Below are 72,089 nucleotides of genomic sequence, written 5' to 3' on the forward strand. Positions count from 1 at the left end.
GGATGCTAAACAGCGCTACTTTAGGTCTTGTGGTGGTGCAATTCTCACCCCTCCCTGCCTCTCCTTGTTCGTTGCTTGGGGCTAGGTGTGATTCCACCCACATCGCCTGAGCTGTACACCAATCTGTGGAGATAAGGACTGCTAATGTTAAGGCACCCCCTTAACGTTCCTGGCTCCTGCCCCTCCCAATTGCTCGGAAATAGAACAGCCCATCATCTCCTAATGGCCTGGCACACCTGTGCCTGGGATGTGGTCAAATGGGCACAATAACAGAGTCGCACATTCAAGTTCTTGTGCAACTGCTGGAAGGCACCAGAAGGTATCTGACAAAAGTCAATTATCTTGGACCCTATAAACTGCGACCACAAGGGAGACCCTTTGAGCTCTCCTGGATCGCAGCGGGCCTGTGACCAGCATCTCCCCTGAGCTGGGACGCCTCTCAGGTACCAAAACCCTTAAGATGTCCAGAGCTGAGGGAAGGCCAGGGCGAAGTCCATCCGCTCGAGTCTCAGTTATTGCCCGTTGAGGAATGCCAAGGCATTCTGAGTATTTGCTCTAAACTCGAGAGGGAAATTTTTCTTTGAGCTAGCTTCTCTTTCACCCGTTCTTTCTCTGTTTATTGGTGTGTGGGTACGTACTTCATTCTACTGGATCCAGATACTTTTGTTTCTGAGCGTACGTTTGTACGTTTTGTGTTCATTCTATGGGATCCAAATACTTTTGTCTGTGTGTGTGTGTTTGTACGTTTTGTGTATGTGCATGTATATATGTATAAATTAAGGCACCGTTAAGTAAATTAGTGTGAATCTTGTCATTTTAGAATCTGTAAATAAGTCGCTTTTCTTTCTTTCAACATTTCTGAATTATTTTGTAATGATAAATTGCTGTTAGTTATTAATAAATCTAGATTTCCTGCTAAACCATCACCGTGTTAATACTTTCATCTGCGACAGGTCCTTAAATTATGAGCTATATCCTTTGCTTGACCAGAGATAGTCAGGAAATTCAAGTTTCAATCTGACACTAAGAACAAAAAACCTCTTGTCTTATAGCTTATTGAAATAGTGTCATTTCAACCTGAACTATTTACTGTGGATTTTGTATTGTCCCATAATGATATAAAACATTAACTTCACTTCCAGCTGAAGACAATTATTAGACTTTTTTTTTCAGTGACAGACAAGATGATTCACCTGTCAAGGGACTCTCGTCACCTCGCACAATTGGAATATTTCTTTTGAACACTGCTGACAGCTTCCTGCCTCCCAGCAGGAGTCACTATAAACCAAAGCCATACATCCTTTCTTCAGTCAGTCATTTTATAATGCATAATTGCAAATACTCTTTGAAATGTACTTTTGATAAAACTTAAAAGTAGCTACCCTATGCCTAGGGATAGACAGAAAGCTTAAATAAAAGAAATATATTTCTGTAGGGACAATTTTTTTTAGTGGTAAAGGGGTATGCAATGAGCATTTTCCTGACTTTCTCAGCATTTATTATTGCATTGAAATATTCATATGAGGAAAGAAAATAATGATTAGGCCCACGATATTTATTTTATGACATACCATTTTTTGCAGGAATGCCTTCAATTTTCAGACTTAAATTCTAGTATTTCTTTGCTGTAATATGTTTTTCTCAAAAAAAAAAAAAATTTAACAATTGCTAGACTGTAAAAAAGTCATAGTAGTAATACCACAATCTCAGACTGAAAATTTCCTATATAAAGGACTATTCCAAAGTTTATGCATCACTTAAGAATAATGGACTTCAAAAAACCCCAGACCTCAATTTATTAAGGTAAGTGACAGTTAAGAGTTCCTTGAGCATAAAATCTAAGAGAGGAAAAAATACAGAATTGGTGATTACTGGAAAACATAGCACTAAATGGAAAGCTATCCCAAAACACAGAGAAAGTAAAAAACATTAAGAGAATAGTAGGATGGCAAGAAAGGTGTTAAATAATCTAAAAGATCATAAACACGAAAAACAAGAATAAAGACATGATTAAGCATGAGTTTAAAGAGACGGTACAAACACTTAATAAAATCAGCAAGACAAATACAAAACCAGTTATAACTGTCAAGGGATATAAAGCAACAAGAAAATATTTTACAAATAAGCTAGAAGAAAATAACAGAAGATAATGAAGATCTGCTGTTTAAATATCAACCAAAAATAACAAGCAATAGAAGATACACTAAAAGACGATGTTTTCTTTTTTGTATTCTTACCACTTTTCAGAGAGAAGCCAATTTAACTGAGATTTGCAACATTGTTCCAAAATTATTTTGGCGGTTTTTTTAAGGATTCTCATGAGAAGTCCAGTGGATCTTTGGTAATATTTTTAAGTACCTAAATCCTGTTTAATCTATTTCCCTTTTCTCTCTAAACAATTAATAGCTATCTTGAAATATGCATCAGAGGATAAGGGAGATTAAAGAACATCTGATATCTTACCTTATCTTGTACTAGAATGGAAAAGACAGAGATTAGTAAAGAAACGCTAACCAGTTTATTTTCAGTAAATGAAAAGATGATGACTGAAATTATTAAACATTTTATTAGTACCTAGAAAATAAGATGATGGCATAGATTTGTCAAGGACAAAAATGCCAAACCAATTGTTTTCTTCTTTATCTAAACATATGGCCAAGTTAACAGGATACATATTTACAAAGATTTTGATGCCTTCCATACACAAACACGTCATAAATTAAGGAAATTCTATGTGAATAAACAAAGAAGAAACAAATGAAAAAAAATCTCAAAGCAACGCAGATAAGCTTTTGTATCATTACACTGTCAGGACACTGCAGGTGGTTTCCAGTAGAGGTATTCTGGAGTCTATTCTGCTTAGTTGCCCTTGAATAAAAGAACAATTTTATGAGAAAATGGAAAATGCATTCACAAAAATTATAGAACATAACAGTCTAGGCAAGACTGTGAATATTTTAAAAGAGAGGATATACATTCAAAATTATTATGGCAAACGGAAAAATATTAACAAGAAGCAATAAGAAAATCTTACTGGAGACCATATGACTATATTTCAGGAGGGAAAATAAAATGTACAAATAGGAAATAATTGGCTATGCAGAAACAGAAACTTATGAGAAAAGGATCTGGGAGGATTGTGGATCACAGCTAAAAGCTACAAAAATGTCAAAGTAATTCTTTTATATGTTACCAAGAATGTCATGTGTAAGAGGTACAAGAAAATGATTCCTCTCAATTTAGTTCTAATGAAGCCTCAGATGTTGTTCAGTATGATGGTTTAAATGCCAAAGAGAGAGACACTCAGCTTATAATAAAAAACTGAAAAAGTGCTGGTTTGTTTCATTTAGAAAAAAGGAAACTAAAAAAGATGTAGATAAGAAGGAACGATATTCTAGTATTTAAAAACTTTTTTTAAAGGATTATGATTAATTATATACTGTAAAAACATTTTCAGGAAAGCATATTTAAAATAGATGTGAAGGAAAATGTCCAATCTTTAAGCTCAGATATAAACTTAAACAAGTTTTTGAAATATCCTTTGCCAGAGGTGTCCAGCACAAATAATGTGTTTTGTGAAGAAGTTGACAACTGCTTTTAAATGCATTTTTCTTAATCTCATGTCTTTATACATTGACAAGATCTGCTATTCATGATCATGTTGTTCTGGACATTAAGTCTAAAACCAGGTTTTACCTCGAGGTACTTAGGAAGCCCACTAATACTATTTATTGCTTATCTTGTTAGAGCCTACTAATGATTTACAGTGTATTAAATCTGATAATGCTTTTTTTAAACTCCATGAAATCAAGCTATTTTCAAGACTGAAACATTTAAAAAATATGACTTTTAACCTGAAATTGATATATTTTTCACAGCCTTGAGCAATGATTGAAAAAAAGAACCCCACAATCTAGATTAAACATTATTTAGCTGATTGTGAAATTGATAACTGTGGAAGAGGATGGTCTATACTGTCAATAACATCTATGGTAATTGCTATGCAGCAGTTAAGCATTTTAAGAAATCCATAATTTAATCTGCCTAGAGAACACTGTAACTGACAGGCCTGCTAAGGAAATCATTTGAAAAAGAACATATATTGAAATGCCTTAGATTTTACAACATTTTCTCATAATATACCTGGAAACATTCAGAAATGTCAATATTAGGAATGTTTCAAGTGTTAAAGAGAATTTCTCAGCAGACAAAAACTCTGTATTAGAGAAGAAAAAAAGAAAACTTTGAAAAGTATTGTGGTTTTTTTATTCAAGCATTTGTTTTTGGTTTTTTTTTTAATTTTCATTCAGAACTCAATCAGGGTTGCAACAAAAAAAACCCAGCAGTTCACATTATTCTTAAGTCAAAACAAAACAAAACAAAACACAACACACAGGATACCTTGAGGATGAAAAATAATTTTTGTTTCTGTACTAGAGCATCCACCAATGTGAAGAATATGTTCTTCCACCAGCTATCCTTCACTCTCTTGTTGTGAAATGCAAATGTCTATAAGGGATATTTTAATGCTGGTAGGAAGAAACCCATCCTTTTAGGGCAGGTCCCTAGTATTCCATAGGTTGTCCTCATTCCCAACAAGCCAACACACTTCTCTATACAGTTTTCTCCTCTGTGCATTCAGGCTTTACTTGGCTGTCTCTCAAACATGACTTGGGAGTGGGAGGCGCTCCAGAGACTGCTATAGAGGAGATGACAAGATATCTGCCCATTTCTATGTGGAAGTCTCTGTGTGCATGCCAGTCTGTCATTGTAAACTCAGCTATTCCATTAGGAAAGCAAGAGCGCGTTGTCTGGTGAGTATTTTCTATTTACCAGATCAATCTTTAGTCATTAATGTGATCACTAATTTTCCTCCTGTTCATTAGTACCAATGGGCTTTTTCCCACAGAAGAACAAAGTGCTGCCCCTGAAGGCACCTATGAAAGCATCACTTTTGAACTTTCCAGTCTATCCAAGTTCATCCAATTTGGATTCCCTGGCCTCAGAACTGTTATCTCTTAGCTTGATAAGAAAACCTCAAGAGGATACCTACAGTATGATTGATTTTTTTTTTTAAATATATGCTAAGGGAAAAAAGTTCTTCACACAATTGTCTTACTGAAGGCATGATTTTTTAAAATATGGTTTTCAGATGAAAATTTTCACTTTAAGACATCATTTTGCTTTAAATCAATCATGTTATTCTGATGCAACAAGACATAAGACAAAACTAAAATGCAACTAAACTTGACAAGTCAAACAAGAAAAGACATTTGTTAAGACCTTACTTAATGATAATTAGTTCCTTCAATAAAGGTATGAATGAGAATGGGTTCATATTCTTCTTATTTTATCTATACTCTTAGAAAACCATACACCTTTGCTAAAAGAGCTGGTTGAGAGATGTTAGGTCAATACAACAAAATAATATTATTTGATTTACTCCTTTGAATATATAATAAAGATATTCAAAGTGAATACTTTAAAGCTGTCAAAGCTGCTGGTTTGTCAAACATGGAGATGAGGTCTACTACTACTTAGATATTTGTATTCTACCTATATGTAATATTCTCAACCAAAGCCAGGTCTTCCCAGTGTTTATAACTCTATGTACACCAAAAATGAAACCTACAACTGATCCAAATTAATTTTAAAAGAGAGTAGAGAAAGACAGAGCCATAAAACAAAAGAAAAACATGCCATCATGTATATCTTCAGAGGTATGAGGATTGACTAAGTAGGTATAAGTATATCTTAATCCTTACCAACATTATCTTTTTCCAGCACTTATTGGCTTCAATGGACACTAGACTGGTGTCAGCCAATAAGTAATTAATCTTGTATAAACTGTGGTTTGGTCACCCTGTCTGCTCCCCTGATGAAGGCTTTAAGGAAACGAGCAACTAAACAAGAGGAAAAAAGCTGACAAAATTCACTTATTCATAAAGACTATCCTATAACCTACTGTCATGGTTTGAACTCAGCCGGTAGCCAATCACCACATGCCCAGTCGTTTACTTCCCCCCTGCCCCCTGCCCCCTGGTTAAATAGGGGAGGGACAAAAAGAAGAAATTCGTAGGTTGAATAAAAAAAAAAAATAAATTAGTAATAGTAACAAAACAACAGTAACAATAGTAAGTCCAAACAGGTAAAATGAAGCAGTGGCTTACCAACTGGGGACCGGTATGCAGCCTGCCCCCCAGCAGCAATCTCCCGCACCAGAAATGTGCCGACCTGGAAACCAAAACCAAAAAACGGTCTGTGAGAGAGCATGTGTCCGCCTATATACTGAGCATGACGTCACATGATATGGAATACTCCAATGACTAATCCAGGCCCAGGCCTCTAGCTGTGCTCCCTCTCAGCCCAAGGAAAGTTAATTATCCTGGCTGAAACCAGGACATCCACTAAGTGGCAAGACTTTTTCAGTTTCTTGCCAAGCTCTACTACAGTCCTAAACTCAATGTAACTGAAAACTCCATGTATTAACTAATAATAGGTTTTGATGAGAATATTCTAAAAAGTAATAATAACTACAGTATGGGAAAAATATATTCTTCTCTAATACTCTGTTATTACCTTCTTGGGTATTTAACGTTATGGAGAAGGTACTAAACCCAAGAGCCTTAAGTAAGCATTACCAATCACAAGTTAGCATATAATTTTATACTTATTAATCTTATTAATTTTTTATTGAATTCTGTGTTAGATTCCTTTCAAAGATAGAAGTACCTTTGTAATTGAATTTTGCTTTTAAGATGAGTCAGTCAGGAAACTTTAATTATAGTAAGTGACTATAACTCATATTTGTTATTGTTGAACTTCACAATGAGATCTTGTATGCCAGATTTTAAGCAACAATGCTGTGCCATGCAATCTTTCAGGTTCAATTTCAATATACCCTGGGGGAAAAAAAAAAAAAAAGGTGTTAAAATTTAGCTATAATATTACTTGCAAGGAAAGTAAACACATATTTAATAAATAAACTTTTTCTTTTTCCTTCCTGAATGGTTACGTAGCTTTAAATTGCATTTCCCTTAAACAAAGTTGTATCCCTGCAAGGTCTAGTCTTCATGGATGCTTGATAGATTAGCTACTTCTCCACCTCTCATCACATTTTCAGCATTCCCTTGACTATTCCTTAAAATATTTTGCACAGTTTTAATTTAAAAACCTACTAAATAGAGGACTTTCACTCTGACCATATATTAAGCATCTAATTTTTAACATAATCCACAAAATATGAAGGAAATATATTGCTACATGCGGTGTTAACTGGACCATTTGGCACACAATGGCAGTCTATCACAGAATCATGTAGGCTGGCAGAGACCTCCAGAAATCACTTAGTTCAACTTCCCTCTCATTGACAGTCCAGCTGAGCTTTGACTATTTTCATGGATGGAGATTCCTTAAAAACTCAGGGCAACCTGTGCCCATGTTTAACCAAATTCACATTGAATTGTTTTTCTTGTAGTGAGTTGGAACCTCTCATGTTTCCAGTGTGGTGGGTAGACTTTGGCTGGTCACCAGGTGCCCACCAAACTCCTCTCTCAGTTCACCCTACGCAACAGGACAAAGGGAGAAAATACAACGAAAAACTCGTGGGTTGAGATAAGGACAGACAGATCACTTACCAGTTACCATCACAAGAAAAAGAGTCTCAACTTGGAGAAATTAATTCAATTTATTGCCAATTAATAACAGAGTAGGATAATGAGAAATAAGAACAAATCTAAAAACCCCCCACCCCTCCCTTCTTCCTGGGCTAAATTTAATTCACAACTCTTCTAACTTCTCCTCCCATGAGTGGTGCAAGAGAATGGGAAATGGGGATTGTGGTCAGTTCATAACACTTTATCTCTGCCACTCTTTTCTCCTCATGGTCTTCCCCTGGTCCAGCATGGGGTCCCTCCCATGGGATACAGTCCTTCACAAACTTCTCCAGTGTGGGTTCTTCCCACAGGCTGCAGTTCTTCAAGAACTGCTCCAGTGTGGGTCCTTTCCACGAGGCACAGTCCTTCAGGAACAGACTGCTCCAGCGTGGGATGCCACAGGGTCACATGTCCTGCCAGAAAACCTGTTCCTGCATGGGCTCCTCTCCACAGACTGCAGCTCCTGCCAGGACCCTGCTCCAGCACAGGCTCTCCACAGGCTGCAGCTTCCTTCAGGGCACATCCATCTGCTCCAGCGTGGGGTTCTGCATGGGCTACAGGGAGGGTAGTTGCTCCACCATGGTCTTTCATGGGCTGCAGGGGGACAACCTGTGTCACCATGGTCTTCATCATGGGCTGCTGGTGAATCTCTGCTCTGCTCTGGTGCCTGGAGCACCTCCTCCCCCTGCTTCTTCACTGATCTTGGTGTCTGCAGGATTGTTTCTCTCACATATTATCACTCTTCTCTCCCAGATTCTGTTGCACAGTGGTTTTTACCCTTTCTTAAATATGTTAGCAGAGAGGCATCACAAGCATCACTGATTGGCTCAGCTTTGGCCAGTGGGGGGGTCCGTCTTGAAGCTGGCTGGAATGGGCTCTCTTCAACATCAAGGGCAGATCCTGGTATTTCCTCACATAAGCCACTCCTGTAGCTCCCCCGCCACTACCAAACTTTGCCATGTAAACCCAATACATTCCACCCTTCACTTTTGTGAATAACATATTTAAGATTTATCATTAAAATTATTCATCACACAATCTACAGTCTTGACAAACTTCACTTAAATCAACAAAAAAATTCCCCATACCAAAATCAAAATAACATCATCACAACACTGACAAAGGTGGACAATTTACACACATTCCACCCCTCATCTCTTCACCACAATTACAACAAAAATTTCTCCCCCAAATATCCTGTTATTTAGCAATGTTCAGTCCACATTTTGTCTATTACCTCTTCCAACTACTGTCCTTGTCTTGAATTCCTCACGCCCCATGTAGGGTGTCCCAAAGGACTGTGATAGGTTGACCGTGGCTGGCTGCCAGGTGCCCATCAAGCTACTGTCTCAATCCCCTTCTTCAGCAGGAGAGCGGAAAAATAAGATTAAATACTTGGGGGTTAAGGTAAAGGTGATTTAATAAAGAAAAAAATGGCCACATGCAGAAGCAAATGAAAACAAAGGGGGTTATTCTCTACTTTCCATCAGCAGACAATGTCCAGCCACTGCCTGGGAAGTAGGGCCTCAACATGCATAGCGGCTGCTTCAGAAGACAAACACCTTAATAATGAATGCCCCTGTTCCTCCTTTCACTTGGCTTTTATTGCTGAGCATGATGTCATATGGTATGGAATATCCTTTCGGCAAGTTTAGGTCAATTCTCCTGGTTATGTCCCCTCCCAACCTCTTCCCTACCCCGAGACTACTGGTCTTTTGTGGGGAGGGGGAAGAAGGAGGATTGGAGAGACAGACTTGATTCTGTGAAAGTGCTGCTCAGCAGTAACCAAAACACTGGTGTGTTTTCAACATTGTTCTATCTAGAAATACAACGCACAGCACTATGAGGGCTGCTGTGGGGAAAGTTAACTCCATCCCAGCCAGACCAAATACATCCAGCTTGTGGCCGTTGTGACTTCCCTTCTGCTGTGACTTCTGAGAAAAGCCTGGCCTCATCTTCTCTACACTCTCCCGTTAGGTAGCTGTCAATACCAATAAGAACTCCCCTTAGCCTTCTCTCCTGATGTAGTGTGGTTTAATAAAAGCCTATGTCATCATCAGTCCTTTCTTCTCATCTTATGAACAGATGCTGCTCATGTTGAATAACTACATTTGTTTTGCAGTGGTGTCACTGGAAACAAAGACTCAATTTAGAGTGTAATAACTCCATTCTACAGCACTAAGAGTCTGCACATCATGTGTACTTAATTTAAAGGAACATCATGCTACTCAAGTTCTTGGTAAAACAGTAAAATGTTTATTTTGAACACAAATAAGTCTCATATATCTGTGCAGTAAAGTGTATTCCATTTGCGTCAGGTGAGATAACAAGAAAATGCTTGGAACAAGATCCTATTATCTCCCTCAGTATTAGCTTTGTTACAAAGAACCTTTGACCAAAGGCAGATTTTTTAGTTGTTTGAAGGCAACTTCCATTGTTCTCATCATTGAGACTCCTCTCACTTAAATAAAGCATATTAGCAACTGTTGTTTGTCAGGATTTTTCTGAAGAAATAAACCTTATGAAAATCTACTTCTCTATCACCCTGAAAACAAGGAGCAAATCTGCTATGATTCCAGATAGCAGGGAGCAAGGCAGTGACAGCAGGGAAAAGAGGCAGACATGAAGGACAACAGACTGCCAGATTTGGCTGGCCAGAGGAGGCAGAGAATGGCAATTTCAGAACAGCAGCCAATATCATGGACACAGCTTGTCCCTCAAATGAATATCTCTCTCTCATCCAGTCCCACCTCCTTGCTCTCTCCTTTCTTCACAGTAAAAAGAGGTGTCAGCCCTCATCCCTTCCCAACAGTCCACAAGATGCAGTGCTTCTGGCACAGAAAGAAGACATGAGAAAAGGAGAGATCTTGTACCCTTGGGTAAAAGAAATACTAAGAAGCTAAGCGAATATATTCTTTAGTGTTATCCAGCATTACCTCTGAATTTAAAATAAAACATATGTTTTGGGTTTTTTGTTACTGAATAATAAAGTGATACACAGAAACAGTGACCTCCCTGCTACTAAAAAGATCTCCTTTGTAAATCTTTTTTTCTCTAGATTTCTGATTCTTAATTTGTATTTTTATACTGCTTTTAGATTTCAGTTTGTGCAGTGCTGAAACACCATTTTAGCACTGACAGGTAAAACAAAAGATGGTTGATGTACTGTCCTCCCAAACAGAAAAAGACAGATTGTTTTCCTGAGGTAGTACGCTTGTAAAATAACGGTAGCTGTAGTTCTTTCAGTGTGCTTGCTCATGTGGACAGGTAGATTCCTAAGTAACCAGCAACCATCCCTCCTATCTTCCCCCTTGAGTCAAGGAGGAGCTGCTTTGCTGATATTATCCCTGCCACAGGTGTAAGAAATGTACACCCAACAAGCTAGTCTAATTCACTAACAGGAAATTAAGAGGTGGAAGGGGGCCTCAAACCCCTGACACCATGCATTTTCTTTATCTATTTATTTTCTATATATTTGCTTTATCTATTTAGTAGTTAGTCAAACAGAAAAGGCCATGATTCATGCCAGACATGGTATTTCCCTTCTCTAAGTGAGTGCGATGGAAACATAACTTATAACTTTAAATAATGGGGGATTTTCATGATATGAAGGCATGGATGAGTTAATTTGTTTCTAAAAATAACCTTATTTCCCCTCCAGTTCTAAAATATCAATCCGTTACTTTTTTCTTGGGAATGAAATGCATACAGCCCTGTATTGCATGCATCATTATGAGTTACAATACCTCTTGTGTAAAGGTTTAGTCTTACAGCATGTGTATCTATAAATTAACATAAATTGCCATGTGGAAAGTCACTAAAGCAGTTGTTCTGCTTAGTTAAGATTGATAATTGGACTCTGAGCTATTCAGAAATTCATGGGATGAACTATACTGAGCTAATCTCAAACATTACACATAGACTGAAAATCAAAATTTGACTTTTTCATGTTAACGACTTATCACATTTTTTGAACTAAATTGTGTCAGCTTGTTTAAAAATACCTATTACTGTGCTGAAAGAAGTGTTAAGTCTCATTAGCCTTTCCAGAAACCACATTTTTCAACGAAAAACATATATGCTGTTTTAGAAGTAATTTCTAGGCTTGAAAAACAGGCACTGCTAACTTTATCAACCATTCCTTTCCATTCAGAGAAGGCTCAACCTTTCTGTCCATACAGAAAAAAGGCAATACTGACGGGCACCTGGGAAATCACATCTACACAAAAACCCAACAAATAAAATTTGTTTATACAAAAGCATTTCTGTTTTGACAGAGAAAAAAAAAAAAAAAAGATCTTGGAAAATTGATATCCTGGTTCATAGCAATACCCTGAGATATTCCACAGAATATTCTGGTTTGCCCTCATAGCTTTTTCTCATCTTTGTTTTCAGGAAAGATATAGTTTTTATTCATTCACATCACAATCTTGTGGTCTTATCTTGAGTTGGGATCAACCAAGTTCACACAGAGAGCAGAGGAGGTGTGTAATGTTTTCAAGATCACAAATTTTGGAGTCTGACACTGATGGAAATAGCAGAGTTAGCAAAGTGGTTACTCAGGAAAAAATCTCCATGCTGTTTACAAAAACTGCTGCTACTTAGTCTATCTCTATTTCATAAGACATTCCACAAAGTGACTTTTGAGCTCTGCTCTTCTTTCCTGTTTGGGAAAAATAGGGTAACTTCTCTTTGTTCCTTTCCTTGTATGCCAGAAGCAGTGAATATAAGAAGTGTGTATGCACCTCTGAGAGTTCATGTCACCAAGGAAACTGAAGAACAGAAAAAGTTAATTAAGGGGCCCACAGTAAGCTGGACTGCCAAAACTGGTTTGAGAAATGAGCAAAGCACCAATTATTGGAGTCAAAGACAAACAAATGTTGTAATGAATGAGGACAATTAATGCATTTCTTTTTCAGGCATCAGAAGAATCTGAAGCTGCAGTTTCAGACAATCAAAAACAATGTTCTGCAAGTGGTGAAGAGACAGAAAAAGCAGATTATCAAAACATAATGTACTGGCAACATTGCAGTTGTGTGACAGTGGGCTTTGGGAGGTAATACACCTATAAGCAGAGAGAGATCCCAATGAATTTTTCTTATACTTTAATCTGATAAATTTTGAGTCTTTGTTATCCATTCTGATCTTCAGATTTGGAGATTATCTACACTGAGTGTTCACAGTTCTTTCCTCATAGATTGGTTCTCTAAATGTGGATTTCAGACAGCTTGTTGTCATTCTGCTCATTCTCTCCAGAAATTTAAAAGAACACCAGACAGAGGAAACAGGTGTGAAAAGAAAGGTAAACAGTATTACAGGAGCTGTTGGGATCCATTTCTCCATTTTTTCTTAAAATTATTTTGAAACCAGTGTGCCTACAAAAAAAAAAACAGCAAAAAGATGGAGGAAGAGATAAAGTATCATCCTATTTTCACCCTTTTCTGCAGACAGACAGGGGAGAAGAGATGGAAATTACATTCACCAACAATTTAGGCTTTAAGGAAATAAAGCAGAACATGTGTTTTGGTTTGGGGTTCTTTTTTGTTTGATTGGAGATTTTTTTTATTTTATCACTACATGCCAGTTTGAGTAATAATGTGGCATGAGGTCTGGAACATTATGATCCAATACTTTGTGATGCTCTGCAACTTTAAGATTGCTCTGCTTTTATAACTAGAATAAAAGATTTTACTATGCTTCATACTACTTACAGTGGAAAACCAAGACAAAATTAATACATAAGCAGAACAGCCAATCAAGGCTTTTTTTTCACTCATCTAACATTTGATTTGGGAGTCAGGAAGAGAGACCTAGCAAGGGAAATACATATTTCCACCTGTCTTCCACATAAGCACAATTTTATGTTTCCAGCAATGCCAGAATGCTTTGCAGAGTGTAACTGCACCTCTGAGTGAGCTATTTGCTTCAAAATGTGTTATTGGGACTTAGCTGTACCCAGCCTAGGTTCCTCCTCACAGTCTCTCTCAAAAGGATGAATCTGCCTTGGAAACAGGGTTGACTACTGGGAGTAACATACTGAGAAAAAGGGGATGCTGTAGCATAGTCACTCAGCTTTCAAAGTAAAGGTATGATTTGCAATGCTGAGCCTTTTAGACTTTTCACTTCAAAATGTGACCCTGTCTGTTTGGACATCTGCCAGATGCAGAGTTCAAATAGATGGTGATACATTTTAAAATGACAGGTTTAAAGATCCTCAGGGCAGTCAAGAAAACCTCAGTTTTCAGCATGGAGACAAACTATGCATGATAGCAGTATTACAAAGTAGAAAGTTCAACCATCAAAACAGAAAAAAAAAAAAAAAATGCAGTTTGGGTTTTAGAAACTGTTCCCAAAACCTCAACATGTTCCTCATTATAAAAAAAAAGGGGCAATAAGATCAGTGAAGGGAAAACATATACAGACAGAAACCCCATTATATAGTAAATGTGTACCAAAGCAATCCTTCCCAGAAGAGATAACTTCATCACATAATTCAGCTAAATACAGCTGATAATTTATCACTATTGTCATGTATTGTGAAGACAGCAAGAAAATTCAAACATAGTGTTTTACACAGAATGACATATTGTCCCATTTCAGCCTTGATTCTCTCTGCCAACTCTCAATCTTTGCAAAAAGCTTTGAAAACAACAGTCATCAAGAAAAAGTAACTTAGCAAGAATGCGTCACATCACTGTTCATAATGTTTGATGTAAAACAGTGCCTTTCCCCTCTGAAACACATATTTTTCTGGACATTTAGAAGAAAAAAATCAGTTGGGTCATGGAAAGTGTAATTTATTTTTTTTTAATTATGTATTATTTGTTAATGAAGCAGTTTCAAAGCTATATTCTGAGAGTATTTTCAACAGGAAAAAAAAAAATCTCACAAATACTGAAGTGCCACACTGGTTTATTCCAAGAGGAGACCAAAAGAACTTATCTCATTTTATCTAATAAAATGTAGTCTGATAAGGGATAGCACAATTTTCCATAAATGTACAAGGGAAGAAAAACCAAAACCCAGTCAAAGAGCTGCATGGACACTGGAAGTAGTTTAAGCTTAAGCAGAAGATCAAGAGGAAAGCACTCACTTTAATGTTATGTTATTATAGCACTCAAACTGTAGAGAGCCTTCCAATGGGCAGGTACCTTACTCCCTTTTCAGTGAAACTTATAGTATATAGAGAGTGGATTTAATGACACTGATGCTTGTGAAAAGACAGAATGGTATGAGCCAAGATAACACTTACAACCTGTTTTGAAGTACCTAACTCTGTTGTTCTAAGAAGTTTCCTCTTGGGAGTATAATCCAATTAATTTTGACCACAAAATTCTTCCCTCTCAAAAAAGTGTTTTCTCTATGTGCCTACAGAGAATGGGTCTTTCTCCATGCTTTCTCCTGATTTGTTCATTTCTCCTTAAGAAGACAGCTTGGGGTGTAAGTATAGGGGGAAAAGGCATATGAAGAACTCAACAATTCTTCAACTCCCAGTAATAAAACTCATCTGGGATGACTTACAAGACAGATTTCCCACTTGTTTTCCCAAGGAATTCTGAATACTTCTTTAAGTATCCATTACTTTTTCTTTAAAAAAAGTAAAGCAAAATAACAAAACAATACCAAATTAATTCCTTCCCCTACTTACATATCTTGGTGATCAAAAATTACTGTTCTTTTCCCACACAAAGTTTTAGCACTACAAAAAATCTTTGTCACTAGCTTCATTTAGAGACAGAAAAAAAAATAATTTTGCTTGCATGCTGTACTACAGAATTAAAATTTCTGGCAAACAGATTTGCCACCATAGGATCTATTACAAGCATAAATTTCTGTGCAGACAACCTTGCGCAAGCTACAGATGAGGTTTCAGGGATTTCCCAAATCTATTTTCTGAACAGATTTCTGTCTTTCTTTTAAATACTGTTAGTAATTAAAATATTTTGTTCTTTTATGCAACTGGTAAAAAGCTGCAGGGGCTAATGTTGATAAAGATTTTCCCATATTATTTTAGGATATCCACTGAGAAAATTATACCCCTTTAAAAAGATGGAGGTAGCTGCCCAAAGCCTATTGTTTTGTGCATTTGAACGTCTTATGTTTTTATAAAAAGAGGATAGTATCATTATCTGGCTGGACAGATCTGTCACCTCTGGCATCTCACCAGCAATCCCATGTGCTAAGAGTAAAGAAATCTAAACTGCAACAAATGTAAAACCAGGAGTGTCACTACTAAAGTTCTAATACTTTTAGTAATAAGAGAAAGAAAAAGAATAATTAAATAGTTGTCTCCACAGGAAATAAATTAATTGTCTCCACAAGATAAAATTCAGTGTGCATGCCAAACACTCACTGAAAATTTGAAAAATATCTTGGAGGCAATGTATATACAGTTGTGCTGGTTTGACCTTGGCTAAATGCCAGGTACCCACCAAGTCGCTCTATCACTTCCCCCCCTTTCCCCCTTTTTTTCTCAACAGGGCAAAAAGGGGAAAGAAAATAAGATAGAAAAAAACCCAACCCTTGTGGGTAAAACAAAAGCAGTTTAATATAAGCAAAGCGAAGCAAAGGTCCGCGCGCAGAAGCAAAAAGAAAACAGATTTATTCTCTACTTCCCATGAACAGGCGATGTCGGGCCTTCTCAGGAAGCAGGGCTCCGATACGCGTAGTGGTTGCCTCGGAGGACCAAGGGTGACCCCACCCCCTTCCTCCTTTCTCCCAGCTTTATACTGAGCAGACGTCATATGGTATGGAATATCCCTTTGGTCAGTTCGGGTCAGCTGTCCTGGTTGTGTCCCCTCCCAAGATCTTGCCCATCCCATCCCACTGTGTGTGGGGGGAAATGTCAGAAAGAGCCTTGGTGGTGTGTAAGCACTACTCAGCAGTAGCCACAACACCAGTGTGCTATCAACACCCTGCCAGCTCCCAACATAAAACACAGCACCATGAGGGCTGCTACAGGGGAAAACCAATTCTGGCTCAGCCAGACCCGGTACAACAGTATACAACGTATACTGCAAAAGTATATATATAATTGGGATATTGACATGTGCTCATCTTACACTGCACTGAAATGGAAGGGATGCATGAGCGAGCACATGATGAGCTTCTGCATATATCTAGTTCAACATTGTCATGTTCTCAAAAACAAATAAAGATGCAGCATCCTAATGGGCTCTCCTCCTCCTGGTTATATTCCTCCAGAAAGTGTTTGGGTATTTTTAGAAAACATTGAGCTGCAAGATGTAGACTTAGACATTGCCTGATAGACAAATTTGGAAAGTGCAACCAAGTTTGTCTAGAGACATTTAAGATGAAAATTAACTTAAATGAAAAAAAAATTAAACATTTTCCTTCAATTGATGAAGTATTATTCATATTATTTTTATAAGTATTTTATGGAAATTGAAAACAGCTTTTTCCTTTTTTCTTTCTTTTTAAGTAAAAGAAACTACATAACATCATGGGGACCACAAAATTTTAACTGACTTTCCCTAATCTATTGCATGTACAGAAAATAAAGAAGGGAAAAAGAAGAAAAAAAAAAAAAGTAATGATGAACATACAGTCTTGGGAAAAAGCTTAAGCATTTGTTGCAAGCTGGGAATGTTTAGGATCAAGTTTGAAGGATTCATGGCTGAAATCCACAAGGCAGATCAGGTGAAGAGTTTTCTAGACCGAATGGGAGACAAATTTGTGTATCTGAGTTCCAAGTGGCCATATTGTGAAGTCCTCACTCTTCTTGTACTTTTGTGCTCTTATTCTTATGAATTATGTTAAGCATTCAGAGTGTCAAATGCTATCATTTGGGGAACTGGCAGCTTAAGGAAATGCAGGCTCAGGACATGCCTAACCAGGCATTAGTGGGACACTCAAGCCCACACTGCAGGGCAGAAATTGGGGTATGTTGACAGCGCACATATCACAGTAAAATCTCATGGAGGCCAAGAGTATGACCATGCCCTGGGAAGGAAGAAACAGCCCATTTATTCATTGAATAAATTATTTGAATTAATAGTCAAGTAGTCTAAATGTCACCCAGTGCCTATTTGCTGACTCTGAACAGATTCCCATTGAGCACTTCATGGATATTTCTTCAAAGGCAAAAGGATTTGGAAGAATTCTTAGGTCATCTTAGGACAACCTTCGGTTCCTATTCCATTATCAGGACAAGTATCTAGGTCACAGCCATTTGAACAGATACTGATCATGTAGAAATAGCTTTTGAGAAAACTGCATTCATTTGAAGGAAAAAAAAATCCAAATCCCTCAACTTTATATTTGCCTACAGCAGGCATTACTAAACCCAAAGAAAGCAGCAGCTGAATCCAAATAACAAGAATGCATCCTAAGGGCACCATAAGGGTGTGCAGTTTTAGAACTAAATACAGTAACTAAATACAGAAGATCCCAGTCTTATTTGTCCAACACCAAAAGAAACATTTGGACCTTAGTCTGACAGTATATAGCCTGAAAACAGAGACAAAGAGCAATCTAAAACAAAAACTGGAATGTAGTATTGTCACTGCATTACTGTAAAAGGGTATTCAGGAATTTCCAGCCATAAAACAGCAGCAGAAAAGGGCATTTTGATTCTATTTCAGTAGAGGAGTGAGTTGTAACATGAGCCTTCCAACACCCAGTGGTACAAACTTACAGGCTAAGCTTGCAATACTCTCTCCCCTTGTTATGTCTTGTTGAATTTAATTTTTGTGTGTACACTCCAAAAGCCTTTTCCTCCTCCTCTTAATTATTTAAAAAAATCTTTAAGTTGCTTAAAAAACAGCAAAAAAAAGCTTTCTGTTCACTGACTTTTCTTTGATGTGTCACTCAACTCTTCATAGAGAAGACATCAACATGCACATTGTTAAAACACTTGTTACTTCAATAAGACAACAGTGTCTCAATCGTAAGTCACTTTCCCAATGGTTTTAATATTGTCAGACAGCTGTCTTTCAGTCAGATATTATTGATGGTCAATCTTCATCCAGAAATAAGCAACTCACAGGGGAAAGCTGTAATTGTGGATACTGCATTTTTACTCCTCTTCTTTCCTCCATATTGAGAAAAAAAAATCCTTTCTTTTTTACCTGTGCATCTAAACAAATTTTCTCTGTATTTCAATAGACTAAGACGGTAACCATGACTTTGCTTTAAACTTGACATGATTTACAGATTTTTCTTATAAAGATAAAAAAGCATGTATGTTGCGCATATTTGCTCTCTGTATATACATATTCTCAGGGGAGAGCTATAACAAAGAAGCATAACTCCTTTTAAGTACCTGAATTCTCTATCTGTGCTTGGCAAAGTAGAAGCAAGTTACAGTTAACATAAACCACTTTTATTTCACAAGACATGTCAGATCCTCAATTCAACTATTCTTTCATGATTTTGTTTTGTTGTTCCTTTGGTATATAATACAGCCCATTCTAGTTTCACAGTAAGTAGGCAATATGCAACAAGCTCAACCAAATTATTAGCTCTCATAAAAAAAATCATAAATGACCTCTGTTTTTATATATTCCATTATATTAGTAAAAATGCAAATTAAGAACATTAAACATCATAAATTTTCATTTTACAGAAATCATGATATATTCTCCCAAAGAAAGTAAATGCTAGGAGTTGTTTGCACCTTAACTGCTTCAATATTTGCATAAATATCTATTGTGTAGTTTTAGCAACAGTCTGGATGCACTTCAGGGCTTAACAGAGCAGCCTGTTCTGCCTTCTGTGCAACTGTTAATATAATATGACCACTGTTATGTTTGTTACTGCTATGCTCTGATTTAGACTTCTTTAAGAAGCTTTAAAAATAGGCAGTTCATTGAATGAGTCATAATATGAATTTATGCTTGATGAGACAGAATGTAAGTCCGGAAGTCATGCTAACTGGTTTTCCAAAAATATTAGCTGTGCAATCCAGTCTAGATACCTGCTCACATGATACACTGATAAACACAGTTTCAGAGTTGTAAAAATGCAGCAAAACATGTAGAGTTACAGCTGTAGAACACAACTCATTCCATTTTTATTGTCTTCCATGAGACATCCTCTTCCATGCGAGGGGTGTGATAGAATTGGCAGTGGTGGCTAGGAGCCTATAAAACCAGATAAAGGTGTGAAGAAATACAGGTAGAAGAGCTGAGCCAGCAAAAATGTCATTATAGAGTAATATGGTTTAGAAGGCCTTGTACTACCATATAACTACCTTGACCTTACTAGCCCCTTCTTCCTCACCAAAGAATAGTCAACATTGTTTTACTGGGAGGAGGAAGCAGGGAGCATGAGTGAGACTTCAGAAATTATTTCCTCTTCAGAAAGCTATTGACTGACTTTACAATATAGCACACATTTTTGAGGTCTTTGTTTTATAATCATACTAATTCAAATGAGATCATAGACTTCTCGTAGTGCTACAGGCCTAAAAATATGAGGAGAGAACTTTGTACGACTTCGGTGGAGCATCTCCTTTTAAATCCACCCATGTTGTTGAACTTCTTGTTTTCTGCACTGCAAAGCCCCTCAAGCCACCTCTCCCATTTGCTCTGCATCCCCCGCTACCCCTGCTAAGCAGAGGCTGTGACAGTTTCTTTTAAGTCAATCCACTTGAGGAAGTCTTAACAGCATGCTGCCATATGCTCTGTCTCCAGATCAAGATTACCACAAGCCTAGATGATTAGCGTGAAAACAGAAGCTGTTTGTGTTTTCAACATAATTAACAAGTTTTCAGAATTCAGTGATGCAAGGCACAATAGTAAAAATGGTTATTATTTTTTTAAACACTCAATTAGTTATCCAGTGACTGGATCAAGTAATCAGCTGGTCTTACTCTAGCTTAAAAGTACAATATGATCACATAAAAATTTTCGTCAAAAATACTAACGGTAGGAGAAGACCATCAGCCAGCAGAACCACCCTATACATCAGGCTACGTTCAAAACTGCTGAGTTAAGCCACTTTCACAGATAACCTCTCTACCACTTCTTTCTTTATCTTTGTGGACTAGTTCATGAAATAGCAATAATTTTGATGTAAGTACATTTCATAATCAAATCAAAGACTTTTATCCTCTTTCTTATCAAGGCAGTGCAAATGATTCATGATGTGAAATGCTGATACGTTACATGATTCAACAACTCACCTCACAAAGTATGAAAATGAGTAAGAAGACTTATGGCAAAATTTAATTCTTTAAACATATTTTATTCTGACATGTTACATGAACCACCTGATCCTTTAGTATGTGAAGTTTGGGGTTTCACTCCCCTCCCTCATTAGGAAGTCCTTAATCTTACTTTTCATAAAGACCAACTGTCTTTTTCACAATACATACTGTTTCTAAATCACATTGGGCACGAAGATGAGTCATTATTCCGGCAAAACTATGCTAAACATCAAGAGAAATGCAAAGGACTGCAAAACCACCTCTCGTACTATGTGTGTAATCTTCTTCACAGAACTTGTGCCACAGATTTCAGTGACCATGTTCACACATATGATGTAACAAAAAGTGGATCACACATTATCAAAATATGATAAATAGATTTTGAAGAGTTAGAAATTAGTTGAGATGCCTCCATGCTAAGGCACATATGAACCAATTGTTTGAAAAAGACATGATTTTCAGACATGAAGAATCAGACTCAGAATATATTTCAACTTGAGTCTCAAAATTATTCTACCAGTTTGAAAAGAAGTAAGGAAAAGAAGAATAAAGGAAGAAACCAATTATGCACTTTAAGCAAAACTTTTTACAGGAACAAGAACAGTGGTGGTAAAATTTTACAGACTTTGCCATTTCTATGGAGAAAAAAAAAAAAGGCAAAAGAAATATTAACATGCAAAAATCTATCCTATCTTTTTTCCCAAGTACATAAGTTAGAGAAGAACCAGACACGACAAATAGATAAAATAACAATCCTAGTGAAGGCACATAAATTTAGTGAGTTAGTTATTTCGGTTAAAGTGGTTTGGGAATGTAATTACCATGTTAGACCAAATTCCATACATTCTAGCCATCCTCAAAATAATGCAAAGTCAACTTTTCCCCCTCCCTTGTACTGCACAGACTTAGTTCTTTCCATTCAACAGTGTATTATGAAATTAGGACGAACAACATTAATTTTCAAAGCAAAGAACATAACTTCTGGGGAAAAGCCATGTGTATCCTTCCAACATTTGACCAACTAGTATTAAACTATCTGCACACATAACAAATTAATATCTTGACCTTCTACTGATGTGAGAAACTCAAGTATAAAAGCAAAAGAGGGAGTCAACCTTTATTTGCTGTCCTCTGAACGTTGGAAACAGTTATTCTTAATAATCTGGCTAAACCCTGTCATACCATTCATATGCAGACAGAATTTGTCACTAACACTGTTTTCAGTTATGCCTAAGGAAATACCTCACTAATAGACACCCGGCATTCAACACAATTTGAACTCATTGAAGAAAGCAAGTCTACAATCTAATGACACAATTATTTAAGAGGAATCATTTCCAAAAGTTTCTGCAATTTGAAACAAAATATTTAGGTAGCATATATTGAAAATATTAGGCTAGAATATAATCTGATAGCTATTCTTTTCTCATTAAATGTCTGTGAAATTCTAACCTGAATGACCTGGCTGTTCGTGCATCAGTTTATATGGCCATGTCATCACTGGCACCTCCAGCTGCCCTAATACCTCTTAGACCTGATATTTCCAAAAGCACCATGGACATAGGCACTGACCTGAGCCCTCACAATTACACAGACAAGTACCATGCATCACAGAGCAGAGAGTGAACAGACTATCAGAATACAGCTCACCTATTTTTACGAACAGTTAAGGTCAGAGTTTACTCAGACAGGAGACAGAAAAGTCTTCACTGCTAAATCATCTACATCTTAATTCCTTTGTAACTAATTCCTTGATTTTTGAGTAAGATTGTCACTAATCTTTAATGTATCAATCTGGGAACACAATTAAACTCAAATAGATTGAAAGACTGACATGACAGAGATTGCAAAGTATACACTGGGATTTATCCAGGAATCTATATATTATATGGATTTACATATATAGCCCACAGTTAAGGAAGGAGACATTTACTTCTCTGATGCCAGAAGCTAGGACTTCCAGGAACAGCAATTATGTTAACAATCATATTAATAATATTAACATGAATGCCTCTATTGCCATTGCTCTGTGCATAGGAACAGCTGACTCGCCTGCACAGCCCATAGCACTGTCTCCCTGCTATCAGATATGTGAAAGCTTTACAAGGTTCCCTTTTGAGTTCACAGAACAGGAAAAGATTTCTCCAGTAATCAGACGCAATCTCATGCTCTGGCAGGCAACCAGGTCATGTAACTCTGCTCAGAAATGTATCAAGCTTAAAATCAATTATGTTGTTTGCCCCAGTGCTTTAATGGAAAGGCAGTTTCAGCGTATAGCTTTGAATTACTCCGAGATGATGAGCCACAAGAGACAGGGAAAACACAAGTCATCCTTGTGATAGAAGTCATGATAAAGCTGGCTAACAGTACAAGCTCATGTTCCTTCTCTCAGGCACACACCTGTACTCCCAGCATATCTTCAATGTGTTTATCAGATAACATGAATAAAAATATTCTGAAGAGCTGAATGGAAATAAAGGGTAGCATGATTTAAGAAAGAGACTAATTAGCTAAAAGTAATAACACAGCCCACAGTGCTACCAACTTCCTGAGCAATTAGTTTATGATTGACACCTGTCAGTGGAACACATGTCAGACACAGCAGAATCATTCTGATTCAAGCAAAATTTCCTCAAAGGTCATTTTCCCTGGGTAAGTGCTTCAGGATATGGTATCATTTAAATAGCTGTGGTAAAACACAAAAGTGTGTTTTACATGTGCTCATAAGTATATACCACTAAGAGAAGCAATTATTTGTTAAAAATATTTGTGAGGGGAGGAATAAATTAGAAAATAGTCTCAAGGTGAGGTTCAACATTAGCAAGGGTTCAGTGGAGTTACTGGTCTGAGGCCATGCCCCAGCAGCCATCTCTTCCTCCCACCGCTTCTGTGTCACAGCATGTTCTCCCACTGGAGTAGAGCACTTGAGTCACTGTTCAGCTCTGTGGCAAATGTCAGATCAAGAACTGATCCAGCTAAGGAAAAAAGAAAATATCAAAAATCCCCACCATTTCCTTCTTAATTTCCAAAAGAATCTGTTCCCAAACTTGATTCATACCACAGGCAGCTGTGTCAGAGGTGCCAAAGGGGTGCACAAGCAAGAAATGGAGGAAGTACCACCTTAAGCTGGTATCGCAACCAGGTGTAAGGTAAAGTCACAGGCTCACAGTGTAGGAACTGTGATCATCATACAAATGAAATTCAGTTTCCTAGGCTGTTGACCTCTTATCCACTTCCAGTATCATGTTTCTTAAAGATATTCACAGTATGCTATCATCTGGGCCAGATCTTTAGCTAATATATATCCCCTGACATCAGAATCCTGTGTTGCTTCACATCATGTCATCAATACTTTCACCGCCCTCAAGTAAAGTATCTCAGAATAGACACATCATCAGAAGCCTTAACATGCTGCGATAGGCCCATTATATTTTTTTCATCATACCTAAATATATTTCAGACAGCTTTATTTTCTCTGGAGAATAGTTTTCTTCTGTGCTTGGAAGGTAAATTTAAATATATTAAAAGCTTTGCCTTCAGCAAAGATGCTTTCAGAACAGGAATACTCATCATTCAAATAAATGATAATGGTTTTTTCCATCAACCTGTTCATTTATCCATGCCACTATTTTTATTGATGTGTTTCTCCTTCTAAGCAAGGTTGAGTAGAAATCTACATTCTAATTAACATTTTTGATATGACTATGCTCTGATTAAGACTAAATGGCAACAGAAAAATTTGCATTGATCTTTCAAAACTAAGGTATAATTGCTCTACAGTGATTAGGAATAACTTTTCATTTGGGTTTCTTTGACAATTGTTACATCTATTGAATAAAAGGAGGCTTCATTCTGGAAAGGGAATTCTTTTTTAGATATTTTAATCTGATAGGAATTTACAAACCTAGCATGGTATTGTATGGCATTCACTGCACGGAATATATTACCTTTTTTGTACCAGAAATATTTGTTATTCCTCATTAAGTCCCAGACGAAGGTTTGTGTCTCCTGTCCTGACCTTTGATATATGTGGGAGCGGTTTCTATTAATACAGCTGGGCATAGCAGTTGCAACATCATTTGACCTTCTCAGCTATATATACTCTGTTAAAAGTGTAACTCACCAATAGAAATGATGGATATTCACTACAATTGCTCAGAGAAGTGCTAGTTACCAATGCAATTCTTTATTTGTCCAAAGTAATTTGACTTTGAGGAGCAAAGGTAATCCATTGAGGCCATCTTTACCTGCAGCAAAGGAATGTCATCCATCCTAGGTTTTATCTTCAGAGCAGGCTTGCTGTAACACATAGTTTGCACCAAGGTTTATGCTGGTAGAAGCCAGTGTAAATCCTAAGAGCTCTGATTTTGTGAGTTATGCTGGGAATCCAAAACAGTGAAGCAAAAAATATGCCTGTGCTTTGTAGTAACTATTGGGCTGTGTTCCTTTAAGAAGCTATTGCTGTACCGCTTAAGATTACCGCATTAATATAATACATTAGGACATCTAAACACCTTCACATTAACATTCCTAGTGTCATATAATATTACTTGATTGTTTTGTATTTTAAATGTCATTAGAGTGAGTGTTCAAAACATAAGAATAACTATGAATACATCCATATTAGCATTTTAGTTCAGGTTGGGAATGTACGTTTGAGAACTGTGGCAGGTGCACCCGCCCAATGAAACTAGGACTTCTTGGCTGCTGAAGTGTAGCACCTATAGATTTCCTTTTTCTGTGCCCTTGTTCTCAGGGCTTCATGGTAGTTGGGGCCTTTGGCCAATGGAAGCCGCTATTGACCACAGATCAGATTCGACCTGGGTATAAATGGAGTTCTGTGGGGGAGCCATTTTGCGCTTGTCCCCTCTGGAGCAGTGCACTGCAGCCAAGGACTCTCCCCTTGGGTTACCCAAGGAAACTCCTTGAGGTTACTTGGATTGGGATGCTGCCCTGAGAAGTTTCTTGAGGTTGAGAGTCCTCATTTTTTAGGTGAATGATGGAGTGGTTTACATTGTTGTTAAACCCTAGGAAATGGTGGTTTGTTCTCCTCTCACGGGCATTCAAACCTGCTGTTGAATGGTTGCGGAGGGATAGTTAATTCTGTTGATAATAAATTTTTGATTTTTGGTTGCTGTTTGTTTCTTTAAGAGCCTCCGTAACAAGAACTACCCTATCATCCCCTTTTCCAACATTTCTGTTCACATTGCAGTGTAGTCTCTGAGCACACAAACTGTATTCCTTTCAGATTAAACTGTACCAGAAGCCCATCTAACATGCCAAAACCACTGAAGGACATTCAGTCCATAGGGTCACACTAAAGCTGGTGCAAATTAAAACCCCTGAAATCAGTATAGAATGATGTCAGGTCCTCAACACCACCTGTTTCCTTTACAGATCCACTCCTATTTCACCATGGTAATATATGCTGAGGCAGTGGTGCAACTGGTCTAATTTCCCTTCACTTTTGTTACTTCAGAGAAGGAGTAACATAAGAGTTGGCAATGTATCCATATTGGAGCTTTCCCTTAGTTTAATGTGTAAGTTAAAATGACAGAAATGGAAATAATTCCCCGATGGAATTGCACACAACTTGCCAGAACTAGATAAGCAAGGGGATGTATTCACTGGATGTTTTGGAAGGATTCTAGGATAATTCAGATTGGAAAGGACTCCAGGAGGTCTGTAGTCCAACCTTTGGATCAATGCAGGGTCAGCTCTGAGCTCAGACCAGGTTTTTGAGGGCTTTATCCAGTCTAGTCCTGAAATCCTTCAATTTAGAGATTACAACACATCTTTGGACAGCCACTCCACTGCTTGCCTGTCCTCATGTATAAGTTTTTCTTGTACCCAGTCTGAAACTCTTGTTGCAGTTTAAGACCATTGCCTCTCATTTTCCCACCATGTACTGTTGTGAAAAGCCAGTTCTGTCTTCTTGATAACCTCTTTATAGGTACAGGAAGGAGGCTATTGGGTCTTCCTCCAGGCTGAACAAGCTCAGTTCCCTCTGCCTCTTCTCACAGGGCAAGTGCTCCACCATGACCACCTTGACTGCCTTCTGTTAAACTGGCTCTGATTTCTCTATGTATTTCTTGTACTGGGTGGCCCAAAACAGGGCAATGCATTCTCAGTGCAGTCCAATGAGTGCAGAGTGAAGAGATACTTATGCCCTCAGTCTACTGGCTGTGTTGCTATTAATAGAGCCCAGGATACTCTTGGCTGTTATTGCTACCAAGTCACACTACAGGCTTCTGCTCAGCTTGCTGTCAGCCCAGAGCCCCAGGGCCTTCCAGAGAGCTGTTCCCCAGCCTGTACCACCGCCAGGGGTTCTTCCTGCCAGGGGGCAGGACTCTGCACTTGTCTCTGTTGAATGTAATACTCGCATTGAATATTGCAAACAGTAGAATCAATTTTTCTGCACATACTAAGGGCACGGATGGGGTCTAAAGCAGTCATTACCTTTCCCAGTGCCTTTGTAGCTTAGAAAGGGTCCTCTTTGTCTTTGAGAAACAATTGGTAACAAGTGTCCTTGCCCAGCACTTAAAAAAAAAGGGACTTAAGCCCCTGACATGAAACTTTCACTTCTCTCATGCTGTTTGCAACTTGGGATTCTAGTCTGGCTGCACTAACAGACCCAGTGATAGAGAGGACATTATACGCACTTCTTCCACACAGGTCAGAGGTAATTTTAAGAGTACCATGGAATGATTATCCCAGGTAGACAGGAATTTAAAAAGGAAATAAAAATGGCTTTTGTGTAACTCATCAGGTCCTCAAATGCATCTACATGAATAGGTCTTTCCACAGACCCCAAAGCTCAACCACCTAGCCTTATTATTGGTGTGATTTCTGTATGCTTCCAGAACAATCCAAGCTGGTTTGATTCCCCATTTACACTGATGGTAATGCCATAGCAAAGATGGGTAAGTCACATTTGATAGCTGCAATGATGATTAGACAGGCAGATACATGATAAACACCTTCTGATGCAAAATGTAAAGCATTACTCACTGTGAGTTAAATTTCTGATAATGTTATAGGTCACTTAATCTTGGACAATGTTTCTTTTTGAGTAGCTTCTACTTTTCCACATCTTGTCATTTTATTGCTGCCTATTTACCATTTGAAAGTCATAAGAGATGGTGACTAACTGGTATTTGGTCATCTTTGAAGATCACTCTAGCATGTTTTCTCATGTTTCCCATCATTTTAGAAAACATGAAAATGTCCTAGCAGACCCACAACACCTCTGGCCCACTGAAACTGAACCTTTGGTTTTAATGACTTAGCAGACACACAGCCATAATGCTGCTAGGATTGAGCAATGATCACACTGCTTTATGTAGATGGTTATTGCTACTAGATGAACTTCCACTGCTGATGAATGCTATCCACACATTAACATGACAGCCAAAATAGACATGTACTCCTTAGTCTCTTCTTCCCGTGATGTACCACCAAGGAGCATCTGCAATGGGCTGCAGCCACTAATCAGCATTCAGTTCTATCTCTCTGCCAAATTCTTCCTTTGCCAATTAACATGAACTTCTTAACAATGAAAATTTTCATTCTGTTTGTGTAAAGATAAGTGATCCTACATGGAACTTGGCTGACAAAATACCATGATTTTGTGGGTTACTATCCACAGCAATAGAGTGATCTGTTTATGACTAAAAATTTCATGCAAAATGAACTATTAGTCTCCAGTCAGTCTTTGAATCCTTATACAGCAATTTTCAATAGACCCTGCAATCTAGAAAGAATAAGTTAATATCAGCAGCAGCTTTTAGGCCATGGATAACCATATTTGAAACTGCTGCATGAAATAAAGTAAATAGGAACAGCTTTGAGAAGCATCCTTTTTTGTTCCCAGCCATCACAGACAAAAGATTGAAATTCACTGATCTTTGAACTCATATATATTCCATGGTGTACCTGTCTCAAAACATATTAACAAGCTGCATAGCAAATCATTCTATGTGATTACAAAGTCTAGATTAGTTAGCATAAGAACAGCTATACTGAGATCAATGAAGTCAATGTTTTTCATATCTAGGTTTTTTTAAGCAACAAAATGCATTTGTTTGCAGAGACTTGTGAGAAGAGCTTTAAGAATTATATGAATTATGTATAACTAGGAACATGTGAATGACAGCACTAGAAGAAATTACATGAATAAGGAATAAAGAAACAGCAGGTGTAAATGGCACTGAAATCATCAGGTCATCAGACATAATGGCACATATCTACATACAACTTTAAGATGCTCAGAGCAGGAAAACAAAAGGCAGACTACATCTAGAGAAGGAAACCATGCCTGTGAGTAGATCAGCAGAATTCCCTAATGGCATTCACAGAACAGGGACAGGATGAAAAGGTAAAAAGATCACAATCACTGTCAGCTACTTGAAGGCATAAAAGGCACATCCAAAAAACAAGCACATCATTGCTTAATGAAAACAGCCTATGAGACATGATGAGGTCCTTCAGGGTTTATGACCCTTGTCCTCTGTGCTATCACAGGTAATCCTGCCCAGACTACTTAGATAAATATTGTGTTACTTGAAAGCATGAAGAAATGAGTATGAAAGCATGAGGAAAAGTGCCTGCAATCCTATACAAGAAGAAGTATGAGTGAATAAACCCACTTCTGTTTAAAACAAAAAAACAGAGAACTTCCTATACAGCCTGCATAACTATGCACCTTTGTCACATTAGCTATCATATTGCTTTGCCTGTTGAGCACCCATAGCTATTGGAAATGTATTACATAAAGTGTAACAGCAAGTATTTGAAGAAAGTCAGCAATGAACATGGATCTCTTCTGTAGAACTTATATTTTGTTCAAGATATGTTGCAATTTATTGCTCTTCTTTGCTACCACTGTCATTATTTTGTACTCAAATAGTTGAAAATTCAGAAAGTGGCAAAATATTTTTATTTGATTCTGTTAGTTACTATAATGAAAAGAATATATTTCCATCAGAAAGCTATTTTCAAGACAGTCATACTCCTAATGAACTTCATATTACAACACAAACCCCTGTCCTCTACAAGCAGCAGTGGTCTTCACAGGGCAAACCATAATATACACTTGAGTTAAATTGGATATAGAGTCAAAGGACACTTTAAAAAAGCAAATAAAAGTGCTTGCATTTTTATTTCCTAAATTTAATGATATCACATGGCATTTCCCTGGACAGTATTTTTTATTTTCTTTTTGACAATTCTTCAGTTTAAGTGCGAAAGGGCCAGAAAGTGCCATTACAAGTTTTAAAACATTTTTTTTAAAGCAGATAAAGGTGAAAAAAACCTCTACTCATTATTCATATATCTTATTGTGAAATTAACGATAACTTGAAAGTGATATTTTTGACAGAAGAATATAGGTTAAAGATGCAACTGAAGGAATGTATATGAGCTCAGAAGAAAAACTGTTTTATTAAGAAATCCAATAACATTACCATATGCTTGTAAGGTTTATCTGAAGTGACATCAAAAAAAAATTCTTCCCTCTTCAACCCCAAAAACATTCATGACAATCAAAAATAAGCAAAGATATGAAATTTCAGTTCAAAAAACCACTATGGTACATACCTGAGAATATGTCAATAAGTTTTATTTCCCTGGATAAAAGGAGAAAAAAAAACCTTTTCCAGTATTTGATATGTTTAGAAAATATTTTAAAGGTTGGTTCATCACATTAAGACAGGCCAGGTATTGTTCACTATTTCAGTTCAGATTAAAATAACAAACATATAAAATAGAGCAAAGCATCTGCTTTCTATTCAAACTTATGCAGGCCCAAGAGCAAGAAGCTGATTGGCACTTCAATGTGAAGGCTTCGTGCTGCTTGTTATGCAGAAAGGCTACTGGAATACTTTTGTCAGAGGCAGCTATAAGCTGCCAAACAAAGATTAGCAATCATGGCAAAATATTACATTTCCCAAAAGTCATGGACGTTGTGACTTCTTTGACAAATGGGACTTATTTCAGTTTTAAATGACACTAAAGCATTGAAAAGTTTTAAGATTTTATTGCATCTTAATGTAGGAAAAGAGTAGAGTTCTTCTATCTTATTGTAATGAACTTCCATTCATAATTCATAATTTTTAATATTTTAATAGATTATATGCTTTAGAGCTACCCAAGCAAACTAGAAAACCACAGGGTATAGAAGCATCCTCACTACAACACAGCAGTAGCAAACAAGATTTCAAAGTTCCCCGAGCAATGAAGGCTTGCCTCAGTAAAATTTTACATACCCTTTACCCTCACACGTTAGGGAATTTATATCAAGAAACTATTCGTGACATACTCAGAGACCAGTTTAGCTTCGTATTCTCTGGAGTTTCTAAATGTTTAAAACTATGTGAAAATGTAAAATTTCTTAGTGAACAACAAGGAATAAAAAGGCCTTGGTCTAAAGAAGTCTTTAGGCAGTAACTAGAAAGTGAATCACAGTAGGTAAATCCCCAGTATTAAATAAATAAATAAATAAATAAATTGGACAGCTTTAATTTTATTTATTAAGGAAAAATATTTCTGATAGAAATGTACTGATTCATTGAAATTAGCAGAGTTCCATGGGCTTGCAAGGTAGATTGCCAAGGATAGGCTTTCCAGCCCTGGAATAAAATAGGGGTGTCTCTACATGTGTCCAGAAGCTATAATATAGAGAAAGAGATGGTCATTTTCTGTTCAGGATCTCCTGTCTGGATGATTGCAGAAGTCCAAAGCTTACAGCCAGACCTACACTTTCAGCTAACAGGTTTTTACTCCAGTGGAGGTACCAACACGTGTTCCAGTTCACTGCTCCTATTACAAGAGTGGTAACCTCTGGTAGGTATGCACTCAGGTGATTCAACAAGATCATCCTAGCTACTATCTAGGGTCACCTGGAAAACTCATGAAATGATACTGATTATAGAGCATTCTCTGTGGATGCAGAGAAAGTCACAGAAGGTGTCAGGATGTTCAACACCCTAATTACAAAGCTACAGGCTGTTCTGGATTTTAAAAGTGTTTCAGTTCTATCCTAATTCAAGACTTTGTAGCTGTTCTCTAAGAACTTCTCTGTGATCTCTCATTTCCTTTTTTTCACTCAGCTTTCATCCATACAGAATAGGATCTTTGGGAGATGTTCATCAAAAAGTCCCCTTAGGTATTTCTGTTCCTATTTGTAGTGGAAAACTCACAGCCATCTTGCTCCTGAGTGGATGAAAGAAGTTGAAAGAAAGAAGGTACAAAGTGAAGAAGGAAAAAAGCACTGGTTATCAAACTGCAAAAGAAAAAGTTTAATTCATTTGACTTTTATTAAGGTAGCAGATTCTAACAATCCAAGAACTTTCTGGTTTTCCTTATTTAATGCTTTGCATTCCTCCACATAAAATATGCCTTTATTCTAGTAATTGTTAGTATTTTTAAGTAGGTTTTAGTATTTATTCTGATAAGTCATTATAGAAAACATGTAAAGTACATTATACCAATAAGAAGACAGAGAGTTTATATAAATGTCAAGAATGTACCCCAGCACACATACTAGTTCCAGAAATGGAAAAACAAGGTTTTTTGATTTGCAAAAAGATGCAAGATAACTGTACCTTGGCAGAACTAAAACCTGTTGGTTTTCCATATTGGCAGTTGAGGTTTTTGGGAAATAGGTCTGCTCATTCTTAGCCATCAAATAGCACTTTTTCTTGTGAACATTTAAAAAAGTTTAGTAAAATTATTTAATTTATCCAAATTAGATAATAAGGGAGAACAGGCTAGAAGGATGATCAAAGGAATGAGAGTATGTATTAAGTATGTATTAGAGAGGTTTGTCTCCTATAAAGCTGAGGGTTATAGGAACAAACTTCAGAACTTGAAGAAATGAGCCTACTGATCGGGAATATTTGAGGCTTGTTTTGAAGTTTTCTAAACCTCAGGTGATATATCTTTAAGTTCCAATAACAAGAAAACAAAATCATTTTTGGAAGATACATTTATGGAGAGGTTATAGGACATAATTGTTATTAGGCAATAAATGACTGTTGTCCAGCTTGGAAGATGTCTTCCAGTCCTCTTTCCTAGATCTTTGACTATACTTTACTGATCAAAAGCACTATTAACATTTTTCCTTTCTTTGAAATCCTATAATGAAAATATGGCAGGAAGAATATCCAAAAGCCTGTTTATAGTCTAAACAAAGGAAAAGTTGTATCAATAAGCTTGAACATAAAACGTCTACAGTTTTCTGTACAATTACTACCTATTGCAAGAGTTTTCATTACTTCAGTTACAGTTGTCCTGTTCATGGACAATATTTTTTTTCTCACTCATGCATTCACAGAATCCCCCATGGCATCAGTGCAATAATGATACAAGAACTGTAAATGCAATTTGGATAACAATTTTCAGAACAAGTCAGAACGAAGCAGAAAGGCAATGCTCCACATCTGCCCAACTGCAACTGTACTGCAGAAATGGAAGCACACATGAGGGCTCTGTCCCAGCTCAGCGCTTAGAAAATCTGTACCTGGCTGTAGCCTCCAGACTTCGAGAGGAGGTCTAAGTGTTTAAGCTTCCAGAATAGATGCACAATATAAAGGCTTTATGAGTATTCAGCTAACTAAACACATAGGAAAACATACCATTAAACAAGTACTTCAATAAGTGGTATGGACAAGGACGTTTTCCAGCAGATTTCTGTTCAATTTTTAAAAAATCATAACAAGACATTAGTGTGAACTCCCACTCTAAAAGACATCAAAAAAGTCACACAAGAGACGTTTTAGTGTCATGAAAGCTTCAGATGATATTTCACATGCATTTATAATCTCTCCTGCTCCCAAATGCTATGTTTATAGTGCAGTGATTTGTTCAGTAGCTAATATTGGCTCATACATTGCACCTTGATGCTTATTTCTATGACACTGTAAAAATTTCTTGAGATTTCTGCCACTGTCATCTCAGTAGAAAATAGCAAACAAGTTCAGAAGTTCAATTCAAAGAGGAAAGGGGAGAGGGGAAAAGAGAAAGAACTCACGAACTCAGTACGATCATACTGGTCGTAGATTATTTATTGAGGAGAATATTCTTAGGAGACAATCTAAGCCATTTGTACTATATTAAAAAAAAAAAAAAAAAACCAAAAACACCATAACCAGAAAATTATTTCGAACTACACAGCCCAGGATGCTTTTGTGCAGCCATTGATAAGTATATTGTAGCTAGAGACAGTTTTCACATCTGATATATTTTCAATATAAGAGGGATAGAGAATTGTCACTGTGTGATCTTAGAACATGCTCCTGTTTAAACCTTGTCTTATGATCTTGTAAAAATAAGTGGTCTCACTGACTAGATAACTTTGGCATGGAAATCATTGCCCAGCAACATTCAAGGTTCCCATCGGGGTGTTCTCACTGGTCAAAATACCTTGGGACTCTGGGTTAGCCATCCAAGGACACTTTGGAAAAAGAGTAAAAATAAAGGGCAGGATTTTTAATGTAACAGTGATGTGAGATACATATTTCCCTTGTTGAAACAGTAGGAAATTATTCTGAAAGTTTATTATCATTTCAAGAATAAGAGCAAGAATTTCTCCCTACTTCATGCTTCTTCAATCATTCCTTCTCTGTAACAATGATCATCTTCACTAAGTATAGCCCTGCCTAAAACAGAGTTGCTTTTGACCATCTTGCTTGTACCACAAGTGCTGTATCCTTTCGCTTCAGCAATCCCTTCCTGGTATTATAGACACTTGACAGAAGTTTTCATGCAGCAGAAATACAACTAAAATTCAGATTAAAGGGCCTAGATTTCTTCCTGATGTGTGCCCAATGATTTCCACATCATAAGGCAGATGGTTTTTTCTTGGTACCTTCAATAGTGCACTCTGCTGCCTTGTTTAAGTTTGGGCATACATTCAGCCTATAGCACCAAACTGACACAGAAGGAGCCTTTTGTGTCACCATTAGTTTTCAAGAATAATTCACCTGAAATTTAAGAGGCAATTACCTTTCTCTTCAAAAGCAGAATGACATGAAGTACACATTTAACAAATTCTGTCATATGCAACACTGTCAGTCTTGAAACTGAGTAATTTAGGCATTCTTCTACTAGTCGTTCTGCCTTAACTTCATTGTCAATGATCTTTGAATGCATTTTTTAATTTATTAACGTATAGTTTTTATTAGTAACCTTTCAAAAAATCTTGGGAGTGAAATGGGAGTATTATCCTTTTTCAACAAGCTCTTAGACTATTAGAATTGTCTCTTACTCAGAGTTTGTTAGGTTAGAAGGGCCTTTTTTTTAAACTAATGTGATCAAAGTACATGAAAGTAACCAAGTATTCTGAACATTTTAATAGTGTTGCAATTAGGTTTTAAAAATACACATAGATTGAACCAAAAAAGTTTACGTTATTTTATCACAGTTCTCTGAAAGCCTCTGCTGCACAAGTTTTATTTTGAAGGGTTTACAGATTATTCTGAAGAGACACAGAAAAGAAAGTGTAATGTAACTTGTACTTCATTAAAAATTAAAAGTGCCGTAAAACAGGATTAAATCAAATGTGTCAGTTTCATAATCTTTGACTGTCCCATCATGATACAAAAACCAAAGGATATACTTCCAGTAGACTGAAGGGGTTTTACTAGCACTTTTTCATAGAGGTCCTGCCTAATACATTTTAAGGGAAAAGGCATTTTCCCTTCAAAAGGAAAGTAGCATAATAGCAAGGGTTATGATTTCCCTTCTGCTTTACCCTCCCAAGATTTCAGTAACCCCCAGAAGTGGGAAGGAGTGTAGCTTGAACTCTGCAGACTGAATACTACCGGCACCTAATTTTGTTTGCCATAGGAAAAAAACCCCTCTTTTCAATCTCAGCTTTTGCACAGCGAATGCCAGCATCAGTGGTGGGCAACATCTGTACTAGCTAAAGAGGGATCATTGCAGAGACCATAGGCCATTCTTCACTTGTGAAGCTGACATGTTCATAAATTTTTAATGCACTCTCAAAGAAACTAGTCACAACAGGTTGTTGGGTTAGTACAGAGTTATGTTACACAACGGTTGTTGAAGTATGGCCTGACAATAGTCAACAGGCCACACTTAGTCTAACTTTTCCCAGAAAAACACCTCATCAGGTATAGATGATTAGTCAGAAGTACTAGTGGAGGTAAGAAGTGGCAGAGATGGAAGAGAAGCAGTAGCAGCTGTTACCAAACAACTTTTCATATTCCCCATACTGACAGCTCATCATTTCATGAATGAGCAGTTATGGTTTGCCTCATCTGACATCCCCCACTGCTTCTAGCCCTTATAGACCTGTTTTTTCCCCCTCTCACAGGAGATTTTTTCTTCCACTCTAGTGGCCAGACCTCCCCTTCCCTGTAGGACCCATATCACAGCTCTTTAAGAAAAGAAATAGGCAGGTAGGTTTTATAGGATCTGCTGTTTGCATGTGCTTCTGCTGTTATTGGAGAGAATGAGTCCATAACTTAATACTATGTGCTTTTGGGCTGATAATACCATTGGCCACTCATTGCCAGTCAATGAGTTGTTTTGACAAGTGTTTGTAGAGACAAGTCTTGAACTGAGTCTAGCAGAAAACAATCTTTCTTTTTTGGCAGGATTTTTTAAACCCAGGTCAATTCTTTTACCCATGTCAAATGATCGCTTTACAAACAGATCCTATATAGTAACTAAGCAGGCCACACGCTGTGATATTGAAGAGAAGGTGGTGTAAGGAAGTGCATAACCTGGAATCACTACAATAGCCTCCATATTGTGGAACCAGAAGCTTAAGTTTCATTACCACTTTGATGCAAAAGTTAAAGGCTTACCTGCTACAAGAAATCTGTGTGGTCCATCCATTATCTGGCAGTCCTAGAAATCTTCCAATTACTCTAAAATAGCTAAGACAGAACCTTGTCCTAAAGATTCATAGCCTAAGTAAACAATCTAACAAGATATATTTTTTAATCTATAGATGAAAGGGTATATATTTAAGCAACCAGTGAAATTAAGACCCACACACAAAAAAAACAAAGAAAAAAAAAAGGGATGCTTTATTCCATTAACTAGAAGGGGATAAAATTATTAGTGCTGTAAACTCTGCTTAATACTTTACAGCAGGATTCTGGCAAGAGTTCTTAGAATTAGAGAGCATCTATTTACACATGCATTCTTTTAACATACTGCCTTCCAAAAACCCTAGCTCCACAATGTCATGTGAATATAAAATCCAATTAACTGTAATGGAATTCTGCATAAACAGAGGGTTAATATAAATGGGGTTGGTCCGTTCCCTAACCTCTGTTCAGTGTTTCACTCAACTTGGCTATCAGTGATTGCAAATATTGTTTCCCTATCTGAAACTCTTCATGCACGTATACTCTGACATAATTAGTCTACATAGGTTTGGATACTAATGTAGGTTTATATTCTTAAGTTTTTTAAAAAGAGGTGCACAGAGAAATAGCTAAGAAAACACCTGATTTTGGTTTGTTAAAATATTGATAAAAATGAAAACTGATGACCTTGAAAATCAATCCATGTGTGCATCTTCAGGTAATCAGATAAAGCTGTGTAAATTAAAATAGATAGAGAGAAAAAAATACATAGACATGAAGGAACACATGAAAATACAGAGAGATGAAAACAGTCGATTTGAAAAAATGTCTACTACAAAAAAAAAAAAAAAAGAACAAAACAAACCACATTGCTTACCAGTATAATTAGAGTATAGCCACCTATACATATCACTTCAATGTCAGAAAATATTGGATCTGTCAGGGGAAAAAATTACAGCTTGTTTCCAAACTTAGGAATTCAAATGATACAAACAAACTCAGAAAGCTCAGAGAAGGAAAAAAACATTTAATTCCTTCACCTACCAAGGCAACAGAAATACAACTTATTTACAATACAGTGAACCAAAACTGAAAACTTTTATTTAATAAAGTTATTTGGCAGGAGTGAAGAACTACCAGAATCAGAAATAATGGCTGTTTATATTCAGTCATAATTCTCTGACACTTCTCATGAAAGATTCAGAGTTAACTCAGTGTCCAGGCCAAATTTCATGTGCACTAATTACATTCTGTCTCCTTAAATAGCCAAGTGCCACTGTCTGCAGCTGAGTTACTGTTAAGGTCCATACTGGTGTGTCCATACTTCTGCAGTAAACGACAATACATAATTTCATATTTTAGTCTTGTAAAAGCCACTGTGAGGCATGGTGGTGTTTAACTAGATTCTGTCAGTACAGTACTTTGAGATTTCCTCATACACAAGTTTCCATAAGACAAAAAGAAATCATAATTCAAGTGTAGCTGGTTGCTTGAAAGATAGGCATGTACGGATGCTGTGGTAAAGGAATTTGAGGGAAAGGAACACAAAGCAAAGAAAAGGTGGAAGCGGATGTGCCATCTTGGATGTGAAGGAAAAGCTGGGGGTGGAATCTTGAGCAATTCTTACATCCACCTGCAGAAAGAAGGATTTATTAACTTTCTTCCCATAAAGGTCTTAAATCCCTGAAGGATGAGGAAAAGAGGACTGTTGGCTTCTGGGTAAATATCATAAATAACCTACTGATCCAGAAAGACCATGATTTTTAATGTTCATTGGTAAGACATTCCTATCAAGGAAAAAATGGGCTCTGGTCCTAAACTAATAAAGGCTTTTCTCAAACAGTCATTGCATAAAAGCAGTCTAGTTTTTGAATAGATATTTGGTTCTTTCATTAATATTAAATTTCTTTAATATGTTGCAATCTCAGAGAAAGTTGGTACAGATCTTTGCTCTAATGCTTTTCATACTGAAATTGTGTGATCTCCATGATGTATGTTTGAGTTAAAATTTGAATATACAGGCTTTGGTTCTTATATGTGCCTTTGAAAATTATTGGTCCAAGAGACCAGTAAAACTCTGCTCTAACACTCTCATACAGTAGAGTTGCTTCTAGTACCTGAGAAATTTTACTTATCTCCCTTGTCACTTAAAATCTCATTTTACTACATCCAAGTGACAGTACAGGCAATTTTAATTCTGTAAGTAGCTAGCAAAATTAATAGAAGTAGTAAAGAAGCTATGGCTCATGTTAGCAACCCAGGTTCTAGGGAGAAAGCTTGTGCAACCTAACCAGAAGCCTGTGTAATCTCACTTAATTGCTACTGATATTTTCTACACAGACAATCTCAACCAGCTACTAATTGGCCCAAAACCACAGTAAAGCCACATTTTAGCTCAGCAGTAGGAGATAATGGCACTACCCATTGCCTAGGCAACAGTTGAAGAGAGACCTCTATACACTAATCCTTGTTCACTTCAACAAGGTCATGATTACACTCTGTAGAGTTATTATTATTCTCTTCCTGGGGTGTATAAACCATACTTTATCCCAAGTATAAAGCAAACTCTGATTTTATTTTCTATGCTTAGAACTACCTCTTCTAACACCAAAGGAGTCACACTGATTTAATATACTAGCAAACAGGTAAGAAGTTTTCTGAACTTGTACATTTCTGCTGTTATATATAATCATAGTATTGCACGAAGTAAATAAAATTTATGCGCAGAAAATGCAGATGTTATATCTTCAGAAAGAATCTATCAACTTACCTTAGTTAGATGTTCCAGACAGATTGATAATCTTTACTATTTCTTAGAGCTAATTATGCTTCACGACCTTTTGAGTTCTTAGAATGTCATGAAACTTTTAACCCTCCTTTTCTCACCTGTGTCTGCACATGAGTCAGGTTAGAATTAGTGATTAACAGCTGCTAATTATAAGGACTATAAAAATGCAAACTAATCTACTGAACGGTTAAAACAGAGCAGGTTTTTACAGCATGAATATCTACATAGGATTCTTACCTAAGGCATCCTCACAATCCTTTGGGAAACACAGATGGGTTGAAGATGTTTTTTATGAGAAAGTTCTCTGTTAGGAAGATAATGGCCTAGAAGCTACCTTCTACTGGGTTTTGTTTGTTTTCTTACAAATATGTTATAGCTTTCTTTAAAATAAAAAAAATTCATTTTAAAAGTAGTTAGAGGTTTTTGCCTCCATTACTTAGACTGAAAAATCTTTCACATCTTATATCTCTAATGGACATAAACCTCAATCAGAAAGTAAACAAACTATTGTTTAAGTCCTTGTTGTTTTCTTTCCAATATTGTTGTTTAGCTTACAAAAATACTTGCCTTCTAGGTATTTGCCTGGTGATATATGCACAGACAAGAGTCATTATTCCATTTTATGTTTTACATTACACTTACAAGCCAACATCTAACAACATAAGCACTCCATTTTCCTTGCAAGTGCTTCTGTGCAAATATTCTTCTTATTATTACTATTATTTTAAACAGTGCCTAACCAGAATAATACACAGTACACAGATAAAGTCTATGCAGGCCATTAGTAATCCTATAATTCTCAATACAACCTAGACAAGCCCAACTTTGGTGCTTATAGTCACCACATAACATATAGGTATACCCCAATGCCTTCTCAATTATTTTAAAATGTTGATCTCCTAAATCTATAAGTGAATATACTAGCTGAATCAGAGGAGACGGCCTGTGCAAGCTCAAATAAGGCTGTGAACATCTGTTCACACCAGAACACCCAGCTACCCTACCTCCTGATGGATATCATGAGTTCACAAATAACAACGGAGTTACATCACTGCAAATAAATGTACAACTCAATTTTAAGCATTCTTGTAAAAAGCTTACATTATGTGAAATCTTCAAGAATAAATTGAATATACTTGCTACAAATGAATTAAAACTTATTTCTGACAATTCATGCATCCTTTTTGACTTACAAACTGCCTAAAACAGTCTCAAGAATAATTTATTTTCTGCTAGTGCAAATCATCTTGTGAAGAAACTTTCCATGTCTGATCATGAACATCTCAGAACCTCTAAGCCCTAGGACACCTCTTCTCTACTGTTATGTGACTGAAGAGGAATTAAAAATAATCAACAGAAATGCATATATATTTCATTCCAAGAAGTCAGTGTTTCATTTGACTTCATATTTTCATCATATGCAACAGGTGTTAGAAGCTCTTCTGATGTTATTTCCCTATTTTCTATTACAATCATTACACATTTGTAGCACTTAGTTCTTTCAGAGCAACAAAACAGTATGGTGCCAGATATTTACAAATAGATAACAAAATGCCTACCCTAAGACCATATAAAAGTGTTATTGAGTAACCACAGGCATTCCCTGTGACACATGAATATTTCAGGACTCTTCCCTAATTTTTTTCAATTAATATCTTTATTTGAGAATAGTGACTTGTAATCAGTGATCTGCAAATGGGCCAAGTCAAGATGATTCCCAGAAAGTACCTTAGAAAAGCCAAATTTTCTCAGTAGCTTAAATCCCCTACACCAGTGATCACAGGGGTTTTGGTAAAACTTTCAAGAAACCACAGCTTTAAAAGTTTTAAATTCACTGCTTTTGAGTTTGGAAGCATGAACAGAACACTGCAGGTGGGTTGGTAAAAGTTATAATGGGTTTGCGTAGCAGAAGAAAAGATGTGTTTGTTCTGAACTGCTCTGTCCTCTACAGTATTTTCTGCTACAGTCATCCTGTAAGTAGAAAGTAAGCATTGACAAAGCTTGTTAGAACATGACCTCAGCTACAGACAGAAACTAAGAAAAATTCAAGCTCTCATCAGAATAATATAGGATAATGAAAGGTAGTTTTAAACACAGTTAGAGAAATTACTTTTTTCCTTTCCAACTTTCTTATTTACCCTAGAGGTTTAGGTCTGTACAGAACAACAGACCAAGTATTACAATAAATCACATTTTCTGTTAGATAAAAAAGCTCACATAAAGCTTTTACTCAAACTAAGCTGTCAGAACTGAGGTTTGGATGTGACCCAATTATTCATTTTACCTGTTTGATTGTTATTTAGAAGTCACTGGCTTTTTGTTCAGCTAAAAGAAACAGTTAAGTTGATTGTTGGTTTTGTCTTCAGGTTTCTTCTCCAATTAAATGTTGTTTTTTAAAGTGCTTTTTGAGTTAGATTTCATTTTCAACTTGGACTTTAATCTGCATCTCAACTCAAATATTGAATTTGTCCATTAAAATAAAATGAGATTTTTTGAAATGATAGATCCCTTAGTTATCTTTAAAGAGGACTTGACTATGGTATCTCCAAGGGCCCAGCTTTCAAAATTGCTTCTCTGACAATCAAAATCATTGTCTTCATTGATATTCTGAATATCATTAAGAAGGTGCATGATACCAGGCCCTAATTAACTTCACCATTTCTCTTCCTTCATAAATAACTAGTTTATGTCAACTTAGAGATCTGAGGAATCATCTGGTAGGATGCTCGTTAGCATTACACAGGCTCTTTTTTTTCTTAAAAAATTTAAAAATAGTCTTAGAATGAAAAAGTTAAGCGTGTGCTTAACTTCATTCCTTTCAATTTAATTCCCCAATTCAAGCTTAATTCCCCAATGCTAACAAAATTGCTGACTGATGTTGCTACTGGAGTCAGCAGCATGAGATTGGTTCAGCGTCCAGAAGCTCAAAAAAGCTCCTAGCTGTATCTACCTACCAGTTACTCTATAACCCAGGATTTGGTAGGAAGAAGGGTCTGCCTGAATCACACTTCATCCTCTCTCTCACCTGCACTCAATGAAACTAACAGGGACAATTCTAACCTCTTCCTTACCAACCTCCCTCTACCTATTCTCTCCATGCATCACCAAAAGAAATGGCAGAGGATGGAAAGCAACCTTAATGCCACATAACAGCCTCCATCTTGCAGTAGGAATCAAGCTGCCCTCCCACCATTGAGCTGGTGGGACTTGCTTGCAATCACATGCAGGCAAAGATGTCTCCATTCATGCTGGAGAGGGCCCTGTCCCACAGCACAGGAGCTGCCCCAGTTCCCACATGTTGGGAACCAGATGTCCCTGCACACAGCCAGACATGTGTGGGCAGGCACCTCAGGATCACAGATGAGAGAGAAATGCCCACATCAGCTTCCCAGGGGAATTTCCCAGCCTTTCACCTCCCTGTACACGGGTATTTGGATAGTCTTTGGTACCACACCAAACAGATGGCTTGACGAACATTTGATGAGACTGAGCCACCTTCTCTAGGTCTCTGCAAGTGCTATACTGCCTCCCCACCAGTGCTTCCTGGGCTGCCAGAGCTCTTCTGCTGCCACTGGCACTGGGATACAGCTCCTGGGCAAGAGCTGATGGCTGATACCTCAGATCACATTGCTGTGATGTCATCTCTAAGTGCAAAATGATGTTGCAAGATAAGAATGGAAGAGAATGACTAAAACTTCATTTTATTGAAACTCATCTTGTTAGAGCAGGAATTATAAAGATTTTCTGTGCTATTATTTAAATACTAACACATTTTTACAGCAGCATGTATGATGTAACAGGCATTCCCTGTGGTGCAAAAAAAAACCCTACAGCTCCTCACCAAGGTGTTTAACACCAGCAGGAGAGATAACATTTGAGACAAATGTCTGTTTTCCAGCTTTTCAGATTCTCATATCCTAAAGTGCTTGGAACCATTCAATTATCTTTCCACAGTTTATTCTGTTGTTGCTGCTGTTGCTGTTTACAGGGATTGATTTTGGTTGCATACATTTCCCCCTCCCCTGCAATACAAAATGTCAGGAAACCACATCTGTCTAGATATAGTTGCTGTTAAATTCCACATGCAATATGGACTAATTACTGAACGCATAAAAGGATGTATTTTCAATGTCATCTCTATTGTCATTTTTATAAGATTTAACTCATACACAGAACTTTTTAATCCATAGATAAAGAATATTACAAAATAAAAGCACATATAAATACCTTCACTATACTGAGACATGGAGAGACAAAATTACTTGCTCAAGATCACACGCTGAGAATACAAACTTGGTTTCTTAATTCCTAATATATTTTAAAATCCACACAAACTCTTTCAAATATGCTGGTTTTCTTGACCTGCATGACCTCATTCTTCTACCTACTATCACATGAACACATTCCTAAAAGTGAGGAAAGAGGGGTTAGTAGATTGATTCATTTTCTGGTATCTCTTTGAGTGAAAGAGTTACTCTACTTACTCTTAATGGAGTCTCGAGATAATTCAACATCATCTCAAAATTGCTTAGTCTATTCTGAAATGGATTATTCCTCCAACAATATTCATTTGCACAACTGATATTTATCCATCAGCAGGAAGGAATCATCATTAAAAATCAGCAGTGTCAAATGTATGTATGTTTAACATTAACAGAGCTGCCAAAGCCAACAGCACCAAAGCCAAATTCTAGAGCTGTGATCACATATAACACACAGTAAGGAAACTACAGGCACGCTCAAGTCCTGTTTGGAGGACTACTCACAAACTGATGACCCCATTAAAACATATTCAGCAAACACACCTTCTAGTTGTCATATAGATCTAAAATATGCCCTCTGTCCCTGTCCAGCACCAGAAATTATCCAGAAATACTATCTAATACCAAGTTTTACAGGCAACACACGAATTTGCTTAGCAAAGAGTCACACCACAGCTAGGTTAACTAAAGCTTTTGCTGTGTATATGCCAGACTACCATTTTTTACAGTCAGCAACTAGTGTGTGCAGGATCAAAGAATCATAGAAAACCTGAGCTGGGAGGCATACTCTGTAGGTCACCCAGTTTAACTTCCTGCTGAAAGCAGGCAAGCTTCTGAGTTTAAGCAGGAGTCTCAGATCTTGGTCCAGACAAGTTCTGAGTGTTGCCAAGGACAGAGACTTTTTATCACCTTGCACAACCAGTGCCCGTGTTTAGATGCTTTTGTTGTGAATAATTTTTTCCTTGTTTTCAAGCAGTATTTCCTCTGTTGCAATCTATGACCACTGCCTTTTATCTTTTCACTGTTCAATTCTAAGAAGTCTGGTGCCACCTCCCCTGTAGCCCCCATTAAACAGATGACAATAACACCCCTTCTGTCTTTGCAAGCTAAGCAAATCCAGTTCTCTCAGCCTCTTCTTATGGCAAGTACACCCCAACCCTCCTGCTAATTTAAAAGCCCTCCTCTAGACTGTCACCACCTGTCTTGTGCTGTGGGAGCCAAGATGAAACACTCTTTCAGATGAAGCCTCACAGTTGTTGAGTGAAGGGAATACTCACTTCTCTCGATCTGCTGCCTATGCTCCTGCTAATGCAAGCCAGTATGCTGTTAGCCTTCATCACCTCAAGGGCTCTCTGCAATTTGACATCCACCAGGACCTCAGGGGCCATTTTCTGTGGAGCTGTTACCTACCTGAGCAACACCAATGCAAAACAACTTGAAATCAGTAGTGATATTAGTATATGAACAATGAAAATTCCAACTCAGGACCACACTGCAAATCAAGTTCCCCATTCTTTCAATCAAATCCTACATTAGCTCTACTGACCTGTGCTATGTTTCATTCTTTCATCACCTTCAGATAAATGAGAAGTAGCTACTGATTTACTGCTAAATCTAGTGTATGTAAAGAGAAAAAAAAAAAAAAAATCAGGTTCCCAGTGAATATTCATCATCATTTTTCCTTCAAATACCATATTGTGTGTTCAAAGGTCATAATAGTTTTCTAATAAAGTAATAAACTTCTGATATTTAGTCCATTAAGTACTGTGAAGGAAAAATTTGCACGATACTAATTATGATTTATAGCATGGCTATATGCAGAATAGAAGATTCCATAGAAAGAGTTTGTACTGAAATCAGTAGTATCCTCTTTTTGCTCTGATAAGTTTTGCTTCTACTGGCACTTTGATTATCTTTTGTCATGGGTTAGTATAATATACAGCCAAAGCCTTGTTTCTTTTCAGAGAGCCATGGATTTTGTCACTGATCATCACTTATTCTCACCCTCCGCTCCTTCAAACTGCAGTATTAATTATTTTGCACAGAATACTCAAAAAGGCCCTGAAACTCTGGGCTGGAGAGTACATCAAGCCTCAACTGTAGGTGAATTCTCAAAGAGCAAATTTTAGAGGGCTCTGTCTTTCACTTCATGGCATGAAGATATCCTAGCTCCTTGATACAATTGCATGAGGAAAAAAGAAAACTCAAATCTTGAGAGGACCCTACTCATTCTGACAAGGACAGATAAAAAGGCCAAAGACAACGAGAAGTCCTGGTTCTGCCTTGGAATAGAGGGAGCCAGGAAAAATTTCTGCTCTTAAGTTTTGTTTCATGCAGCTACAGAAAACATACCCAGACTGTGTATTCATAGGAGGTAGATAGTCTCTTGACCACTTGACATAATTTCTGCTTCCTAATTTTAGACATTATGACATTATTCATTATTAATTCAGCTTTATTACCAGTTTTCCAGTGGATGTTCCAAATAATGGACGTTGCGTAATTTCTCAGACATTTTCACCAATACAGGGAGACAACAAAACAGCAAGCTAATCTCCTTTTTTACAGGAAAATGTAGAATATGTTCTTTCGTTATTGATCAGCTCTGTAAAAGGATGACATTCTTTGTTATAAAAGCTTTAAAATTAGAAGCCTAGTCTTTGTAATGGTACTATATAACCCCTCCCCTTCATCATGTCTAGCTTCTGGTTACTCTACTGAATCCTATGCAAGGTGTATAAGCCTATTGTCTGTCACATGCAGAATTCAGAATCATGCATTTTATTCCTTTACTTGAATTATTTGTCTGCCTGTTTTACTTTTCCATGCAAAAGAGACAGCACCAGATCTTCTTTTTTTTTTTTTTTTGAATGTAGGGCTTTCTTAATCCTAACACAGAGGCTTTCATGTTTGAAGCAAGTAAACAAGAAAAACAGATTTCTTTTTAAACCTACAGACTATAAGGGTATGTTCAGCTTGTAAGTTTTTTTAGTATTCTAATCCTTTATTCTGCTTTTAATGTAATGTGAATTTACAGTCAGAGTTGGAAGGCTTTTTTTTTTTTTTTTCCTTAAAGTATTATGCTGGGAGACTGCATGTATCAAGGAACAGGTAACAGAATGTGGGAGAGTGTGTATTATTTCAAATCTGTTATGCCTGGCTAATAACTTGTTTAGAAATGAAGTTCAAATAAGTTTGTAGTACTGAAGCACAAAGCAGGTGTCATGATTAGTCAGTCAAGTGCAAAGGCAGCTCCATATTCAAGCCCCTTAACTCGCTGACATTACCAGGCTTGCCTGAGATGGGAGAAAGAATTGCACATCTGTGCCTGTAGTTCTGAATATATATATATATATATATATATGAGATAGCCATTGCAAGCTAGCACAATTTGAGTCACTTTAGCAACAAGGTAAGGTTTGAATCCCACCCTCCCTCCACCTCCATTTCATTCTTTCTACAATTGGGATTACTGATTGTGCTTTCATTATACATTTTACCGTACAGGCCTGGATATGTTTGTAACACACCATCTGCTTTTGATTTGTTTTTTTAAAAAAGCATTACACAACAGAAAGAAAGCAGAGAAAAGGTCATTAGACACTATCTTTAATGCAATTACTGAATGAACATCATGTGTGAGAACTCCATGTAGCTACATTTCTGTAGGGAAAAAGCCTAAAGAGTATCATTTTTCACCTGGAATTGCACACTGACCTGACCCTGGAATAAAAGTACATTCCTTCTAATTTATTTCTTTAATAAATATATTGCTTGGGCACCTGGAGGTCAACATTATTTTGTGCAAGTTCTCAGATTAAGTAGCCCATTCACTGCATCTCTCAGTCCCTCTGGCAGGAACCCCTGCGATAGAGACATGACAGCTTTAAGCAAGCTGAGGGCTAAGGTTCCCTTTGTCACCAGGAAATTAATTTTGTTGTGCGTTAAGAGTGTAAAGGAGCAGTAAAAACAAATATTGCAGTTACATAGGGTAAATGATAATACAGGAGGGCTTTGAAGTTTACATTGCATTCATCAAGATCATTGCCATGTTTTTAGTTAGTTCATTTTAAATACAATCCATTCTTAGATCTCATTTGGGCAGATTTTTCTCCTTAAAAATATGAGCAAATAATTCCAAGTGGCCTGGATACACAGTGCTGTATTTTCACACAGTTCAAACAGTAAAAAAACTAAATGCCGTCATTCTTCTAAGACCCACATAACTAAGAGGTGAGAGAAGCTAAAAGCTGAGAGATGCTCAAATCTCTAGAGGGGCTGCTGGCTCATTTGCCATTGTTTTTGTCATGTTTCAGAATGGAACCTCCTACTCTGAAAGAACCAGGACCTTCAAAACTTACAGGGAGCAATGGAGAGGCAACTTCTGCCATAGTAAAGATACTGTCAGAGTCCAGATTAACGAAGTCGTCCCCTATGCAAAGAAGTGTAAAGAAGAATGTATCTTTAAAAGAAATATTCCCATTAGGACCTGCACAGTGCCACATCTTGTAACTTGATAGTTTAGAACCAGGTAAGGCCAGAGGCCAAGTCAAGCTAGCCCAAGGTCTTAGCCCATGCATGCAGTTGTAAATGTAACCCACTGGTAAGCATGCCTTACAAGGATAAAGATGTCAAAAATCCAAAAGTTATATGATCCTGTTAGGGTAAAAGGCCTTGTACTCAAGAAGAAACAGGTCATTCATTTACTTCTAGAGGTTTCTATATCAAAACCCTAAGTATTAGCCATAAAATGGTAATAGTGAAGTGCAGGTAATTGGAGGAACTTCTCTAGTAGTTTTTGTAGAGCAAAGGTGTTGGTGCGCAGCATGCTGGACTGCCTTGAACAATTTCATTTAAACTAATAGCCTTTTGTTACAGGGAGAATATTATAATATATTCTGAAATTAGACAGGCAATCCATAAAGTACATTGATTCACATATTTATTCCCTTCCCAAGCAGCATATCTCATAAGTACATGATACAGTTTACTCCAGTTTTGTGCCAAGCAATCAGCTCCATTAAAATAGGTCATGACATTCAAATTTCAATTTTCTAATGATTAGAGAAGAAAATGGAAGACATTTCAGTTTTTCCAGCAGAATATGGCATAAATTAGGCTGGGTAGCACATTATCATTTTGGGAGGGTGGCTGGACCCTATAATTTCAAAAGAAAACAGTGTTTGTATGTCAAATGTTCCTTCAGAACCCTGCTCTTGCAATACTGATTTCCAATTACAAAATATAAGGTCTATATAATAATGTATACTGCAGTCTTCTTACCTAAAATTCAGCCACCTATCTTTTTGAAAGATTACCCATAAAAGCAAAGCTGACCTGCTTGATACACAATTTCTTCCAAAGTTTAGAAACCCAAAATACAGATCTAAGGTTATAATTAAATACAAAGAAGAAAGACTTCCATGGATAAACAGCAAATTGTTACAAGGTTAAATTTCTCTTCTGCCATACAGATTTATGGGTAATACTCCTGACCTGAACATGTTTCTCAGCTTACATTTGCAAAGCGAGTTTTTGTTTGGTTGGTTTTCCATAAATTATTTTTTTTGCTTAACACCTTTTATAAATAACACCACTCTTATGGCTAAGAAGAATTCTACTGAGAGGAAGTGAAGCAGAACTATAAAAAGGCAATTCAACTTAGTTTAGAATGTTATTTTGGGATTCTTGAGACATACAATACATCAAAGCCCATACTTCAATTCTGAAATCACATATGCTTTACAAAACCTGAACTAATTTTTTCAGTGGCATCCAAAAACCAGAAAAAATTATTGCTCAGCTTCAATTACCTTTTCACTAATGTAAAGAATTTCAGATTTACCACAGACTGAAAAAGAAGTGAATTACAAGCATTTTCAAAGACTATCACAAACTGTGCTGCTCTTCTGATGAACAATTGAAAACCCTCCAAAGCAAAACAGGATATCATACTTAATACCACAAGCATTAACCAAAATGGCATAATACCCCATTTAATTTGGCGAACATTTTTATAACATTGTTTTTGCAGAACTGTTCTTGCTGTGTTTGAAAAAAATAACGTATAGCTTTCCCAGAAGAAAAATCCTGCTTACTGGTATTATTCACATCCTGGAGCTTATTTTCATGTTGGGCCAAATCCTGCTTTGCCTTATTTATATCAACAGCTCTAGTCATACAAGAGAAGCTGTTTGAAAAGTGAAACAACAGAGCAGAAAATCATAGTAATATACAAAAGGGCCAGTTCTCAAGGCTTAGAATTTCTATCAAGAAAGCAAATAAATTAGCACAAGCAAAATTAACAATAAAGCTTTGCAAATGGGAGCTAAAACTCCTACTTTCCCAATGACAATCTTCTTCTCTTACCATCAGTCACCTATGAAGGAAGTACTGGAGCTAATTTGAAGCTAAGAGCTGGCATAACCAAGGAATGCACTAGTTAGAAGTCTTGGAGAGTAGCTCTGACATAGTTTATCTGTAGTCACAGTTGATAACTTAAATGTAACAGTGTAGGTTTATCTATAAAGAAGCTACCTACCGTTTATTCAAAATAAACTTTCAGACCAGATTACAAGTAATTTTCATTAACTGAAAGAATGTAGTAATATATTAATGACTACCCCTTTGCAGTATAATATTAATATAATTCCTGTTTAAATTAATTCTTTTTATTTCTTTCCAAGCATCAAGTGTTTTGCAGATAAAGACTGATTTTACAAAAACAACTTACTGGGCATATTAAGTTCCATTACAAACAGGACTTAAAGAGATGCAAGTATGTGGGTGCTCAGAAGATCAGGAGCCTCTTTGTGAATTCTAAGGCTTCACCATTGAAGGTACAGTCACTCTTTTCCCTAAAAAATCTCTGTCTGAAATGATACCCTGTATTAATGAGACAATTAACAACTGCATTATTTGTATAATTATGTTCTTATGGTATTTTTTCAGTGTATAAACAACGTTAATACTAACCTTCTCCTGCTTTTCTGATATTTGATCTCAATACATTGTATTTCAGGCCCTCATTTCATAGAGCCTTTGAACTCTGTACAGCTATCATGACAAAAGGTAGCACCTGTCTGAGCTTTGTCAACACTACAGCTTTTACATGCATATGTCCTGACTCAGTAGAAAGTATCTATTCCTCAAAAAAACATTATCACCTCCATTTTCTTTCTTGTTTTCTCTGTATACTAACATTTATTTTCCTTGAAAGAGCAGGAAAGTAGCTTTTCATTTTTTAGAACAATGAATAAACAGTGCCATCTTCTGTCTATGTCACTGCAGGAAAACAGGGCAGTATAGACAAATTACAAGACTAAACTATAAGATTCAGGTTGCAAAGTTATATGTGAAACCTCTCTGAGTTTTTGCACATGCAATATAAGGCACTACATTCTTCGAGTGCTTAGCGGTACTGAAAGCTTTTTCAAGCAAAAATATATATTTGAGGCACTGTCTTGGAATTAATTGCTTGAAAGATGTACTCACTTCTTTTTTCAGAAGAGTAAGCATGGGATAATTGTCAACTATTGAAGACTGTGTTAATTATTTATCAATGTCCTTCTAAGACTTACATATTTTTAATGCTCTGAAGTTTACATTCATGTTTTGCTTTGTAGAAACACTTGGCATTTTAGTCACCATTTATCCTTCCTAACATCATTTATAATCTTGACTTCTGTGCCATGGACACAGAGGCTAGAACATCCAAAATATTTCAGTCTGAGTCCTTGTTTTTACAAACTACACCATATGTGTTCTTGGATCTAGAAAGTTGCAAACATTCAATATGGTAATGGAGAGAGAGAAAGTATGGTATTCTGCTAATTTCAGGCATTAAAGTAGTGTGTGCACACATTAATTTATTCTCATATCAAGCAGAAAGTAGAAGAAAAACCCATGTACAGTGGAAAAAAAAGTCAGATCACCACCACTGAGCTAATGAAATCTTATAGCAATCTGCATTAAAACCACCAGCTGTATTGTGAAGATTCCATCAAATAGAGAGCACTATATATTTATGAAATACTTTTCTAACAGGTTAATCAAAGTGGTGTCTGCTACTCTCAGTAGACCATACTTTAATTCTTATGGCCATCAGCCATTTTAGCAGTGGCAGCTTGCTGCAGATTTCTGAGTTTTAGTCTAAGCAGGAATTGGTTATTCTAAGGAATTCCCTAGAGTGGTAGTGAACTGAAGAAATTAAACATCTCTAAACACCATGAGTTCACCATATACTGGAGCTCATGCACCACTGTCTCAAAAGGTATAATCATTGAGGAGAAGAGTTGTTGAAGAAATAAAATAGCCTTGGAAGCAGGGACCTATTTCTGACATATCAATTAAAATGGTGAAGAACTGATTCCCTCTCAATTCTGCCAAAGATGTACTAAGTCATCCTGAGCAAAACTTCATTTACTAAGTCCCTTTAGATGTCTGAAACAAGATATAGTTGTTAAATGTTCATACAGCTTTTAGCATAGTGCAGTCCCAGAGTTTTCTGGTTTTTATCTTGAGAAGGGGATGGGGAAAGCAAGGAGAGAAGACTGAGCATGACTACATTCAATAATTTCAAATGCAAAGATTTAAAAGACATGATGTTAAAAACACGTGTTAAAAGAATGTTGTAGGGAGTAAGAAATCAAGTATGCAGAGGTTATGAAATGACAAAATTAAGGCTCTTGCTGCAATATTCAGTTACCATATGATATATTATAATATAGTTTAATTTCAGGATAATATACAATTTCCTGCTTCTTAGTATATTTTCTTCTGGAAATAAAGCCTTTGTAATGGCTACAGGAAACCGTCTAGTCCTCCTTCTAGGTCCTTATGAAGGTATTGACCAACTTCAACTGAATTTAAAAGATGTGAAAATCTTTGTGATTTTTAGTATCTACAGTTCTCCTGAACATAGGTGGCAGTATAGTTGTTAAAAAAAAAAAAAACCCACACCACTTAAATTAGCCTTTTCAACAGGCATTAGCCAATTGGCTCATTTACACGTATGCAGTCTAAATCAGCCCTAACATAATTGTCATTATTCAGCTACAGGAAAAAAACTTGGAGGGAAGCAAGTGGTATTGTGCTGAAGTTAGGTACTGTGTCAGTCAAAAAGAGGGATGGTAGAGAAGGGACATAGCAGATAGCGGCTGTGAGACTGTAAAAATTGGGCTTCTGTAGCTCTGCTGTTGATGGAAACCTCCACAGCATCAAGATTGATCAGCATAAGGCTGTTTGTTAAGATTTATGGACCTAGGCTTCCAAATAATCTCTGACTGCACAGCCTCCAGGCACAAACTCTCTGCCTTGCTCTCTGCTCTGTCAAACCTTGTCCCATTCACCCAGCCAGTGACAACTGTCTTGTAACGTGTTCTTCTTAATTCTAATCATGTTCTTCCTCATCCAGTCCAACAGACCTCTCCAGGAACCTTTCTTGGCTCCGCACAGCTGTTTCCATCTCCAAGATCCTCAATTTATCTAGTTTCTCACCATCTCCTCCCACAGATTCTCCCTTGCTCCCTGTCTCTTCATCCTAGCTTCACTGCTAGTTCTATCCCCACATCACTCTGCTCTCACCTTGTGCTCTCCCTTTTCTTTCTTAGTTGTTATTCTTTCTGGACAGGAACAAAACAATTACTTGGAAGACAGTGGATTGTCCAGAGCACAGAAAAAAAGGAGTTACTGTGCTGGACACCAGTCCTATTTTAACCCCAAACAGCTGAGGCAATAACTACCATTGAAGTTCAACTTCATTTTCTAACTTTACCAAAAATAACAATCTGAGGAATTTACACGTAAGTAGCCCTGAGGTGTTCAGAAAGTATGAAAGTATGCATGAATGAAGCATACGCAATTCTTCTGTGATTGTGACATGATTTGTAGGTTTGTTTGTATTTTATTATATCTTGTAAAAAGCTGTAGTATTTTTGTAGCAATGATGTCCAAAATTAATAGTGAGGCCACATTCATAGGACCATCAGACAGTTTAGATAAAAAAACCTAGCTGTTTTTCCCTAGAAACCTCAACTAGTTTATATTTTGGGTAGTAAATATTAATTTATGCATTCCATGACAACAAAGCCCAAAGTATTTTTCTAATTTCATGACTGAGATAAATCCATAGCTTCACATGAACAACTACATGCATAAATCAGGATTTAAAAATTAAGACCTTTGAAATACCTGTACTATTTTGTTTGATCCCCATAGTGTGGAAAGATAGGTGAGAGAAGGATATACTCTTTTGACTTTAAAAATAAAAAAAAACATGCTTTGGGTTACTCCCAATCTTAATAGAATAAGTTATCATACAACGCATTGTAAAAAGTAAACAGTGCGATTTATTCTAGGCATCACTTTGAAGTGTTTATTCCTAGAAGTATTTATTAACACTTGATAGCAGCTACATAAAAAAAAATACAATTCTTTTTGGAGGAAAATATCAGTACCCAATCTTCTGTTGTATTTGGTTTCTTGTTAGAAAACAATAATGTGTTTTTGTGTAGACAAGATTTATATGTCCTATTATAAAGTGGACCAATCACAGATGTCTTAAGATAAATTCAAGATCTGATTCAATTAATTTTTTTGCCTTTGTGTCAGAAGCCTTCTGGTCTAAGAACAAAACTCTACTATATTCCTTTTAATTTCTTCATCCTAAACCAGGATATAAAAAAGTAACAATGATTTGCATCTTCATTTCAGTGGGAAGAGCTTCTATATGAACTAACAATAACCTTCATAACCTATAATAAGAATAACTCTCTTTAAATATTCAGCAGAGTCAACATTTCATTATTTCAGTGTGCCAGCTGGTCATTATGGGATATTATAGGAAATGATGACATGATGTGCAGAATTATAAAATGATGGCTTCTTCTTGCAAGTGCAAGAAGACATACACTTTTTTTTTTCTTTGAAGGTTTAAATTACTTCATATAGTATTTTTAATTTATACTTTGTTCTCTTTTTTGAAAAAAATGACACTATCCAAGGACAACTCTTTCTCTTCTTGAAGCATCTGAAGAAGAAATCTGGCAGCTAAATCAATCTCCAGTTTTATTTGAAGAATATATTTCAAAAGGGAATAACATAAAGCGATACAAATAAAATGATGCTGTGCTATCTCTGTACAGATAGAATTCCTACCTAGAATTCTTTTTTATTACATACATATTAATGAAAGATAGCAACACATTGCAAAATGAACTTACACAAGGCCTTGCCATTTGTACAACAAACACGTCTGTGTTTCAAATTGCTGCAAGCATCTTAACACATTAGCAGTAGCTCAAGCAGAATATATTCACTTTTCAAGGTTACAAAATGTGCACCACTGTATGTATTAAGGGACATATACTTTATACTCCAATACTTCTTTACAAAAACAAATGTTCTTACCTCTTAGGGAGAGATGCTTCTTTCAATAAGTATGTATATACAGATGATTGGTCTTTCCAATCAGAATTAATTTGTTAGATTAAAAAATCATTTTCATTTGAAGAATCCATGTTGCACAGGGAAAATTTCAATGTTTCTTTAGGAAAATAAAAAAGATAATTCCATATCTTGCTGTTAGAAGCTCCTAGGAATTTTACTTTTTGCTACACAACTGACAAAACCCATTCAAGTGGATGTCAGGGATAGAGGTCAGAAAGACACCAGGTTAGTTGAAGACAACATCTGGCAATCTAACTGTAAAACTTCTGTCTGGTAGGCTCCTTCCAACTGCACTCACTGTTTCACAGATAACCCAAAACTTACCAGAACCTCTTATTTGCTAACACAAGATAAAAGAAAACCTGTCTTTTTTGAGAGATTTCCAAAGGGAGAATTGTCATGTTACTTAGTTCTATGATCATTTGAACTGCTTCACTGTGTCACCTTCTACTAAGAAATACAACATATGAAGAACGGCATGAAAGCTATAGTGATCCCCAAGGAAGCCAGCTTCTCTTAATGTTAGTAGAAAACCCAAGACTCGCACTATGACTGAGGATGGTATTTTGAGTTTCTTTGCGATTCTCATATGGGTATAGCAATCTCTATATATGCTGTAAAATGTACTACTGAGATTTGTTACACAGCTTGTTGTTAGTTAAAGACTGCATATATAACCTCAAAATTATGACGGGCATCAGACAGAATGAAGTGATTTCCAAGAATTTTTCTGCTCCACCCTGAGAGACAATGGACAGAACTAAGCATAAATATATAAGTATCTATAAGTGAGAGTAAATATGCAGATAGGAGATCAACAACCTGATCTGTTGGATACAATTAATGAAAAACTGCAAAGCAAAACTGATGGTGGATGCTTCCTCAGGCATGGAGTTATGACCTTCCAGGGCTACCACATGAAGACCAATGACAGAAAATTTTATTCCTGAATACTTTCAGTCAGTTGACAGGATAGTACCAGAAGCAAAATGAGCAGAAAAAAAGGCTACCAAAGAGAACGTCACAGATGTAGCAGTAAGCAGGGTGGATTTATCATGATTAATCAGACCACGTCAATAAACATAGGAGATACATCCATTCCCCATGAAGAGGATATCTGCTGGGTGAGATGTTACAATCTCCTTAAGAAGGCAGTCTGTGTCTGGAAAGAGGACAGAGAACCGAGACACGTTATCGGCAAAGGGGATGGATAACTGAAAGAAACTGTGCATCAACAACATAAATGCTAGAAGGAAAAAAGAGTAAAATGCAAAGCTGAAGGACAATGTATGACAGAACCTCAGTTACCAGTATGTGGCAAAAAGCAAAGAAGAAGAAAATGAATGTATGTTATATTTTAATGATTCGGTCTGATTCACTCTTATCTTAGACCAGTGTTAATATACATAATTTCATTGCCTTGAGCTTCAATACAGCTAAAATGTTTTCTAGCCTGATTTGCCTTTTCAACAGAAAAGATGGAGTTTTTTCCATATTTATTCCAGTATTTAATATGTGAAATACACACCTAACTTAACAAAGGATACCATTCCACTCTGCATGCATAATTTTGGACATGGAGATCTCAAAAGTCTTGAAAAATAACAGCTGTTCTTTCTTATTAAAAAATGTGATGTAGAAATCTTACAAACTCCAAGCTACCTTCAGGGAAACAACCAAAACTTTGCATTTTTGTGGAGCAGGTTTTTTCATTACAGGTATGTATAGCTTTTAACATGACTGCCAGATTCTTCCACAGTGCCAATAAATCCCCAGCAGGAAAAAAAAAAAAAAAAGCATTTATGGCTTGTCACTATGTTTTCTAGCTAGAAAAGAGAAGAATATTAAAGATATTCCCCCTAAACTGTCCATTCTGCATGTGACTGTACGAGTGATGACTGTAAGGAAATTTCACATTCAATATGATTTGGCAAAGGGTGCAAAAAGATATAACACAGGATTTTAAAATAATTAAAATAAGCATTTGGACATTTGCTTCATTTGCTAAACAAAATGTATCTAGTGTCTTCTCACTGAGTATAACTAACTGAAAAACTATAGGAGAAGGAAAGCAAATTTTAGAAAACAGAGGTCTTCACTTTCAGTGAAAGTATTCTCTGCCTAAAGACCCTATATCAGACAAGAGTTTTATTTGCTCAGTGGGTAAATTGTGTGTTAGAAAACAATTTAAAATGTACCTGGATGCCATAATGGTCCCATATAAGATAGAGAAAGATGTAGATATTTTCTTGATACCTATCATTCTGGACAAAGAAGCCTAACTTCAAGAGAACAAGACCAACACTTTAAAAATACTCTTAAGCAACTGAAGACAAGCTCTTAGCAGCTGCTTGTTTGGAACAACGTGTATCCTAGAGGCACACAGTCAGGAATTAAGTGTAATCATTACAGTTATTTTTAAAACAGGATGAAACCAGTAAAGCATTGGCATTAGAGATAGGTTGCTATTTTACGGCATCTAATGGTTGCTTTGATAAAACTACATAACAGTAGAGCTGAACAGAAATAACTTATTAGACCTCACTGGAACTGATACTATTTGGCTGATTTTTACCATAAAGCTCAGATCTAAATGCAAGTTCAAAACTGCAAATAATCTAATGTCTACCTTTGACAAAGAATTTTCTGATTAATGACATAACAGAAGAAAGAAACTCTTATTGTTGTACTCTAGAAACCTACAGAATGGGAAAAGGGGATTTCATTCCTACATACTTTAGACAACCATGCTACTAAGAATATTTTTTATAATAGTTAAAGTATCTCTGTAGTTACTGTATTTGTTATTTCATCAAGGTATCCTTGCTTCAAAACTGAACAGCAGTGGTTTCCTGGCTTCATGCTTCAGTCAGATGAAAGGGAACTTATCACAAACACAACATTTTAGTACATTGGCTTCATCCTTCACTACAAAGTTACAACCTCCTATAAGAAACCTTCAGCTTCAGTCCAGGAAAAGTCAGGGAAGAAATAGAGGGCTCCTAATTTCCTAATTCTAATGCTTACACAAGTGGAGATAGAGCAGTGATTCAACCTGCAGCCTCTTCCCAGCCTCTCTTGCCTTTCAATATTCCTGATATGTTCCTTTTTCCCCCTCAGGCTAGGGGAAATTCCTCACTCCGTGAGGAATTTTGGGGTTTGATATTTTGCTTTCATTGTGGATCAGAGGTATTTAAATCAGAAGCAATTTAATCAAAGGTTAGCATTCCCCAACATTTTTTAAGCATTCAACAGCTTGTTTTCTTCTGAAAATATAAAAAAATTCAATTTGTACCCTATAAATATGCTATTCATAAATATAAAATTACATTAAGATTTAAAACCAAATCAGAGTCAGAATAATGTTTTGCTATAGCAAAAATAAAGAAGAAAGTTGAAACTATTAAAGACATCAGAACTGTTCACTAAGTACTATTCATAATGAAAGTATCATCAAAGTCAATACATTCTGTGAAACATGCAATTTTAAGAAAATTGAATTTTCCAGTGGAAAGCTGTTAGACTGAAACTTTCTGGCCAGTCTTTATTTTATAATTAATTGCTCTTAGTTAACTGCTTATATGTTCCATGAGTAAAAGGGTATTTACCATTTAGCTTTAAAAATAGCAGCCTCATTAATGATTTAAAACTGAAGACGAAACTCTATTAGTTAAAGAAGTGAGATGATAAACAAGTAAACAAGTGTGATTGCAGCTACTTGATTTCAACTGTTTGGGAAAAAAAAAAAAAAAAAAAAAAGTAGTAATTATTTGACCAAAGCCAAAGATAACTAACAGTTGATATTCATCTGTGCTTGGTGATCTACTTTTCAAAGTTTCTTATTTCATATAGCTGATTCTTGATTTCCTTTGGATCTGTGAGTACCCAGAAACTGAAAAGAATCAGGATACTTGCATTGGTGTTCAAATTTGGACCTAAGAACTAGGGTGATTATGTTAAATACTTTCATTGAAGTACATGACTTATCAGTCATGTTTGTACTTCTTAAGAATACAGGCTTTTAGGATTTGTCTTCTACCTCATCTGTGGAGAATTTAGAGTATATTTAGAGTTGAAACTTTGATTTCATTAAATGTCAATTTTCTGTACAAAAGTCCAGAGTATTAATACTATCCTTTAGTTATTATTATTCAGTATTTAAAAACTAGATACAAGAGAAAATGCATACATCTTATTGTCAAACTACTCAGGAAAAAAATTTACTCTTGACTTAATCTCTAGATGCTGCTTAATATATTGACATAGCTAAACAGTGGGAATAACTGTAAGCATACTGCATGCATACAATTCAAATAGTAATTTTATTTCTTGTTTGGAAAAGACACTATAAAGTATATGTATTCTTACGTATTTACAGACAATTATGATACAGTGAGAACTGAAGTTAAGTTTTTGTGGATTTGTGCCCTGGAATGACACACTCTTGGAAGTTCCTTTTTGTAAGTAACCATTTCAAAATGTTGCAAGAGCTCTACCAGTATAAAATCAGAGTAGAGATTTCAAGTCAAGCAGCAATAAAAGACTAATTTGTTTCTCAGAACTGTAGGGGTAGAATGGGAGAGGAAGTTTAAAAGAACAGAAAAATGCTGCAGCCCACTTTGAAGACGTAAAGCTAGAAATGCTTGAGAGGCTTGAAAGGAGCCACAGGAGACAGAGTCAGCCCAAAGCCAGATACATAAAAACAAGATGTATTCAGTCAGACAACAGTTCCAGTGTGCTGTCTCCAAAGGGACTGACATCAGATGATTAGGGAAAGAATATAAGAAACAGGGCATGTACAGAATTGTCCTTCCTCTTGTGTATTATCTCAGCTTCCAATACCCCACAGCTGAGGCATTTCTATGTTGCAAAAGTAGAGGCATTTCTAGGTGATAAAAGTGGTTTATCTTTAGCCAAATTGATGATAGATCCAGCTCCAGGAAATGGTAAAATTGCTTTAAGTTCTTTATGTCCTTACACATTCAGGAAAATATCTCCAGACACCAAAACCAGTGCAAGCAAATAAGCAGAGAGAAAAAGTCATGGAGGGTCTTCCAGGGATAAAATCTTTCTCCAAATAGATGCATGAACCCAGAACAGAACCTGAGCTTTCCACATAGCAAGTAAAAACTTTCCCACCAAGTGTTATCAATATGATATTGCATTATGGGACATGCTGGTAGAAGAACACCCTTTTTCATGTTGGAATATTTATTGCAAAGAGGAATGATAACTGCTGTCAATAATAAGAATACAGAGCACCATTCAATGTACACGTATTTACTCAGAGAGGAATAAGGAGGAGGTAGTGGCACAACCCTCAGCCTTCACTAAGCAGCAAGATGGCTTACAGTGAAGGTAAAGGTGCCTGTTGCTTCTGTTTGTGACAGTACTGAGGTGAAAGCATTAGTTTCTGTTACTAAATATGCACCTAAAGAAGAAAAGAAACCTTAATATCAGTTTCCGTGGCAGCCACTTGCTCCCACAATTTCTTAGGTGTTCATATTTCTTTGTATAGGATTGCCTACATTTTTTCTCTCAATGAAGCTCAGCAAGTCCTACACATTTGACTCAAATTACTATTGATCACTTCTGTCATGGCTATGCCTGAAAAAGAAATCCTTAGTCAGAACAAAAGGATGGTTCCTGCTTAGTAATAGCAGGTATACTTCATCAAGCTATTAATTTTTATCAAAACAACATGACACTCAACATAGCTCTAGTTATTTTGATATCATCAGCTCCCATAGAGCAAAGTACGTAAGCATATTTTTAATTTATGTATGTATTTCAGCCCATTCGTCACTGGGCTTGAAGAATATTTTTAAACAGGAACCATCATTATGATGGCCAGGACAAATGAAATTTGCGTTGCTATTTATACCTTGCAGTTTCCTTTGTTCTTAGAAAACTTTAATTCCCTTCAGAAATGTCTCTTTTCCTGACTAAAACCTGATTTTGCAAGTGTTGCACTGATGTCATGCCTTAACAACAAAAATAATAAATATGAAATGAAACTTCTCGGCAGAGCTCAGTAGGTCTAACGGCTACACATTACATTTTAGGGCATGTTCTTTCTTTGTTGTGATTTGGTTCAGCCTGGTTGGGCATGATTCTGTACTCATTGATGGAGGTTTTAAACTATCAGGACTTCATTGATTTACACACATGCAAGAAGGAAAAGAAAACCAGGTTCATTGACTTTGTACAAGTTAGTTACACAGAATCAGAGAATTCTCTGTCAGTGTTGCCCACAAAAAAACTTGCAAGCCTGGCTTTGGGCCTTTCTCATTTCATTTTGCAGCTGTTGAATAGTTGAAATTGATATCTACAAAGTGCTTGTGTATAAAAAAAGTCAGCAATAAACAGGCTCTAGAAAATTATGCTGGCAAGAGAGAGGAAGTAATCTAGTCATGCCATCTCTAATGTCTTCTGTTGAAAATAAGGGACTATTTTTTACATCATATTGTCATCAGGTTATCTGTGTGATATTAACCCACTATACTTCTACGAGTTAAACCAAGCTGGTGTGTGGAGGAAAAAGAAAAACAGAAAATGAAACAGCAACAAAGATGGGGCTGTTCTATAAAATACTCGGAAGAGTTAAGCTAACAACAGCTATCAACTCATAAATAGCTAGCCACCTATACATGTCCATATGAGAATGGTTTATTCTTCTGGTACCAGAATGTGGGCTTACAGAAAGTCCTAAATAGGGCTGGACAATTTGGGATTTTTTTTCGTTGGGGTTATAGCAAAGGGGGGGGGAAGGGGTGTTAAGTTCAGTAAGACATTCAGTAGTATTTCAGCAAATAGGCAAAATACTTCAAAGTAAATGACAAAAATGCCATTATTTTGGTCAAGCTTGATCAACAGTTTTGGCAGAAAAAAACATTAACATTATTTTTGAGAAAAAGATTGAGATGTTTATGGCTTACTTTAGCATGTTCCTTCATTTTGTGACCCCATTTTAATGTCACACTTGAATTATTTTTTTTTTTTAAGGATAAGAAAAAGAATATTTTGGACTGATCTTAACTTTTAAAAGCCAAAAGTCTGCACAACTTTAATTCTAACAGTCTAAAATAACCACCTTAGAAAGAGAAGTAGTAACTGATGCTTGTCAGAGAGCTGGCAGAGATGCAAACACATTGTGACCTGAAAGCTATCTCTATACTATAAAATTAAAAGTGCCTTAGACCATTTGCTGGCTCTAAGGCTGTCTGGCACAGAAAGGACCACATCGATACTGTTAAATTCTCTCATTCCCTAAAATCAGAGTGAAATTATTAGTAGTCCTGGGCTAAAACTAAGCCAGGAACTGCTCTAAATTGCAAGTGTCAAGGTCTGAGCACCATTTAGTGCCAGGGAATGCTTGCTGGCTCCAGTTTTGATGTACTGTATCATATAGTCATAGAGAGCAAGGGACCAGAACAAAAAAGCCAGTTCTTCCCCTACAGATGGGAGAATAATGTAGGCGTAGGCAGAAAGACTATTGTAGATAAAGAAAGAGTTTGGGGGTTGTGTTGTTGCATTGTGGGGTTTTTTATGTTAACCCATTTTCCTATCTCTTGTGTCTTGGCAATCAAATGTTACTTTGCTTTGAAGAAACTGGTTTAAAACACTTTAACCCCTTTAGTAGGTCTTCAGAGGAGAACAACCAAACAACCAGTTGGCTGTGTCACATTAACAGAGTTAGCATGAGAGAAGCAGAAACCCATAGCCATAATGCAAGACTGACTGGACCTTGTGGTTCCCATTCCCACAAATGATCAGGAACAGGAAGCCAGGCCTGCAAGGCAGCAAGAAGAGAAAAAACAGGACACATGGTCAGGCCACTCCATAACCACGACTTGTTTATTCACCAGCCTCATTTATCTTTCACCAGTATGACTGAAGAGCTAGAGAAGTCTATGGAAAACGGCATCATGATAAAATTCCCACAAAAGACTATGAGTAAACTCACCTTAATCCATATGATTGAGAGAAGTAAAGGAGGGCAGATACAATGTTACAGCTCAGACCTAATCCCGTAAAGTACTGGGGACAATCTTTACATCCTTGTTTCCAGTTTAAACTGATGCCGGAACTTCACAGCACGTTGGCTTGGCAGCAGCAGCACTGAGCCAGTCATGGCCCTCAGTCTGGACACACATTCCTGCATCTGTGCCACAATGATCCCTATTGCAGAAGCCTATGGGGTCCTGCTGTAAATCACCTACATACCTTATAATTATTAACGCCTGTGGAAACAGAAAGTAAAAGGAAGAAGAAGGAATAGCAATTACTTCTTTATTATCCTGCAGTATCTATAGGGAGAAACTCATACTCTTACCGAGTGATAACCCCTAAAGCTTCACAGTGGGAACTGTCAGTAGGCATGTCATGTAGCACATGTGACCACAGCCTTTTCATTTTGAAGTACAGGCTGCTTACACTGTGTCTGAAGCGGGAGGAAAGCTCTGAGCGTATTAAGGAACATTTGAAAGATAAATTGAGTTGTACATTACCGAGGTATATTAATGGAAAAATAATCAGGGCAGCTTTACAAAACGTAAACATCTCAATGCCACCAATGCTGTAATAGCTCACCTTTGAATTTATTAGCTTGAAAATATTATTAATTACATTTCAAAATATTTGCTTTTCCTACGACGTGATTTGTAAGGCAATAGAACAGTGAGAAAACTGGAACAAATATCCCTGATAAATAATTTTCTGGTTTTCAGCATTTTAAGGATATGATTCTTGGCTGGAGACATACTCAAAGTTACCTAGTTGTCCTGTGCCCAGAAAGGATGTAAATAGAAAGTGACGGGCAGAGCTAGCAGTCCTAAACATTTTTACAAGCTAGCACGTTTTCCAAATTAAATTTATGAGCTGCTAGACTCATAACCAGTCCTGTTAGAAGATCTAATGTTACGTTCAAGTGCAATAGGTGTTCAAGATCTCTAGGATCGGCTAAAGCTGCTTCCCATGGTTTAAGTGAGGCTACAAATTCCAGCAGAGCATTTCTGTGCCTTAGAATTGAAGATTTCATCTTAGAAAAATTGCTTGATCATAGTTGCGCAAAGAAAGATGTGATAAAATGATGTAAACGTTAACAACAAATTTAATCTCAGACAAATATTTCATGGCAGATTTGCCGTGGCTGACTTTGAGGGCAGGAGACAGCCCACACATGCTGTCGGGGGCTGTGAGGGCCGGCTGCTCCGGTGGGCTGGGGCCCAGAGAGCTACAGGCCAATGTCCTGGGTGCAGGCAGGGCAGGGCCTGGCGGCCAGGGCCTGTCCCACCCCCAGCCCAAAGCAGGGCAGCCAGGGGGGCACCGGGGCAGCCCCAGACCCTGGCAGCAGGCAGGACCCTGGGTGCAGGAGTGGGCCGAGACCAGGCTGGGACATGGGCCCACAGGTGGGCTTGGCTCAGGGGGACCCATGGCTGGGCAGGACAGGGCTGTGGGGAGCTGGAGACCAGCCCTTCTGTGGATTTGCTGAGGCAGGGTCTGATGGCCCCAGGGGTCTGAGATGGAGTCCTGGGCTGTGGGCAGTGCATGGGGAGCCCCAGGAGGCTGCACAGGGTCAGTCAGGCCCATGAGTACCCTCAAGGTCCAGTCTGTGTGTTCAGAGCTCACCCTAGGTCTGTATCTGAATATAAGGGCCAAGCACAGAGCAGGGCTATTTTTCTGGGGCTTTTTACCGTTTTTTTTGTGATATGACATGACTTTATTGCCATATTTCTCTGATTCTTAATGGGTTTTAAAGCACATAGTAGATAGGAACATGCTCATATATGCCAGAGTCTATGACTAAGTAGCCATCATCTTTCCCAAAAGGCAATTTCAATACTACTGAAAACAATACAAGATACAATGCAGTTGTTGCATCAAAACCAACCTGTCTTTTAACTGAAAATACTGTGGTGAAATAGAGGTCGTGGTAGCTTATGAACTCAGTCATAAAAGCAATAATGATAAATGATGGTCAATATAGCCTTGGTCATAGATGGTCAATATAGGGCATACAGCATATAAAAGACAATTTTTAAAAACTAAATAGGAGCAGTTAACTCCAAGTGCTACCCTGAACATTATGAACTAATTGAAGGTATCACAAAAACACACCTCTCCCTTTTCCAGATGAACTGCTGTGCTGTTGGTTTCTTTGAGCATTTTTAAATTTGTGGTCCTTTATCATAAAATCTTTGGAAGTGAAAATTAGGATGAGAAAAAAAGATTATTTACCAGGAGATCTTTCAGAGTATGGAAGCATACTGTTTCATTTAATACTACTTAACTTAATAGAAAGAAGCAAAATAATGAAATCTCTATTAAAATCTTGCATTTTTTTTTCCATATGCATTTTGTGGGGTCATTTTGTTTTGGATAGTTGGTTAGTTGGGCTGGGGGGGAGGCAGTGTTGGGTTTTGGGGGAGTTTAAGATCTCACAAAACAAATTTTCTAATGACATCTGTTTTTTCCTAGATTTCCACTTAGGTATTTAAAAACTGAATCCTGCAGGTAAAAGCCAGTGATTTAGCTCAGCATACTCCCTATAGAAATGAGGAGGAAGTATTAGCCTTCAGAGTTAGAGAAGTTTTCTTTGGAATGTAAGGAGATTTTTTCTTCTTTTTCTTCTCCTTGGACCGCAAATATACAAACTCTTTTAAATACACTGTTTCAGAGCAGGGGGCCCAGCTGGCACCTCACACCACACATCCATCTTGCAGGCTACTTCTCTTTAGCTTTTCTTTCCCAGAGAAGACCCTAAATGCATAACTCCTGATTCTGCTTGCCACAAGATGTCACAGAAACCTGGGACTGGCATTGTTTATGAGCTACTTCAGGAATGGTTTTCATAGCTCTTGCCTTTTCAGTTACCAAAGACAAATGTTAGCATACAAGTGCTTCAGCCTTACTCACCAAGTCTCAAAATTAACACAAACTTCACTTTAGCATTAGATTATATACAGTCATTATATGAGGTATATAAAATAAAGTTGAATCTGCAGTTTTTAACTTCATGGGGTCTTGTTTAGGCATATATAAGATTTTTTTCCCCTTTGGCTTTTGTCAACACTTAACTAGATTTTGTTATCAAAGTTAATCTGCTAAATCAGTGGCTATACCACGTGCAGTAACATTGTCACACCACAGCAGTACTGTTGGTGAGTTAAGAAGCAATAGCTTGGACAGTATACTTAGCAGTTGTAAACTACCTTTTTCCTAATGAATACTTTACTACCATGAGTAAAACATGACTTCAGATATGATCTTAACTTCTTGCCTGACCTCTAAAGAACAGTCTGCCAGAGACACATCTGACTTTGGTTTTTTTTGAAAAGGTTATGGCAATTAACAAAATGAAATGCACTTCATTACTGACTGACATAAAATGTCAAGAATGATGATTGTTCCAACTTCACAGAAAAATACACATCTCTGTTTTTATGCTAGAGAAACTTAATTCGTTGCAAGACTATGCACCCTGGAAAAGAGATTTTAGTAATTTTCTTTCATATTTATAGTTTTTGCATCTACACTTCAAATTAAAATATAGAAGGACTGAAGAATCTAGGTATGGAAACAAGATTTACAAAGACAAGATAGGGTGCATTCCATATAAACACAAAATTATTTAAGCATATTACTTTTTCCATTTTTTTCAACCACATCTATCAGTCACATATGCAAATAATTGCATAACCATTTAGCTGTATTTCTTCCAAATGTTGAAACCTTCAATTGCTACCTATGATCTTTTCTTTATCCTTTCAAATTATTATATATTTTTATATCAAAGTAAGTAAAAGACCACAAATGCAAGGTTTGTATACAAAGCCATCATGCTTAAAACTCTAAGCTATTCAATTAACCAGTCATAAGACCTATACTAAACTATCAATGGAATGAGTAAATATATGATTACCTTGAATTAGTATGAAAATCCATCTCAAATCATCTGAATTTCTATTGCCTGAATGTCATTACAGAACAAATAGTTTGTAACGAACCCAGAACTATTTTTACAGGGATATGAGCAATTTCAATTTTCCAATTAAAAGATGGTTTTGCATCTTCAGAAATACTACTCTTGAAAACATTTATCTCCCACAGAAAGTGCTGGATTTTTGATGAATGAGAGTAAAATTCTAAAGTATATAAGTACCTATCATTTCGTTTGGTAATGCAGAAAATACCCTGCTGGTGCTGCATGATTCTATGTCCTTCCTAAGGTCAGGATTCTTGATTTGCTAATTATCACCTGTAGTACACATATTTTCCTCTGCCAAGCTGAAGTTTCTGGCCACACACATCACTAGATGTGATGGTGACCCTGGCCCAGAGGGATAATAGGGATATGGTATTTCCTAGAATTACTGCACAGACATTTTAGATCTATATTTTTGTGATTTTTCATCTGAAATCTAAAACTTCTGTCTTTTTCATATTCTGACTTTGTCCATATCCATGAATCCTATGATTTCCCAGTGTTATTAGATACTTTTCACACACACAGTGTTCTCGTTTCATTTTCACAAATAGCAGTTTAGACACAAACATTTAGACCTTCTCTACTTCAGCTATATCAGTGAACCCGCTAGTGGTCATTTATTAATTTAAACAAGATCTTCATTCCACTGACAATGAATGCCTTTTCTGCTTCTTCTAGCACACTTCTACATATCTGCGTTTTCACTTAAGGGCAGATACACTCCCATATCCTGAAATGTGACCTAATCTCTCAGTCCCATACAACGATGTAGAGATACTCTTCTGGAGAAAATGAAGTGCTGCATGTGGAAGGGACCTCTCTTATTTATATTTGCTTTGACTAGTAGGAGAAAGAAGAATTGGAAATAAAAAAATAACAAATAAAAAAAATAGGAAGGATTGATGTAGACAATCCATAACAATGTTATTGTGAGGATTGACTTTAAAGGATGCCACTTCATTGTAAGCAGGCTGCAGTGTAATGAATCTCCAAGCAAAGAAGACATGAGAAGCCTGTTCAATTCCCACTTCTCTTAGTCCACTGAGACGAATGAGGGATGACAATATACAGGATTACTAAAGGCTGAGACAATGTTAAACTTTGTTTTTCTTGTGTTTTAGTCAATACAAGCAAATCTACTTTCACATATTAAAAGCATGATTCTTTTAATTAGATTACTCTTATATTTGGATTTGATGCTGTAGGTGTTCCAAGTATGAGACAATTTCTGTATTGGATTTTGACAGAACAAAGGAATGGGGCCCATTCAGCTCCTGGAAGGCATCGTCAGAGAATAAACAATCAGTAAATATTATCAAGTTCCTTCAAACATACAGGTTGTTTTATTTTACAAACTGTATTGTGCAAGTCTGTCAAATCCAAAAGATAATTAACTGTAGCAAAGACATAAGAAAAAGTCAAATAAAATCATATTTATTCTTGCATAATCATTTTCACTATCAGTTTTAATGTTTTAATGGAAATACATCTCTGAATAGGAATAAAGATGTTGTAATTATTCTTTATGACAGTCACATTGGCCCAATAAAGATTTGCAATTCCTTCTGAAAATGTGAAACTAAAATTCCCAGATGCCGAAAAATACTTATTCTTTTAACTTAATTTTTTTCAAAGCAGACAGATGGAGGTTATTGAGGTAGGAGAGGAGGGATGCTATAGAGACAAATGCAGAAGGCGGGAGTCATTTAGAGGTATGTGGAGCATGGTGGAAATGACTGCATGCATCACTAATAGCACAGAGATCCCTTGTTAATGCCTGTCGCTGAAACCAACCACCTACCATAAAGGTAAGTAAATCTGGAATAAGATGCACTTGTCTAATAATAACTTGGGCTGTATAGATGACTCAGAGACTCAGAAACAACAAAATCTTCCCTTCCAAAAAAATTCAAACGCAAACCATCTGCTTCATTTTTTCTTACTAAGAGGTAACTGTAAGTCTACTTTCACACCACAATCTTGACTTCTCTTTCTTTTTTTAAAACTGAAAGAAAGAACATTTCTATTTTGTTTCCTAGCATTTTAACTAGAAAGAAGTAGAAGTCAGTGGCCTGTTTTCACACAGTGACCTACCACTGAGAAAGGAAAACACTTAGGAAAGGAGAAATGGCTTTAAACTTGTTTTGCTGCATGGGATTTGACAGCTGTGCCACTCAGGGAAATGGCACAGCCACCATGTCAGCGTACCCCATATGCATATCCCAGTGATTAGGATATTCTCCTGGGAAGAGGGACAGATTATTAGCCCTAGAGCAGCAGTGGCTCATGTCTCAAACAGAAAAGAAGGCATGCAAATGTCTCCCTTATCCTACCCATTTGCAAAGAAAGATGATCATCATCTCTCTAGTCACTTCTGATCCATAATTATAACTCAAAAATATTTTCCAGGTAAAGACACCTGATGACTTGGAAATTGCAGTGTTTGAGGTTACCCTGTCATGGGCAAAATATTGTCCTAAAACAATTTAACTTGCTGAAGTGCTAAGGCTTGGACAATAGGCCCAAGCCAGAGTTGACCTATAGATGAATCCTGTATATTTTATAACTGATAACCATTGTGCTAGTAGATATTGTACTAGGTTATAACAAACCACCTATACTGATGTAAGAAGTGCCAAAATGTTGAAGTATTGAAGCCTGAACAACAGGCCCCGAGCCAAAGCTGCTAACTTAGTATGTAGTCATTAACAAAATATGTATGCTCATTAATGAAAGATGTAGCTTAGATATCATATACTCATTCCTGATGATGAATGTAATGAAAACATGTCTATCCTGAATGTATCTTTCTTCTTCTTTGCATAGAGGCAATTTAACAAAGCCATGAAGCCAGCTGTCTGGCCTTGGGACCAGACGTGTGGCCTTGTTCTAAAAAGATAATAAATATATTAGGTAAGCAGGGAAACTCCCTTAGCTTCTCCCTTGAGCCCTGGCCAGGCTCTGGGGGGAATCTAATGTGAGATTGAAACCAGATGTTCCACTGAAAACAAAGTTGCCAGCTATTCTGGCTTGCTGATTTTATAAGACTGGACCCACTTGCAGCGACTTTGGATGCCTCACCTATGGGTGGACGCACCACGTAGGATTTCCCACTTGCCGGGACAGGCTCTCCAAATCCTCGCTGTAACCGGGACTCCCCAGCGACTGCAGATCTGGATGATGGTAAAGTATGCAAGTGGTGATGTATCTTTCTTAATCACTATTCTCTCTCTCAAGTAGTAATGATTTGATGCATTACCCGGTATTTTCCTATTTAAGTGCACTATTCTGTCTTTTCTTACCGTATCTTCAAGGTCTTTTCCAACCTAGACAATTCTGTGATTCTGTGATTCTGTATGTTTTCTGTATTATTCTGTTATATTATTTAGTTATTTCTAGTAAAATGCGCCTACTCTTTTCACTCTGGTGTCTGAGTTTAATTGGTATCCCTAATCAGCAAAACACTTGCCTAGATCTAAACATTGTTAAATTGTTTTATTCTGTAGAGCCACCATATCAGTTCTGTGTCTCTGATCTCTAGTATACTGAACATCCTTGACCATAAAGTTGCTCTCAAACTTGAAGCCACTGCATGACAGCAAAACCTCTGCCCTTGCATGCAGGACTTCTGCTGTTGCAGCAGCACATAACCTACATCCTAAGGCCAATTCCTGTGCTTTTGTAGCTGTAGGCCACCTGGACAATTAAACACCCAACACTAAAGAATAGATCAAGAAGTTCTTACCAGAAACTAGGGGTGCTGTTTTGTTCTTTTAAGAATGGACACAGAGAACAGAACAAATATTAAAAGGAAGCTACACAAAAGCAAGCTATTTAACATGACTCATTTACATATAGATATTTGGTGAGATATGCTAATAAATGAAAATGAGGGGAAAAATCAAAGAAATGTGTTCTGCAAAACGAGTTATATAAGAATAAATTGCAGAACTAGGAAATGGCATTTTTTTACAGATACATGGAAGACAATTGCAATGGACTCTGAGATGGAAAGATGTCACATAACTTCAGTCCTTTCTTCTTATCTCTAGCTTTTAGAAGTGATTGGCTTGTATTTGTATTTTTTCTGTATCAGTATGTCAGGCAGAATAGCTGTCTTGTTAGCACAGAAAAAGAAAAGAGTATTATCTTCTCAAGAAAAGTAAGAAGCACGATATGAGGTTCTGGTAAAATGCTTTCAGAATTCCAGAGGTTTAACTTAGGCCTTTTGCTTTTGTTGATTCTATAAACAGAGAGTAATCTCTAAAAGACAGAGTTTCTGGTTTTACCATTTGATCTTGACCTATTATATCCATTTCTTATTTCATGTTTAAGACAAAGTAGATAATTTAATTCAGATGGAATTTTTACATGCCAATATGCTCATGTACCAAAGAAATATACTAAATGATATTTGACTTTTTGTAAGTCCTTCATTAAACAAAACTAATATTACATAATAATGCATCAAACTATTTTGAACTAGCTGCTTCTTGCAACAAATTATTGTATAAGACTCATCAGTAAATTATCTCCAAGACATTGTGAGATACTATAAATATCCAATGGAAATTTTTGTGGGAGCAATACCTCAGTTGATAGGATATTATGACTATAATTTATCCATCCATGACTTCAAAGGAAAATAGCAAGCCACAAATAACCCAAAGATTAGTTTTGTTCTAGCTGCTTGAATTTGGCAGGCTTGTAGAGGTTGAAAGAAGTGCTAAAATTGAGGAATGATCCACCATTAAATCAAATTTAGGAACAAACTTCTGCTTTTCTTTGTCAAGATGAATTAATATATTTTTCCACTTCTTCTACCATCTATTTTTAAAATACATGTTACATATGTGTGATTGCAGTTTTATAATTCATCTGTGCCAGCTTTAAATTTAATAAAAAATGCAAAAGTCACATAGTTCGTGCTTCCT

The sequence above is a fragment of the Strix aluco genome, chromosome 2 (genome assembly GCF_031877795.1).
Source record: "Strix aluco isolate bStrAlu1 chromosome 2, bStrAlu1.hap1, whole genome shotgun sequence".
Lineage (NCBI taxonomy): Eukaryota > Metazoa > Chordata > Aves > Strigiformes > Strigidae > Strix > Strix aluco.